Source organism: Carcharhinus amblyrhynchos, unplaced genomic scaffold (assembly GCF_965287045.1).
Source record: "Carcharhinus amblyrhynchos unplaced genomic scaffold, sCarAmb.v2.hapA scaffold_47, whole genome shotgun sequence".
NCBI lineage: Eukaryota > Metazoa > Chordata > Chondrichthyes > Carcharhiniformes > Carcharhinidae > Carcharhinus > Carcharhinus amblyrhynchos.
The window spans coordinates 1,427,056-1,499,144 of record NW_027649788.1 but is presented as its reverse complement, the minus strand read 5'-3'; the positions used below and the strand labels follow the sequence as shown (position 1 = coordinate 1,499,144).

The 72,089-nt window shown below is 45.0% G+C and overlaps 1 protein-coding gene across 1 annotated transcript; it reads left to right on the top strand.

Annotated features, from left to right (window-relative positions):
* The first annotated feature begins 34,910 nt into the window (after positions 1–34,910).
* LOC145337356 (cytolytic toxin-beta-like) lies at positions 34,911–49,743 on the top strand. Its single transcript, XM_080182148.1, has 2 exons — positions 34,911–35,013; positions 46,751–49,743. The coding sequence occupies exons 1-2, from the start codon at positions 34,914–34,916 to the stop codon at positions 49,741–49,743; spliced, it is 3,093 nt and encodes a 1,030-aa protein (XP_080038274.1). The 5' UTR covers positions 34,911–34,913.
* Positions 49,744–72,089: the final 22,346 nt, after the last annotated feature.

The following is a 72,089-nucleotide window of genomic DNA, read 5'->3' as shown; positions in this document are numbered from 1 at the left end:
TACCGACTGGCCATAGACTACACTGCCCTCAACAAAATAACCCCCAAAGAACACCCCATAGTCGCCAGTCCATCCACTATTTTTAACGGACTCGGATCTGAACATGGTATTTTCTCTGTGTTAGACACAGCAAACGGATTCTCGTCCATCCCGCTTCACACGGACTCCCAGGAAAGGTTGGCCTTTCCCTGTGGAGGGAAACAGTACACACGGACACGCCTCCCCCAAGGGCTCCACAACATTCCCAACATTTTCCACCCAGTTATGAGTGAGGCCCTTGAGGACTGCGATCTGTCCCCATATGGAAGCACCTTCCTCCAATATGTGGACCACATCTTCATTGCCTCCACCAACCGCACAGCACATATCGGAGCCCTGTCCACAATCCTACGCGCCTCGCAGGCTGCGGGGTTTAAAATCAACCCAACCAAGGCACAGATTGCACAACAGGAGCTCCAGGATTTAGGAAACAACATAAGTCAAGGAAAGACAGCCCTCCCCTCCGATTGGAAGACCGGGATTATAAATATGCCCTGTCCAAACACAGTTAAAGGGGTGTGTAGAGTTATGGGACTATTTCACGACTGCCGGGATTGCATTGACCAGTTCACATCTCTGTCTGAACCAATTCAGCGGCTGGTCAAAGGGGGAAACCCAGGAGCAGGAACGATCGAGTGGGGACCCAAACAGGAGGTAGCATTCACCCGCCTAAAATCAGAACTATTAGCAGCTCCAGCCCTACGCCCGCCCAATATAATCAAACCCTTCCACCTCTTCTATGACCCATAAGAGGGATTTTATCGCTCCGTGGTAACCCAAGAATACGGGGGGACCATGCGACCGGTGGCATATTATTCCACCCGACAATCCCCGGGAGCCCAGGGACTGCACAAGTGTGTGGCAGCTCTAGATTGCCCCTCCTGGGCAGTCAGGGTACGCGAACCGATCACTGTGTCAGGACAAATCATTTCACACACGAAACACACCATCGCTGAGCTCCTGAATACAGGCCGACTCCGGACTGTTTCGGACGCCCGAAGGGCCAATTGGGAAGCGGTACTCCTCCCCCGAGACCGGTCAGTCCAGATAGTGCGGGACACTAGGAAGAATCCCGCTGAGGGACTCCTATCAGAGGGAAGTCCGCACTACTGCCCGATTAACCCAGACACTGAAGCGGAGGGAGGCATTAATGACCAACCCCGAGATAACCCCCACCTCATACTGTATGTAGATGGGTCCCGAAGACAAGTAGAGGGACAATACCACACAGGCTGGGCAATAGTAGACCAGGAAGGGACACTGGGAGCAAAGGACCCTATGAGTGGGGAGACCTCAGCCCAAATGGCCAAACTCATAGCCCTCACAGAAGCCCTCAAGACAGGAAGGGAAAAGCAAGTAAATGTGTATACTGACAGCCGATATGCATTTGGGGTGGTCCACGATTACATGATGACCTGGAAAAGGCACGGGTTTATCAGCACAGTTGGGGGTGGGGGGGGGTGCATAAGGCATGAAAATATAACCCGAGACCTGGTAGCTGCAGCCAGGCTGCCCTCAGAAGCAGCCGTAATGAAGATAAAAGCCCACCAAAGGGTAAAGACAGCAGAACAGAAAGGGAACCAACTCGCAGACACTGCAGCCAAGGCTGTCACTGGGGAAGCCCTCCCGCACACAGCCCCCACCACAACAGCACCCTTGGAGGAAGTGGATCTTTATAAGCTGCAGGGTAACACCAGCCCACATGAGGTGGCACAGTGGGAACAGGCAGGGGCGTCCAGGGACAAAGATGGAGTGTGGCGCAGAGGGCACCAAGTCGTCGCCCCCTCATTTCTACCCACCGAACTACTCCAAGTCCACCACGAGCCCCACCACTCCGGCTGGGATGGGACCCTGGCCCCACTATCAGCTGATTGGTGGTGGCCAGGGATGGGACGGGGTGGAGCCAAACATTGCCAGCGCTGTATCATACGCGCCCAGCACAACCCGGGCCCACCCCGAGAGTCAAACTGGCCCACCAACCCCGACCAAAGGGATCCTGGGAAAACCTGCAGATCGACTTCAGAGGCCCCCTACCCACTCGCCGAGGGAAGAAATATTGTTTAGTCTGAATCGATCAATTCACCCGCTGGGTGGAAGCATTCCCAACTCGGGATTGCGAAGACACCACCGGAGCCCCATCCCAGCATACGGAATCATCCTGAGGTGGGGAGTCCCACTACAACTCGACTCCGACCAAGGACTTCAGTGAGGCGTTTGACAAAGTCCCTCATGGTAGGTTGGTGGAAAAGATTAAGGCTCATGGGATACAAGGCCAGGTATCTCGATGGGTAGAGAACTGGCTTGCAAAGAGGAGACAGAGAGGAGTTGTGGAGGGGTCCTTTTCTAGCTGGAGGTCTGTCACTAGTGGTGTGCCGCAGGGCTCGGTACTGGCACCCCTTCTCTTTGTAGTGTATATAAATGACTTGGAAGAGGGAGTCGGTGGTGTGATCAGCAAATTTGCTGATGACACCAAGATGGCTGGATTGGCGGGCAGTGAGGAGCAGTGTCTGGCAATACAACGGGATATTGATAGGCTGGGATATTGGGCAGATATATGGCAAATGGAGTTTAATCCGGATAAATGTGAGGTGATGCATTTTGGCCAGAATAATCTAGGGGGCAGTTATATGACAAAGGGTAAGCCTATAAAGTGTACAGAAACACAGTGAGACCTGGGGGTGCAAGTGCACAAGTCTTTGAAGGTAGCAATACAAGTGGAGAAGGTTGTGAAGAAAGCCAATGGTTTGTTAGCCTTTATAGGAAGGGGTATTGATAATAACAGCTGGAGTCTAATGTTGCAGTTGTTTGCCTGAACAGAGAGAGGCAGAGAGTGAGTTTTTAAAGTTTCTTAAGTGTCAGAAGTCAGGCTGACGTTAACACTGCAGTGAAGTTACTGAGAGAGAGGGACAGTGAGAGAGAGGGAGAGACAGACAGACAGAGAGTGGGGGATCGATATTTAAAGTTGTCAACTTGAATGGTTCGTACTGACAAGCAAGGCCTACATTCACACTGGATCAGCTTACTGGGACACAGAGATACAGAGGGAGAGGTGAAAGTTTTCCCTGACTGGTTAATGTTTTCTCCCCTGCTTCTCCAGGCTCCAAGTCCCACTGGTTAATGTTTTCCCCGGGTGGTTAATGTTTTCCCCATGGTTGGTTCATGTTTTGCCCATCCAGCCACAGACTAATTCCCCCGGTTAATGTTTTTCCCCGTTGGTTAATGTTTTCCCCGACTGGTTCATGTATTGCCCCTGCTTCTGCAGGGATTATGTGCAACTGGTTAATGTTTTGCCTTTGGTTCTCCAGGGACTATGTCCGACTGGTTAATGTTTTCCCCTCGCTTCTCCAGGCTTCAAGTCCAACTGTACAATGCTTTCCCCCTGCTTCTCCAGAGACCAAGTCCCACTGGTTAATGTTTTGCCCGTTTGGTTAATGTTTTCCCCGATTGGTTAATGTTTTCCCCTACTGGTTCATGTTTTCACCGGTTGGTTCATGTTTTCCCCAACTGGTTAATGTTTTGTTCACAGTTGGTTAAAGTTTCGCCCCTGCTTCTCCAGGCGCCAAGTGCGACTGGTTAATGTTTTCCCCCTGCTTCTCCAGGCGCCAAGCCCGACTGGTTAATGTTTTCCCTTCTGCTCCAGGCACCAAGTACAACTGGTTCATGTTTTCCCCCTGCTTCTCCAGAGACGAAGTCCCACTGGTTAATGTTTTCCCCGGTTAGTTAATGTTTTGCCCACGGTTGGTTAATACTTTGACCCTGCTTCTCCAGGCACCAACCACAGGGAAAACATTTACCAGTGGGACTTGGGCCCTGGAGAAGCAGGGGGAAAACATTAACCAGCTGGGCTGGGTGCCTGGAGCAGAAAGGAAAACATTAACCAGTGGGATATGGTCCCTGGAGAAGCAGGGGGAAAACATTAACCACTTGGACTTGGTGCCTGGAGAAGCAAGGGGAAAATCTGAACCAGTTGGACATAATCCCCGGAGAAGCAGGGGCACAACATTAACCAACCGTGGGGAAAACATTAACCAGTCAGGGAAAACATTAATCAACTGGGGAAAACATTAACCAGTGGGACTTAGGGTCTGGCTGGATGGGCAAAACATGAAACAACCGTGGGGAAAGCATGAACCAACCATGGGGAAATCACTAACCAGTGGGACTTGATCCCTGAAGAAGCAGGGGGAAAACATTAACCAGTTGGGCTGGGTGCCTGGAGCAGAAGGGAAAGCATTAGCCAGTTGGACATGGTGACTGGAGAAGCAGGGGCAAAACATTAACCAGTCGGACCTTGTCCCTGGAGAAGCAGGGAGAAAACATTAACCAACCGTCGGGAAAACATTAACCAACCGGGGAAAACATTAACCAGTCGGGGAAAACATTAACCAGTGGGACTTAAGCCCTGGCTGGATGGGCAAAACATTAACCAACCAAGGAGAAAGCATGAACCAACCATGGGGAAAACATTTACCAGTGGGACTTGGGCCCTGGAGAAGCAGGGGGAAAACATTAACCAGTTGGGCTGGGTGCCTGGACCAGAAGGGAAAGCATTAACCAGTTGGACATGGTGCCTGGAGAAGCTTGCAGAAAGCATTAACCAGTCGGACTTAGTCTCAGGAGAAGCAGGGGCACAGCATTAACAAACCGTGGGGAAAAGATTAACCAACCGGGGAAAACATTAACCAACCGGGGGAAAGCATGAACCAACCATGGGGAAAACATTAACCAGTGGGACTTGGTTCCTGGAGAAGCAGGGGGAAAACATTAACCAGTCGGGCTGGGTGCCTGGAGAAGCAGGGCGAAAACATGAACCGTGGGACCTGGTCCCTGGATAACCGAGGGGGAAACATTAACCAGTCGGGCATACTCCCCGGAGAAGCAGGGGCACAACATTAACCAACCGTGGGGAAAACATTAACCAGTCGGGCAAAACATTAACCAGTTGGGGAAAATATTAATCAACCGGGGAAAGCATTAACCAACCGGGGAAAACATCCACCAGTGGGACTTAGTCTCTGGCTGGAGTGGGCAAAACATGAACCAACCGCAGGGAAAACATTAACCAGTGGGACATGGTCCCTGGAGACGCAGGGGGAAAAAATTAACCAGTTGGGCTGGGTGCCTGGAGAAGCGAGGGGAAAACATGAACCAGTTGGGCATAGACCCTGGAGAAGCAGAGGCACAACAATAACCAACCGTGGGGTTGGGGAAAATATTAATCAACCGGGGAAAACATTAACCAGTGGGACTTCGGCTCTGGCTGGATGGGCAAAACATTAACCAACCGTGCGCAAAGCAAGAACCAACCACGGGGAAAACATTTACCAGTGGGACTTGGGGCCTGGAGAAGCAGGGGGAAAACATTAACCAGTTGGGCTGGGTGCCTGGAGCAGAAGGGAAAGCATTAACCAGTGGGACAAGGTGCCTGGAGAACCTTGGCGAAAGCATCAACCAGTCGGACTTAGTCTCTGGAGAAGCAGGGGCAAAGCATAAACAAACCATGGGGAAAACATTAACCAGCCGGGGAAAACATTAACCAGTGGGACTTAGGCACTGGCTGGAGTGGGCAAAACATTAACCAACCGTGGGGAAATCAGTAACTAGTCCGACCTTGTCCCTGGAGAAGCCGGGGAAAGCTGAAACATTTGGACTGGGTGCCTGGAGCAGAAGGGAAAACATTAACCAGGCGGACAGAGTCCCTGGAGAAGTAAGGGGAGAACATTAACCAGTTGGACATTGTCCCCGGAGAAGGAGGGGCACAACATTAACCAACCGTGGGGAAAACATTAACCAGTCGGGCAAAACATTAACCAGTGGGACTTAGGCTCCGCCTGGATGGGCAAAACATTAAGCAACGGTGGGGAAAGCATGAACCAACCATGGGGAAAACATTAACCAGTGGGACTTAGTCCCTGGAGAAGCAGAAGGGGAAACATTAACCAGTCGGACATAGTCCCAGGAGGAGCTTGGGGAGACCATGAACCAGTTGGATATAGTCCCTGGAGAAGCAGAGGCACAGCATTAACCTACCGTGGGGAAAACATGAACCAGTCGGGGAAAACATTAACCAACCAGGGAAAACGTTAACCAGTCGGGGAAATAATTAACCTGTTGGGGAAAACATGAACCAGTCGGACCTAACCCCTGGAGAACCGAGGGGAAAACATTAACCAGTTGGACTTGGTCCCTGAGGAAGCAGGGGCAAAACATTAACCAACCGGGCAAAACATCAACCAGTGGGATTGGGGCTCTGGATGGATGGGCAAAACATAAACCAACCGTGGGGAAAACATGAATCAACTGGGGAAAACATTAACCAGTGGGCCTTGGGCTCTGGCTGAATGGGAACACATTAACCAACCGTGGGGAAAACATTAACCAGTCGGGCAAAACATTAACCAACTGGGGAAAACATTAACCAGGGGGCCTTAGTCTCCGGCTGGATGGGCAAAACATTAAGCAACCGTGGGGAAAACATTAACCAACTGGGGAAAACATTATCCAGTGGGAGTTGGAACCTGGAGAAGCAGGGGGGAAAACATTAACCAGTCGGGGAAAACTTTCACCTCTCCCTCTGTATCTCTGTGTCCTAGTAAGCTGATTCAGTGTGAATGTAGGCCTTGCTTGTCAGTACGAACCATTCAAGGTGACACCTTTAAATATCGATCCCCCCTCTGTCTGTCTGTCTCTCTCTCACTGTCCCTCTCTCTCAGTAACTTCACTGCAGTGTTAATGTCAGCCTGACTTTGGACACTTAATAAACTTTAAAAACTCACTCCCTGCCTCTCTCAGTTCAGGCACAGGTTGAGTGTTCGAGTGAGAGCGGGGGAGAGGTGAGTATTGATGCCGGTGCAGGCAGCTGTCAACAAAGCTTTGAAGAAATGGCAGGCAGTGTTTGTAAACATGCTGAGGGAATGGGAAAGTCAGTGTGTCAGCCAGATGGGGGAAGGGAGGCTTCCACTTGCCAGGGGAAAACATTAACCAGCTGCTGCTGCTGCGGTGTGGGCAATGGCAGTCCCCCTTTTATTGTACCCTCTGGACAAGCAGGGGCAAAACATGAACCAGGTGTACTGAATCCCTGGAGAAGCGAGGGGAAAACATTAACCAGTTGGACTTCGTCCCTGTAGAAGCAGAGGCAAAACATTATCCAGTCGGGCAAAACATTAACCAGTCGGGGAAAACATTAATCAGAAAGCCAAAGCCACTGGAGCATTGTGGAAGTCATTAACCAGTTGGACAAAGTCCCTGGAGAAGCGAGGGGAAAACATTAACCAGTTGGATCTGCTCCCTGGAGTAGAAGGGAAAACATTAACCAGTTGCACTTAGTCTCCAGAGAAGCAGGGGCAAAGCATTAACCAGTCGGGGAAAACATTAACCAGCTGGACTTCGTGCCTGGAGAAGTGAGGGGAAAACATTAACCAGTCGGGCACAGTCCCTGGAGAAGCAGCGGCACAACATTAACCAACCGAGGGGAAAACATTGACCAGTCGGGGAAAACATTAACCAGTCAAAGAACAAAGAACAAAATCAGGCTGGGAAACAGGTCCTTCGGCCCAACGAGCCCACGCTGCCACCTCAACTCCACCTTTCTACCCATGACCCCTATCTAATGTTTTATGGCCATCCAGATTGAGGAAAAACTGATTTCGGGACAATTTATTCCTGCCAATCAGCCTAACACCACATCTTTGGGGTGTGGGAGGAAACCGGAGCACCCGGAGAAAACCCACGCAAGCACGGGGAGAATGCGCCAACTCCCACAGACACCGGCCCAAATCCATGTGTCTGCACAGCAATCAGCGATAGTCATTGAGCTGTCGTCTTGCCCAGTATCTTGTCCAGTTTAGGCACACACTAACGACATGAAGCACTAGGCCAATCTCGAACAACCAAGAGCAGCCCCAGTACGACCCATCGCATGTATGCCCCTCGTTGGACACGAGGTGGACCGACTTCAAACCTGTGAATGAAAACAGAGAAAAACATTATTATCATACTATACCCATTTACATTTCTAGGGACACCCCAATGCTAATGACCCTTAATTAAAGGTTCTCCTATATCCACCCATCTCCAGCTCAGTCATGTGCATGTCTAAGTTACTCTTAAAGGACTGTAGCGTGTTTGCCTCCACCACCTTACTTGGCAGAGCATTCCATACCCCCACTACCCTCTGAGTGAAAAACCTCCCTCTAATATCTGTGTTGTATCTCTCCCCCCTCACCTTAAGTCCATGGCCCCTTGTCCTACATGACTCTATTATAGGAAATAGCCTACCTCTGTTTACTCTATCTATACCCTTCATAATCTTATATACCTCTATTAGATCCCCCCCTCAGTCGGCGTCGTTCATGGGAAAAGCGCCCCAATTTCTTCAATCTTTCCTCATACCCCAGTCCTTCCATACCAGGCAACATCCTGGTAAATCTCCTCTGCACTCTCTCCAGAGTCTCCACGTCCTTCTGGTAGTAAGGCGACCAGAACTGTACGCAGTACTCCAAATGCAGCCTAACCAACGTTCTATACATCTGCAACATTAGACTCCAGCTCTTATATTCTATACCCCTTCCTATAAACGCTAACATACCATAGGCTTTCTTCACCACACTCTCCACTTGCACTGCCACCTTCAAAGGCTTGTGCACTTGCACCCCCAGGTCTCGCTTCGACTCTATACTCCTTACAGCCTTACCCTTTTTCATATAACTTCCCCCTACATTATTCCGGCCAAAATGCATCGCCTCACATTTATCCGGATTAAACTCCATTTGCCACGTATCTGCCCAATCAACCAGCCTATCAATATCCCGCTGTGTTGCCAGACACTGCTCCTCACTGCCCGCCAATCCAGCCATCTTGGTGTCATCAGGAAATTTGCTGATCACACCACCAACTCCCCCTTCCAAATCATTTATATACACTACAAAGAGAAGGGGTCCCAGTAGCGAGCCCTACGGCACACCATTAGTGACAGACCTCCACCTAGAAAAAGACCCCTCCACAATTCCTCTCTGACTCCTCTTTGCAAGCCAGTTCTCTACCCATCTAGATACCTGACCACATATCCCATGAGCTTTAATCTTCTGTACCAACCTACCATGAGGGACTTTGTCAAACGCCTTACTGAAATCCATATAGACGACATCAACAGCTCGTTCTTCGTCAACCGTTTTTGTCATCTCCTCAAAGAATTCTACCAGATTTGTAAGGCAAGACTTCCCCTTGACAAAGCCATGCTGCGTATCCTTAATCAGATCGCAATGCTCCAAGTGCGCATACATCCTATCCCTAAGAATCCTCTCCATCAACTTACCTACCACTGATGTTAAGCTCACTGGCCTATAGTTACCTGGGTATCCCTCCTACCCTTTTTAAACAACAGTACCACGTTCGCTATCCTCCAGTCCTCTGGGACCTCACCTGTGTCCAAAGAAGAGACAAAGATTTGCGCCAGAGGCCCAGCAATCTCATCCCTCGCCTCTCTAAGCAGCCTAGGATAAATGCAATCAGGCCCCGGAGATTTATTGGTTTTAATGCCCTCTAAAAGCCCTAACACTTCTCCCCTTGTTTGAAGGAACGAATGAGTGAAATGCTAGATTCCTTTCTGGGCGCCAACGAATGAAGACATTATTTTGGGAAATGCAGCAAAACGGCATAATTTTTTCAAACTATAGTGCGGGTAGTCAACTTCTGAAGTTGAGAAAACAATGTCAGATGCTCAGATGTTGCATCATCCAAACAAATACACAGGTTAAGGGAACATTATTCAAAGGCTCAGAGGAAGTACGGTCAATCTCACTCTGGAATTCTGGTTTATTGTAAGTGTTCATCCGTGTCTATTCGCTGATATTCAGATGGAGAATTCCAGAAAAGGAAGGGAAGTGTCACACATGAAAAGTGCAAATGTAGCTGGGGAAAATCAATTTGATGAAAAATAAATGACTAAAAATGGAGTTGGGGGTAAGGTGTTAGTGTGGATAGAAGATTGGTTGTCCAATAGGAGGCAGAGAGTTGGTATTGATGGGTGCTATTCTGATTGGCGGTTGGTGACTTGTGGAGTGCCACAGGGATCAGTGCTGGGGCCTCAGCTATTTACCATTTATACAGATGATCTGGAGGAGGGGGCTGAGTTTAGGCTGACGACATTTGCTGGTGACACGAAGATGAGTGGAAAAGCAAATTGTGTGGAGGGTGTGGAAAGTCTGCAGAGGGATCTGGATAGGCTGAGCGAGTGGGCGAGGACCTGGCAGATGGAGTACAATGTTAGCAAGTGTGAGGTTATCCACTTTGGCAGAAATAATAGTAGGAGGGATTACTATTTAAAGGGCGAAAAGCTGCAGCATGCTACGGTGCAGAGGGACCTGGAGGTCCTTGTGCATGAGTCGCTAAAACCCAGTCTGCAGGTGCAGCAGGTGATCAAGAAGGCGAATGGGATGCTGGCCTTTATAGCGAGGGGGATAGAATATAAAAGTAGGGAGGTCTTGCTGCAACTGTACAGGGCATTGGTGAGGCTGCAGCTGGAGTACTGTGTGAAGTTTTGGTTGCCGTACTTGCGCAAGGATATTTTGGCCTTGGAGGGAGTGCAGAGGAGGTTCACTGCTGATACTGGAGATGAGGGGGTTAGACTATGAAGGGAGACTAAATAGACTGGGTCTGTACTCGTTGGAGTTTAGAACGATGAGGGGGGATCTTATAGAGATGTACAAGATAATGAAAGGGATGGATAGGGTAAGAAGTAGAGAGATTCTTCCTGCTCAGAAAGGACAGCAGGACTAGAGGGCACAGCCTCAACATGGGGGGGGTGGTTTAGTATGGAGTTGAGGAGGAACTTCTTCACTCAAAGGGTGGTGAATCTCTGGAATTCTCTGCCCGTTGAAGTGGTTGAGTCTACCTCGCTAAATACTTTTAAAACACGGGTAGATAGATTTCTGATAGACAAGGGAATTAAGTGTTATGGGGAGAAAGCGGGAAAGTGGAACTGAGCCACTTCAGATCAGCCATGATCTTATTGAATGGCGGGGCAGGCTGGAAGGGCTAGATGGCCTACTCCTGCTCCTATTTCTTATGTTCTTATGGCCTACCCGTTAGCATCACCCTCCATCCTCCCCAGGCTACACACTGCGGCCATCCCTTCCGGGTTACACACCGTCTGATCTCACTGGCTCCATGCCCCCGAACTCAGTTTCCATCCTTCCCGGGTTACGCACTGTCTGAACTCGCTGCCTCCGTTTTCTCCAGTTTACACACTGTCTGATCGCCAAGTCTCCATCCTGCCTGGATTGGACACTGTCTGTTCATATTGGTACCATCCTCTTGAGTTTACAGACAGATCTCACTGCCTCCATTGCCACCCTCCCCCCATTACACATTATCTGATCTCACTATCTCTATCTCCCTGGGATTACACTGTCTGATTTCGCTAGCTCTATCTCCCTGGGATTACGCTGTCTGATTTCGCTAGCTCTATCTCCCTGGGATTACGCTGTCTGATTTCGCTATCTCTATCTCCCTGGGATTACACTGTCGGATCTCACTATCTCTATCTCCCTGGGATTACACTGTCGGATCTCACTATCTCTATCTCCCTGGGATTACACTGTCGGATCTCACTATCTCTATCTCCCTGGGATTACACTGTCTGATTTCACTGCTCCATCTCCCTGGGATTACACTGTCGGATCTCACTATCTCTATCTCCCTGGGATTACACTGTCTGATCTCACTATCTCTATCTCCCTGGGATTACTCTCTCTGATCTCACTATCTCTATCTCCCTGGGATTACACTCTCTGATTTCACTATCTCTATCTCCCTGGGATTACACTCTCTGATTTCACTATCTCTATCTCCCTGGGATTACACTGTCTGATCTCACTATCTCTATCTCCCTGGGATTACTCTCTCTGATCTCACTATCTCAATCTCCCTGGGATTACTCTCTCTGATTTCACTATCTCTATCTCCCTGGGATTACACTCTCTGATTTCACTATCTCTATCTCCCTGGGATTACACTCTCTGATTTCACTATCTCTATCTCCCTGGGATTACACTCTCTGATTTCACTATCTCTATCTCCCTGGGATTACACTCTCTGATCTCACTATCTCTATCTCCCTGGGATTGCTCTCTCTGATTTCACTATCTCTATCTCCCTGGGATTGCTCTCTCTGATTTCACTATCTCTATCTCCCTGGGATTACTCTCTCTGATCTCACTATCTCTATCTCCCTGGGATTACTCTCTCTGATTTCACTATCTCTATCTCCCTGGGATTACTCTCTCTGATTTCACTATCTCTATCTCCCTGGGATTACTCTCTCTGATTTCACTATCTCTATCTCCCTGGGATTACTCTCTCTGATCTCACTATCTCTATCTCCCTGGGATTACTCTCTCTGATCTCACTATCTCTATCTCCCTGGGATTACTCTCTCTGATTTCACTATCTCTATCTCCCTGGGATTACACTCTCTGATTTCACTATCTCTATCTCCCTGGGATTACTCTCTCTGATTTCACTATCTCTATCTCCCTGGGATTACTCTCTCTGATTTCACTATCTCTATCTCCCTGGGATTACTCTCTCTGATCTCACTATCTCTATCTCCCTGGGATTACTCTCTCTGATTTCACTATCTCTATCTCCCTGGGATTACTCTCTCTGATCTCACTATCTCTATCTCCCTGGGATTACTCTCTCTGATTTCACTATCTCTATCTCCCTGGGATTACACTCTCTGATCTCACTATCTCTATCTCCCTGGGATTACTCTCTCTGATTTCACTATCTCTATCTCCCTGGGATTACTCTCTCTGATTTCACTATCTCTATCTCCCTGGGATTACTCTCTCTGATCTCACTATCTCTATCTCCCTGGGATTACTCTCTCTGATTTCACTATCTCTATCTCCCTGGGATTACTCTCTCTGATTTCACTATCTCTATCTCCCTGGGATTACTCTCTCTGATTTCACTATCTCTATCTCCCTGGGATTACTCTCTCTGATCTCACTATCTCTATCTCCCTGGGATTACTCTCTCTGATCTCACTATCTCTATCTCCCTGGGATTACTCTCTCTGATTTCACTATCTCTATCTCCCTGGGATTACACTCTCTGATTTCACTATCTCTATCTCCCTGGGATTACTCTCTCTGATTTCACTATCTCTATCTCCCTGGGATTACTCTCTCTGATTTCACTATCTCTATCTCCCTGGGATTACTCTCTCTGATCTCACTATCTCTATCTCCCTGGGATTACTCTCTCTGATTTCACTATCTCTATCTCCCTGGGATTACTCTCTCTGATCTCACTATCTCTATCTCCCTGGGATTACTCTCTCTGATTTCACTATCTCTATCTCCCTGGGATTACACTCTCTGATCTCACTATCTCTATCTCCCTGGGATTACTCTCTCTGATTTCACTATCTCTATCTCCCTGGGATTACTCTCTCTGATTTCACTATCTCTATCTCCCTGGGATTACACTCTCTGATTTCACTATCTCTATCTCCCTGGGATTACTCTCTCTGATCTCACTATCTCTATCTCCCTGGGATTACTCTCTCTGATTTCACTATCTCTATCTCCCTGGGATTACTCTCTCTGATCTCACTATCTCTATCTCCCTGGGATTACTCTCTCTGATCTCACTATCTCTATCTCCCTGGGATTACTCTCTCTGATTTCACTATCTCTATCTCCCTGGGATTACTCTCTCTGATTTCACTATCTCTATCTCCCTGGGATTACTCTCTCTGATTTCACTATCTCTATCTCCCTGGGATTACTCTCTCTGATCTCACTATCTCTATCTCCCTGGGATTACTCTCTCTGATTTCACTATCTCCATCTTCACTCTCTTTGCTTTCTGGGAAAGTCGGAATTCGCCATTTTCTCCCCAGAATTGGTCCAGGAACCAGGCCGCTTCTTAAACACGATTAAAAAAGCTGAAAATCCTCCCTGCTCAGAACCGAGTATAAATATTTGCATCGCTTTCTCACCCGGACTTTCTACCGCCGAAACTTCTGGAAAGAAGCAACTCTGCGACTGCGCGTCGTTGTTTGTGAAGTCAAACTGCACGCGCTCAAAGTGCCCGGCGCATGCGCATACGGAGAACTGCGTCTTCCTTCCCCCTCTCCCCCCTTCCCCAGATCACAACTCACAAAGGGCCTGCGCAGTGCGCGAGTCTTGGAGTTCCTTCCGTGCTGTCCGTCTCGCGCATAGACGGTTACAACCCGAGCGCGCCGCTGCCTGGAGAATGAAGAGGGCGGGGCTGCAATCTACACCCTCTCCCCATTTGTTGTAGCGGCTATCAATCACCTGCTCCCAGCCAATAGGAAGGTCCTTCTCATCAGTGTGCTGTCTTGACCCCAGTGAAAGGTTCTCATCAGTGTGGATGGAGCAGACTTTAAACAAGGAAGAATTAGCAATTGGTGCTCAGCTCCTAATAACACTCACATTGGCTGAAAAATGGCTTTCAAAAGAACTGGGGATACAATTCCTTTCCTTTACTGAACGCTGCTGTCCATCCTGGCAGGTTAAATCTGTTTGTCACAGTCAAGAGTTTTTTTCTTTCCTCAACCATTGAATTGCTGTCCAGATGTTTCACGGTACTTCTGGGTGACAAAACCAGATCCTTCACAGAATATTTACCTCGGATTTACCCCACACATCTTCACTTGTACATCACATTACGACTTTCAACTTGGTCCTGGTAGATTGATCAACACAGATGTCATCATCTACATTAGCATGCAGGCTTAGATATTGAAGAGCTGCCTGCCAGTCACGAGACATGTCTTCACATATAGGAACCCAGGAAAGCAGTCAACAATATATTTCACCTTCACGCTACCAGCGCCAAGATGGAATTGGATATCACCCTGGTGGTCACAACAGCGTCAAGGCCCCAAACTTGTTCACCCAGATGTATTTCTTGATAGAACCCTCGGCTAAAAGCATCACCTCCTCAGGACTGCAGAGGAAACCTCCAAAACACTCCTCTGTAAACTCGTTCCTTCCTCATTGGGATCACATGCCAACATCCTCAGGTCCTCTGTTTTTGCAAGCACATGTAATTGTTGGAGGTCAGCCATCTCCGTTCCATGCCACTACTGCTGGAGTTTCTCATGTGTGTTTCTGAGGCCTACCTGCCTTTAGCTATTCTTCCAAAATACTGTCAGAAGTGGGGACATTCACTAATAATTGAACAATGCACAACACCATTCGCAAACCCACAGATACTGAAGTCGACCATGTTCAAATGTAGTAAGAAATAGACAATATCCACTTTTGGGTTGACAAATGACAAGTAGTGTTAGCGCCACACAAGTGTCAGGCAATGACCATCTCCAATAAGAGAAAATCTGATCATTCCTCCTTTGATATTCAATTGCATTACCATCGCCGAATTGTCCGTTACCGACACCCTGGGGTTTACTGTTGGCCTGAAACTGAACTGGATTACTCATATGCATACTATTGCTCCAACAGCAAGTCAGATGGGAGGGGAGGTAGTATACAGTCGTATCGTCATCAGTGCAATAATCCAAAGACATAGGGCCAGGCTGTTGAACTGAAGACCTGTGTTCAAACCCTATGAAACCGTTGTCAATTGTTGTGAAAACCCATCTGGTTCACTGATGTCCTTTACTCAAGTAAATCTATGATCCTTGCCTGGGCTGGCCTTTATGTAACCTCAGACTAAAAACAATATTGTTGTCTCTGAAAATGCCTTCTGAAATAACCTAACAAGCCATTCAGTTCAATGGAAATGGGAGAGGAACAATAAATGCTGGCCCAGCCAACGATGCTCAGATCCCATGATTAGAAATAATTGATGGCAAAATCTCATCTCCTGACTTTCGAAAGCCAAGGAATCGGGCATTTGATGGAGTACTCTGTTATTTATTTTGGGATGAGTACAGCTTCAACAATGCTCACGTTATGCCGTCCAGGACATAGTAACCCATTTGATTGGCATCTCATCAAAAAATATCCACTCCCTCCATCATCATTGCGCATTGGTAGCTGAGGACACTGGTACGAGACCGCAGGAGACCGGACCGCCCTACGGTCAACGAGTCTTTAAACCTCGCACCAATCAAGCCTTCTGAAGTAGCAAATTCCAAACCCACAACCACTGTCATCTAGAAAGAAAAAGGCAGTTGACACATGGGAAAATCACCACCTGGAAATTTTCCTTGAAGCCACTCAACATACTGATCGGGAAATACATTGCCATTCCTTCATTGCCATTAGAGAGGAATCCTGGAACTGTTTCCCAAACAACACAGTGTGTTTACATATATTACATGGACTGCAGCAGTTCAAAAAGGAAGATCACCACCGCCATCTCATGGAATTGGACAATAAATGCTGGCTAAGGCAGCAAGCACTACATCTTATGAATTAATAATAAAAAAAAGTGGATGGTGCCCAGCTGCCCAAATCAAATGGATCAACATGCAACTCAATTGAACAATGTCGATCTTCACAGGGTTCCTGGCCATTCAGCACCAACCAGAACCCCACCCAGGCCTATCCCCATATCCCTACATATTTACCCTCCGGGTTACACACCATCTGATCTCACTGGCTCCATGCCCCCGAATTACACACTCTCCGAACTCAGTCTCTCTAACCTATGCATCACAGGGCACACTAAGGGACAATTTAGAATGGCCAACCAACCTAGCCCATACATCTCTGGACTGTGGGAGGAAACTGGAGAACCCTGAGGAAACCCACGCAGACACAGGGAGAATGTGCAATCTCCACACAGACAGTGTCCCAAGCCAGGATTCGAACCCAGGTCCCTAGAGCTGTGCAGCAGCAGTGCTAACCACTGTGCTACCGTGCTGCCCAATTTGAATCCAGTGACAGGCTGTGAAGAAAAAGATTGCATAATAGTGGGAGAAACGTTAACAGACTGAAAATGAACAAACTGGGAACAAAAACATGCCCCTTATTCGCATAACCTATTTTCTAGTTCAGTTCCAGGAAGTGGAACCAAGAAACAACACAATTGCAAAATGCTGCAGACGTTGCAAATTGCTGACTTGAATATTTCCAGCATTTTCTAATTCCATTAGATTTCTATACTTTTTCAACTAGTTCATTGATGCGAACATTCTAGTTCAGCCCAGGCAGCTAAACACTAACTAAGGATTAATCAAGGAGACTATAATCAGTGATCTCCTGCCAATTGGAAAATAACCAATGATGGAAGTTATCCAAATTCAAGGCACAGGAATCTGGCTCCTGAGATGAATAAACAAATGTTCAAAACTATTATGTTAGCACAGAGTTAATATTAAGAAAGGTGAGAACAGGTAGTGATCCAAGTTCAAAGACATCTCTCTCTGAACTCAGAACTCACTACTGTTTCTGATTATGTCTGAACCCAACAAACAAACATTGATCTTTGCAATCAAAAAAAAGTGCTGAGTAGGTCAAGCAGCTTCTTTGGAGAGTGGAGTTAATGCTTCGGGTGGATGATTTTTCATCAAAATTCATTGTGTTCCCTCTTTACAGATGCTGCCTGACCTGTTGTCAGTATTTACAATATTCTCCGTTTCTATTTCAGGTTTCCATTATCTGCATTATTTTTGCTTTTGATTGGTAATCGTTACCTCCTGGTGTCTTTTTTTATTTTGATATAAATCAGATTACTTTAAAACTAAACTGAGGTTACACAACCACACTTGCCCACTAGACTTGATTTCTCTATTGGGTCCTCTGAACTGCAAATTGAAGGGAAAGATGTAATATCACTGGTACCACATACAGGACTAATGTGTTTTTTTTCTGAAAATATCATTAATGTATCCAAACAGTTCAGAATAAACAATACTTGCAATTCAGATCGAGCTTTACACCAGAGAACAAGGTGAAAACGATTGTACTCCACAATTGAAAGTTATCTGTATGATTATGACGTTTAGTTGATTTTTCCCAGGGTACTACAGAATCCATAACACTACCCATTTTCTCAGAATCAGAAGAAACAGCGTAACGTAGGGAGCTAGAAAATTGTGACCAGTATTACCATTTTTAGTATTTCAAACAGATCCGTTATGGTTTTGCTGTATTAGTTAGGGAATATTTTCCAATTTTCGAATACTGGAATGTTTCCAGAGAGAGAAAAAAAAACAGCCACTCGGCTTATCAAATCTGTGCTGGCTTTCTAAGACAACAATGCTCATACTTCCATTCCTACTCCCATTCGTCATAACACAGTTACTTCCTTTCCTTTGTTATCCAATTTGAAGATAACAAACCAGTTTCCAACAGAATCATGGCAGCATAGTCCAAAATCTAACCTCTCATTGCAGTTCAGATTAAATAGTTCAACCTGCAATGCATGGTTAATCATAAATGGATGTTCTTATTTTTGGAGCCAGACCAAGACCAAAAAACCAATGAACCTCCTTTCCCAAGAGCAGGTCCATGGAGGATTGAAGTAGTCAGGGTGGAAGCCAATGTGGATTGAGCCAGTAAGATTAGATAGTATGTAACCCAGGGAAATTGGAGCTAGATATTGCTTATCCTGGGGAGGATAGAGCCTTTGATTTCAAACAGTGTATGACCCAGGTAGAATTGAGCCAGTGATCTAGACTGTGTAACCCTGGGAGAATGGTGCCAGTGAGATCATACAGCGTGTAAACTGGTGTTGATGGATCTACTGAGATCAGACTGTGTGTAATCCGGGGCAGATTGAGCCAGTAAGATCATACAGTGTGTAACCCAGGAACGATGGAGCCAGTGTGATGCTGCCGGTTACGCTGATTGACCATGCTAAATTGCCCTTTAGTGTCAGGGGGATTAGCAGGGTAAATAGCAGGAGTTACAGGACAGGACCTGGGTGGGATTGTGGACTGTGCAGACTCAATGAGCAAAATCGCCCCCTTCTGCACCGTAGATTCTATGATTTTCCTCTTATCTGTAAGATAATAATATTTATGGCATTTATTAGTAAGTTTATTAGTAAGATCTGAATTTGTTAACTGGAAACAATGGCTAATTTTCTATTAGTTCATGGAAACTTTTCCACAGATGGAATTCTGAGCCCACGTTAGACATTAGCTTAAAAATGAGAAAGCTGCAAAATCTGAATCAGGGAACAGAATGCTCACCGGCGAGATCCCATTTCACAATTTTCCGTGCCCCTCAGCTGTGACATACCAAGTTTCCCACCCAAAAACATCAGGAATGTTAAAGTTTTTATATGTTATTAACTGCGTTAGCTTCTGATTTGTGAAGCATTCCATTGGCTTACTGTCCCCTCAGTAAATTATGGGCCAACACTGATTTACAAAATGAGACCCCAGTGACCTCAGCTCCAAGGGGTTAGGCTGAGTGCTCATTTCATCATCACCTTCCAGGTGTCCAATGATGAGTGGGCACCAAGAACGCAGGAAATGTCCCCTCTCTTAGGCGGAAGACAGTCTAAAGACATGGGAGACTGGGACAGCCAGGAGGCTGCCAGTAACCAACTGACCCCTTCCTAGAAGGAAACACTGACACTATAAACACTTGGGGTGGAGGGGCGGGAGACTTGAGCAGACTGCCTACAGGGCACAACAGGCTCTGTGTGTCTCCGGCTGCAAGATTTCCGGAGTCATCAGCTCTGCACCAGAAATCAGCACAAAGCTGAATAAATTATTTAAATTAGTGTTTCCATTGCATTAGCAGGCCCCGAACTGGAGTAAAGATGTGCCCCGTGGGCATTGCCAGCCTGACCCCTGGCACTGCAAAATGGGCATTCCGAACAGGATCAGAATCTATAGCGGTCAGGGCCTCTGGGCAAGAAGGGGAAATCGCTGGCGGTGGAGGGAGATCCAGCTGCCATTCTGCACCGGGATCAGTGATAATGGCAAACAAGATTAAGTATATTGTTCTGTAAGATTCCAAAGCAGCATTTGAGTTCAAATGGACATGAAAATCTAATGAGAACCCAATATAAACAATGGAATATAAAATGAGGGTTTAATAGCCAATAGAACTGTATAAATTTTCAGGAATTTGTAACATTTGCATATCATGGCTTCCACCTTATGAGGAGGGTAATGATAAGAAGGGCACAGAAAATCAATAAACCTCGCTGCACTGTGATGTTGTGAAATATTGGGAGAATGATAGACGATAGACATAGAAACATCAATTTTCATTACAGCAGTGGATATTAACGTGCTTCTGATTGGCATGTACTAGAATACGAGTGAATAGGGCCATACAGATAGACTTTGAGCGACCAAATCGCCAATGTTTCATGCTCAGAATTTCTTTCTTTCAATAACTTGAATCTACTGACAAACTGTGAAGGGAAAGGTTACACTGCAAGATGAAATGCTTTAGCAGGACAGAAAGTTAACAAATTAGAAACAAGCCAGTTCCTTCTTTCATAACCTATTTTCTAATTCAATTCCAGGAATTGAAACCTGGACACAACGAACAGAAGACTGTCGCAGAAGTTACATGTTGCTGAGTTAAGTATTTTCAACATTTTCTAATTTCATTAACTTTCTCAATTTTGCAACTTTTTAAGGGTGAGTACATTCTAGTGCAGACTAGATTGATACTCATTCACTAAACATCAATGTCGGAGATTATCAATGTTCTGTTACCAACGGGGAAATAACTAATGATGCAAATTATCCAAATTTAAGGCAAAGTAATCAAGAAACTGAAACTAATAGAGTTATGCCCAAAAGCTGTAAAGTCATCACAGAGTTAGAATTAAGACACCGAAAAAAACAGCTGATGATCAAGATCGAAGACTTTTGAACTCAGAGTTCATTGTACTCTTCCGCTTTCTATCTGAACACAATATTTCCTTTTGTATCTGAACCCAATAAACAAGTACTGTTCTTGGCAATGAAAACAAAATGCTGGAAATGCTGAGCAGGTCAAGCAGCTTCTGCAGAAAGTGAAGTTGGTGTTTCAGGCTATTGCTTGGCTATTATTTTAAACACCTCCAAGCATTCCAGTTTAAGTAGATAAACAAGAACACCCTAAATTTGCTCAGTAATCTCTGTTTTTTTCAACACTTTAGTCATCAATTCAAACAGCTTCAATACGTTTGACTGTCTTACTAAACTTTAACATTTAAGTGAATATTAACTCTAATAACTAAACTGAACATAGATTCTACCAGTTTTAGGTTTATAACATATATTGGTCAAGGCCATTTCTGATATAGAAAACTTATCTTCGTAGTCTTCTCTGAAGAAGTTCCTTTAGGGCACATTTCTTATGATGGTGATCGTCATGGAGATATTGCTGAAGACAGAGGCTGCACAAGTTATTTATCTACAGATTATTTCACATGCATTCAACCAACTGTGTAAGCGGAAACTGATTATATGACTTGGACAGACAATCAAATTACTTGAAATGACACTATTATGCTTGGTTCAGATTACATGTAAACCCATAAAACTCCCTGTCACCAGTCTACCCTAAAATACACAACTTTCCATACTAGGTCAACACAGGATCACAGTTCCCAGGCCAAATCATACTTCACAGCAAATTTACAAACTGCAATTGGTCTTAACTTTAATTTCACCAAAAATTTCAGTGAGCTCAGTCCTCGCCAGAATAGCCCTTTTAAAGCCAATATGGCCATTATTGTTGTTAAAATCATTCTGGCATTCGTTCTTTCTCTGTCAACAACCTCGATCATCTTTCATCAGAACTCATTATGCCCTTTCACCGCAGATACTGCCGAACACGTTGTGAGCATTTCCAGCCTCCTCTGTTTTCAGTTTCTAGCATCTGTGATAGTTTGTTATCGATTGTTGATATCATGATATCTGTTTTTTTTTGTATTTAGATAATAATCAGGTTACATAGTTACATTTAGTGTAACTAAGGTATTATAGCCATACCTGAACACAGGACATGATTTCTCTACAAGGTCCACTGAACCACAGGTTGAAGAAAAGGGGATGTACCACACATGGGATTAATTGGTGGTGTCAAAAAAATCAACAATCTATCAGAAACGTTCAACATAAATAATGCTGTATCTCAATCAGATTAACCTTTGTACCAAGGAATAGGGTTGAGAGCATTGTACTGTTCAATTAAAAGGTCACACGGGGTTTGTTCCATAAACTACAGAATCTACAACATGATCCGTTCTCTCAGAATTTGGTGCATAGGAATAAGGTAAGACCTACAAAATAGTGACCACTGTTACCATGTTTTAATATTGTAAACAGACCAGTCTTAGATTGTATGTAGTAGTTAAGTAATATTGAAAGAAATATATCATTGAACATTTGCAGGAATAAAGACAGCCATTCAGCTTGTCAAATCTTTGCTGAGTCTCCATGAGAGCAATCTTATTTCATCTCTCCCTCACTTCTACTATATGCAATTATTTCCCTTTCCTGTATCTTTCCAATTCTCTTTTGAAAACATTATTTAAATAAACTTCTAGCAGGCTCATATTCAATGAAATCCAAAGCTACACATTCATTGCAGTTTGGTTTAAAATCTTAATCCGTAATTTTATTTCACCATAAATATATGTCCTCGTTTTTGAGGACAGATCCAGATCCAAAGCCAAACAAGAATGCACTAATGTGTAAGCCAATGTGTATGGAGGCTATAAGATTACATATTGTGCAATGCAGGGAGGTTGGAGCTATTGAAATGATCATAGTGCGTATCCCAGGGAGATTGTGCCAATGAGACCAACCAGTGTTTAACCCAGGGAGCATGGAGCCTGTGAGACCAGACAGTCTATCCCCAAAATGAAGGAACCAGTGAGATCAAATAGCGTATCATCAGGGAGGATGGAGCCAGAAAAGTCAGGAAATGTTCCTTAAAATGGTGACGCTGTATAGGCAATTGCTAACAGTCAAGGTTCATGGTTGAACTGCAAGAATTATTTATTCCTGTCTTATGCAAGAATATCAAAACCATGGCTTCCAAGGGAAATTTTATAAAATATTAGATCCAAGGGACAGGCATAAACAATGCACACTGAAAAAAATCACGATTGGGAACAGTTTCGAATTCAGCAAAAGAGGGACAGGGAACTGCTTAGTAAGGGGAAAAGAGAGTACGTGAGTAAGTTTGGGAGGGGGGGGAAACATAAAAACTGATTATTTCTTTTCACATACACATAGAAACAGTCTGCTGAAAACAAATGAAGGACACTTACTGTCAGAAAAAGGGTAATTTTTAATTAACAACAAAGAAATGTGCTGACCAACTGATTACACGTGTTGGTTCCATCTTCACAGCGGGGGACACAAATAGCATATCAGAATTGTGGGCCAGCACAGGGCTTAGAGAAAGGGAAGAGCTGAAGGAGATCAGTATCAGTAGAGAAGTGTTTTTGGGGAACCTCTTGAGTTTGCAGATTGACTTTTTTTTTAGGGAAGGATAACTTACATCCCGAGTATTTAAGGAAGCAGCCCGAGCCACTGAGATCATCACTGGTCATTTCTGGTCATCTTGCAAGATTCTACGAGGTCTGGGACAGTTCCTACAGATTGGAGGTGAGGTTATCTAAACCCATTAATTAAAAAGGGTGGTAGAGAGAAAGAAGGGGAATATAATCTAGTAAACCTGATATTGAAAATTCAGTGGTGCAGAAAATTCTAGAGCACATTATCAAAAATTTTAGAGCAAAACATTTTGAAAACAGTGGTTGGTTTGAACTCAGTCTGCATAGGTTTATGGAAGGGAAATCATGCTTCACGTATGAACTGAAATTCTTCGAAGATGTAACTAGCAGAATTAATAAGGATGAGGCAATGAATGAGACATATTAGACTTTTTTTTTGTATTTCCTATTGTATCTGAACCCAATAAGCAAGTACTGTCCTTGGCAATGAAAATAAAATGCTGGAATTACTCAACAGGTCAGACAGCTTCTGTGGAGAGTGAACAGTTGGTGTTTCAGGTTATTGCTTGGCTATTAATTTAAACACCCTCCAAGCATTCCAGTTTAATGAGATAACCAAGAACATAGTTACATTCAATGAAACTAAGGTTTTAGGCCATACCTGCACACAGGGCATGATTTCTCTACAAGGCCTACTGAACCAGAATTTGAAGAGAAGGAGATTTACTGCACACGGGATTAATTGGTGTGTCAAAAATATCAGCAATCAGAAAATTTCAACATAAAGAATGCTATGTCTCATTCGCATCAACCTCTGTACCAGAGAATAGGGTTGAGCGAGTTGTACTGTTCAATTAAAGGTCACCATAATGATTCTGATGTGTAATTGAACTTTACATAGGGTGTGTTCCATAAACTACAGAATCAACACTATCCCTTCTCTCGGAATCTGGTGCACAAATATAAGGTAGGACCTAGAAGATAGTGACCACTGTTACCATGTTTTAATACTGCTAACAGACCAGTCTTAGATTGTATGTAGTAAAGTAATATTGAAAGAATTATATCGTAGAATTATATCTATTACTTACATGGCGAAAAACTGCAGCAGGCGACGGTGCAGAGGGACCTCGGGGTCCTTGTGCATGAGTCACAAAAACCCAGCCTGCAGGTGCAGCAGGTGGTCAGGAAGGCGAATGGGATGCTGGCCTTCAGAATGAGGGGGATTGAATATAAAAGTAGGGAGGTCTTGCTGCGGCTGTATAGGGCACTGGTGAGGCTGCAGCTGGAGTACTGTGTGCAGTTTTGGTCGCCGCATTTACGCAAGGATATTTTGGCCTTGGAGGGAGTGCAGAGGAGGTTTACTAGGCTGATACCAGAGTTGAGGGGGTTGAGCTATGAGGAGAGGCTGAATAAACTAGGCTTGTACTCGTTAGAGTATAGAAGAATGAGGGGAGATCTCATTGAGACATATAAGATGATGAATGGGATGGATAGGATAAAGGTGGAGAGGCTCTTCCCGCTCAGAAAGGACGGTAGGACAAGGGGGCACAGCCTCAAAATAAAGGTTTAGAACAGAGTTGAGGAGGAACTTCTTCACTCAAAGGGTGGTGAATCTCTGGAATTCTCTGCCCGTTGAAGTGGTGGAGGCTGCCTCGCTAAATATTTTTAAGACGCGGTTTGATGGGTTTTTGATAAGAGAGGGGATTAAGGGTTATGGGGAGAGGGCAGGAATGTGGAACTGAGATACGACAGATCAGCCATGATCTTATTGAATGGCGGGGCAGGCTCGAGGGGCTAGATGGCCTACTCCTGCTCCTATTTCTTATGTTCTATGTTCTTAGAACATTTGCAGGAATAAAGGCGGGCATTCAGCTTGTCAAATCTTTGCTGGGTCGCTATGAGAGCAATCTTAGTTCATCCTTTCCTCACTTCTACCATATGCAACTATTTCACTTTACTGTATTTGTCCAATTGTCCTTTGAAAATATTATTTAAATAATCTTCTCGCATGCATATATTCAATGCAATCCAAAGCTAAACATTCATTGCAGTTTGGTTTAAAATTGCAATCTGTAATTGTGTTTCACCATAAATGCATGTGCTCAGTTTTGGGGACAGATCCAGACACAAAGCACACCAACAGGGCACTAGTATGTCAGCCAGTGAGTAGGGAGGCTGTAAGATTACATAGTGTGCAATGCAGGGAGGTTGGAGCTATTGAAATCATCACAGTGCATATCCCAGGGAGGATGGAGCCAATGAGACCAACCAGTGTTTAACCCAGTGAGCATGGAGCCTGTGAGATCAGACAGTCTATCCCCAGAATGATGGAACCAGTGAGATTGGACAGCTATAACCAGGGAGGATGGAGCCAGAAAAGTCAGGAAACGTTGCTTAAAAGGATGGTGCTGTATAGGCAGTTGCTAACAGTCAAGGCTAGTGGTTGAACTGCAAGAATTATTTATTCCTGTCTTATGCATGGATATCAAAACCATGGTTTCCAAGGGAAATTTTATAAAATATTAAATCCAAGGAAGAGGCATACACAATGCATACTTAAAAAAAAAAAATCACGATTGGGAACAGCTTTGAATTCAGCAAAAGAGGGCCAAGGAACTGCTTAGTAAGGGGGATAGAGAGTACGTGAGTAAGTTTGGGGGGACCATAGAAACTGATTATTCTTCTCACATATGTATAGAAACAAAGTCTGCTGAAAACAAATGAAGGACCCTTATTGTCAGATAAGGGGGGGATTTTTAATTGACAACAAAGAGACGTGCTGATCAGCTGAATACACACGTTGGTTCTGTCTTCACAGCGGAGGACAAATAATATATCAGAATTGTGGCCAGCACAGAGCTTAGGGAGAGGGAACAGCTGAAGGAGATCAGTAATAGTGGAGAAAAGTTTTTGGGGAACTTTATGTTTTTGCAGATTTTTTTTTTTAGGGACAGATAACTTACATCCCTGAGTACTTGAAGTAGACTGAGCCACTGAGACCATCATTGGTCATTTCTGGTCATTATCCCATTATCAAATTTTGAGCAAAACATTTTGAAAACAAGGGTTCGTTTGAACACAGCATAGGTTTACGAAAGGGAAATCATGCTTCATGTATGAACTGAAATCCTTCGAAGATGTAACTAGAAGAGTTAATAAGGATGAGGCAATAATGTGGTTTATTATACTTTCAGAAGGCTTTCAACAAAATCCCACATAAGCGTGTAAAATTAAAGTGCATGGAATTGGAGGTAGTGTTTTGAGATGGATAAAACTGAGAGGGTGAGTTATGTCAAGGGTGCAATACAATTTGGACAAGTTAAATTATTGGGCAAATTAATGAGCGATGCAGTACAATTTGGATACATGTGAAGTGATCTCGTTTCAAAGCAAAAACGGAAAGGCAGAATGGGCATTAGGAAAGGGGATCATACAATGAAACTTGTATGTCCTTGTCCAGCAGTCACTAAAGGTAAGCATGTAAGTGCGGCAGGCTGTAAAAAAAGACAAATGTTACGTTGACTTTCATTACGAAAAGGATTCGAGCACAGAAGAAGGGTGTCTTGCTGCAATTATAGAGTGCCTTGGTGAGGGCACATCTGGAATAATGTGTCCATTAGTCTCCATATCTGAGGAAGAATGTCCTTACTATGGGGAGGGGTGGGGGGGGGGGGCGGGTGTGGTGGGGTAGAGAAGGTTAACCAGATTGATTGCTGGGATGGCAGGTCTGACATATGCCTGGAGATTGTGTCAGTGCGGTTATGTTGAGTCAAATCATAAGAATGAGGAGGAATCTCAAAAGAAAACTATGCAATTCTAACAGGACGAGGCAGGGAAAAGACAAGAATGATGTTCCCGCTGAGGGGGACGCATAAAACAGGGGCCACAGTCTGAGGATACAGGTTACACCATTCAGGATAGAGATGAAGAGAAAAGTCTTCACCCAGGGAGTGGTCAGCATGTGGAATTTGCTACCAAATGTAGTAGTTAAGGCCAAAACATTATGTTTTCAAGAAGCAGTTAGATATTGCTCTTGGGGCACAGGGGGTTAAAGGATAATGGGGGGAAGGTGGGATCCGGCTATTGAAGTGGTTGATCAGCCATGATCATAATGAATGGCGGAGCAGGCTCTGAAGAGCCTCCTTCTCTTTATATTTTCTTCTTTGCTGTCCTGGGAAGGATAGAGCCAGTGAGATCAGTATAGCCCGGCAGGATGGTGCCAGTGGGATCGGACTACGCATATCCCGGGAAGAATGGAGCCATTGAAAGTAGGTGTGTGTAAGCAACTAAGGTAGAACCAATGAAATGGACACTGTATCCCGGGGAAAATGGATTCTGTGAGAGCAGAAAGCATACCACTCATTTTGACCAGATCAGTCAGAATAAAATTAGGGAATTATCTGCCAAGGAACATTTAGGGAGATTGTGGGGGTAAAGGAGATAGCTTGGAGCTGGAGCTTCGAGGGAACAACATCCAATATCAACCAGGTCATGCAACCTCAGATTAAACACTATGTCCAGCTGCATTTAAAATTGTTTACTTTCAACATTTTGCCTCCTCGATCCTATGATGTCCATCGCTGGAATGTACTGCTGGTCCTCATTGCTCCCTATCACTCCCTTTCCCCAATAATCACCGTTCCTCAAATCCCCTTCATATATGACGTAAATGATTTAAATAGACCACTACAATTTCTATATTCCCCTGCCCAAACTAGACATAAACCGTCTGTCTAATTCACAGACTCCAGGCACAGCAGAAGGAGGCCAGTCAAAGAACAAAAAAACAAAGAAAATTACAGCAAAGGAATAGGCCCTTTGGCTCTCCAAACCTCCACCGACCATGTTGCCCGACTAACTAAAACCCTCTACCCTTCCAGGGACCATATCTCTCTATTCCCATCCTATTCATGTATTCATCCAGACAACCCTGATAACTCACTGGTGTATCTGCTTCCACTACCTCCCCATGCCTCCACCACCCTCGGTGTAAAAAGTTCCCTCGTACATCTGCTTTATAACTCATGCCTCCTAGAATTTGATTCTTCCACCCTGGGAAAAGAAAAATCTTCTGACTATCCACTCTGTCAATGCTCCTCATAATTTTGTAGACTTCTATCAGGTTACACCTCAACCTCCATCATTCGAGTGACAACATACCAAGTGTCCCCAACACTCTTCATAGCTAATGACTTCCACACCAGACAATATCCTGGTAAATCATTGTTGTACCCTGCCCAAAGCCTCCACATCTTCCTGGTATGTGGCGACCAGAATTGAACACTATATTCCAAGTGCTACCTAACTAAATGCCGTAAATCTGGAACATGACTTGCCGATTTTTGAACTCAGTGCTCCGGCCAAGGAAGACAAGCATGTCGTATGTCTTCTTGACTACCCTCTCCACCTGCATTACCACTTTCATTGACCTATGTACCTGCACCCATAGATTCCTCTGCCTATCAATACTCTTGTGTTCTGCCATTTACTGTATATTTCCTATCTGTATTAGACCTTCCAAAATGCATTACGTCACAATTGTCTGGATTAAACGCCATCTGCCATCTCTCCGCCCAAACGTCCAACTGATCTATATATCCTGCTGTATCCTTTGATGGTCCTCATCGCTATCAGCAAATCCACCAAAGGCTGTGTCATCTGCAAACTTACTAATCAGACCTGTTACATTTTCTTCTAGTATTTATATACAGCAAAGGTCCTAGCACTGATTCCTGAGGAACGCCACCTGTCACATCCTCCATTCAGAAACACACCCTTCCATTGCTACCCCATGTCTTTGAAGACTGAGCCAGTTCTGTATTCACCGTGCCAGCTCACCTCTAAACCCATGTAACGTCACCTGCTGCAAAAGTCTTCCATGAAGGACCTTATCAAAGGTCTTACTAAAGTCCATGTAGACAATATCCACTGTCCTACCCTCAATCATATTTGTCACTTCCTCAGTCAGCCCTTTAATTCTGCACTGTTGCTCTGACAAAAATCTTACCAAAGCCCTCTCCCCCACCCTATCTCCATAACGCCACACACTGAGCGTGGCTAATCCAGCTAACCTAGCCATCTTGAGACACTAATAGACAATTTACCATGGCTGGTGATCCCAACCTGCACATGGTTGGACTGTGGGAGGAAACCAGCACACCCAAAGGAAACCAACACAGACATGGGGAGAATGTGCAAACTCAGAGGCTAGAAGCGAACCCAGGTCCCTTGCGCTGTGATGCTAGCCACTGTGCCACCCAATTAGTTGTATGCCAGCTTATAACACCAAAATGTATCATTTTAGATCCATCTGACTGTACTGATCTTGAAAATCAGCTGCTCTTTCTGCAAATTTGTTAATGTCCTCCTGCCAATTGTTGCAGACCGCTTTACTCTAGATCTGCCCCTCCTCCAGCCGCACAATTTGGCATTAGCAATAAATTTAGAAAGTGTGGGCAGAACTTTCCCTCGTAAATGCAAGTGTCAAACGGCCATGAACACTTAGAAGGTTCAGTCAGCCTTTTTTTCCAGCGAGTTCAGCGAGCAATGCAGTGTAAAGCAATTGCCGTGAATGGGGATTTTCGATTGGGAGTGTCAGTGTCCCCTTTTGTTTTGGATGCACCATTCAGCTATGCGAACACCGAACTTCTCCCCCCTCACCCTCTACCCTCCTCATGGTAATCAGTGTTGTAGTTGCCACTGGCAAGTTCCCCCCTTGTGGGTAAGCAGATCGAGTGTTGTGGGGGAAGTGGGGGCGGCGGTGCAAACTGCGGCTGCACAATTGTATCATGGCCTTGAAGCTGGGGCAATACCTCAGTGCACGTCCTTCCTCTTTACAGGCACTGCAATCTGTACGCGCACCAAAGACGTTTGCACGGCCATGACCTTTACAGACTCAATGGTCATGATGGGGGTTAGTGTAGAACATCACCATAGAATCATAGAACCCTACAGTGCAGAATGATGCACTGAGTCTGCACCGAGCACAATCCCACCCAGGCCCTACCCCCAAATATTATACCCATTAATCCCTCTGACCTACACATCCCTGGACACTAAGGGGCAATTTTTTAAGCATGGCCAATCAACCTAACCCACACACCTTTGGACTGTGGGAGGAAACCAGAGTACCCGGAGGAAACTCACACAGACACGAGGGGAATGTGCAGACTCCACACAGACAGTAACCGGAGCCGGGAATCGAACCCAGGACCCTGGAGCTGTGAAGCAGCAGTGCTAACCACTGTGCTACAGTGCCGCCCACAGGAGGCGCTTGGTTAATAGCCATGAAAGGTAGCAATACTGTGGGAGTCGCGGACATTAAAGATGCCGCCAATCCCACATAGGCAGCCTTGGGGTGCCCTGCGACTGGCAAAAAAATGTTGTCTTCACCATTGGGTTGTGCTGCACCCACCCCAAGTTTTCCCTTGTACGTGTTTTAGGGAAATAGGGAGTAAATGGAGCGGAGGTGCTATAGCCTGGTGGAAGCTCGTTGTGGCGAAGAAAGAGAGAGAAGCACAAGAGAAAATGAGGAATGGGGCACCTCTGTGGGTGACTGCTCCAGATCAGGAGGCGAGGTGGGTTGGGGTGACCTGGACCGTGTTCTTTCATCAACGGATAGTGGGTAATTTGGAAATTTGCGGCCCAGGAGGTGCCTGGCTACAAGTCCAGTTATGTTTTCCACCTCCCTCCTCTGTAGTTGTTGTTACACAAGCAGGCTCCAGACCCCCGCTCCCCAGCCCCGTACACCGCAGCAACTGAGACCAACCTTTATTCGATGGGGAGGCAAACACAACACACAGTCCAAAGTCTCTGTTCTTTCCTCCCTCCTGTAGGTATTTCAATCCTTTTAGCCTCCACAACCTTGGCCTGTGCTATCCGCCCCCACCCCTCCCCTGTACCTCCCTCTCTTCCACTCTCCATCTCCAATATTTATTGAATGGAAAACTCCAGCAACAGCAAAATGCTCCAAACTCCCACAGCAGCAGTTGCAAAGGCAAACAAACAATCTCACAGCAACAGGACACAGCAGCAGAACAGCTGCAAACAAAAACAGCAAACTACTCAAGTTTCAGTCGCAAACTGCAGCGATCAACAGGGTTCAGGTATTTCCAATTTCCTCATGCAGCAAGACGGCATTTCTTTTTGCCGACCGAAGAAACTATATTAAATAAGCTCATCGAAAAATCAAGAAGGGCACCGCCAAAAAGGGAACCGCCCAAAGCAAAAGACAAAATAAAAAACAAACTTAAAACACTCACTCAACATATGATTAAGGGCGTCGACAGCACAGCCCAGTCCCTGAAGTGCCCACCCAGCACCACAGACCTGAAATTGTGCCTTCAGACCATACAGGCTCCCTCTTCAATGACACTCGGCCGTGAATATAGATAGCCGGGTCGGACGACTACCCATATTCCCCCTTCGGTCGCCCGCTGACGGATCTGTTCGTAGTTCGTTTGAACTACTGGATCCAGGAGCAGATTCACAAATTGGTCCTCTGCCTTTCCCATCCCATTCCTCACCAAGTACCCATTAATAAGGAGCATTGGACTGAAGTCCAAACAGAACATGGAAAAGGGTTTTGAGATAACAAAAAAAGGAGCGCAGCCTATTACATTGTACATAGACATGGCCCACAGACTCCGTGAAATCATAAAGCGGCCAATTTTCTGGTGAGCCCATGAACTGGTGCCATTTACGGCTATTGCTACATGCCCAGCAGCACAAGGTGGGTTTTGTAAGTTATCAGTTTGAAAATTGTCACTTCTTAAATTTTGTTGCACTCCACAGCTCTGTTGTTGATTCCGCCGCACAGTGATGCTGGAGACTGGCATAGGGCTGTATTTGAGAGCACCTAGAGAGTTCCAGGAACCCTATCTTCAGAAGCCTGACGCACTGCTCCATGATGGACTGGGTGGCAACGTGGGTATTATTGCAGTGGGTCTCTGCTTCGGACTCTGGCCTCCGCACAGGTGTCATCAGCCAAGCCCTCAGTGGGTATCCCTCATCCCCCCACCTAACAGCCTGGGCTGGTTCCCAAAGACCACAAGTAAATATGAACTCGGAGAATACGCACCCCGACCCCCCTCCCCTCGCACTCCCACCCCCGGCCCCCACCCCGGATGGTGTACACACACGTGCAAAGTGTGCAGTCGCACACAATCGGCACAGAGAGTGGAACACTTTCCTATTAATAATCTACATCCCCTGACTGGGCAGCAACACAGGGTGAGGTGTGTGCCATCTATAACAGCCTGCACATAGGGCAAGTCAACAATAGCGCCAAAGCCTGTAGCCAGGCCTTCCAGTTAGGACTGGGCCATGTCAGACTGTCTGTAATGGCCGACCTGGCCATAAAGGGCATCCGTAACCTGACAGATACATCTGTGCGTAGGTACTTGCGATATGCCACGGATTTCCTCACTACATGTTTTGTAAGAGCCGGTGGCCTTCACCTTCAACTCCACTGGGAGCGTTTGTCCAACAGTACTCGAGGTGCCAGGTCTGGGAGGGCTGGCACGGGTGTGTTATTGTCTCCTTACTTACCCAGAGCCTACACTGGCACATAGCTTCTGTCATGCATCCAATAATCTTGTATTCTGTAGACCATTAGTCTCTGCCTCTTACTTCCCCTGCCTCTCACCACTTGGAAGGATTCACTGCCACGATCTCACCTTGATCCTTGCTGTCAGTTCCCTACCCTTCTGATTTGGCATTGAGCACTGCCCTGCCTTGCAGTGGCCGGATGACTCCCTCCTCCTCAGTGACCTCCACAACGACGGCTGTCACATTGACTAACAATCCTAAATCCATATCACCAGTGGGGGGAAGGGGGTGGGGATGGCAGGGTTAGGGAAGTGGAGAGAAACATTTCCTATGGCTGAACATCCCAGGCTGTCCACACACTTCCAAAGTCGAGCGGATGCTGCCAACCCAACGCCATCGTGAATGCCATGCATCATCTGAATGGTTTCTCTATTGTTGACATACTGGCCACCACACGCAGAGGCAGTGTATGTGTAACTATGCAGGGATGCTCAATGCGGACACTTGAGGCATGGGTATGGTGCAAACATCGCATTGCCTTGCAGGTACGAGTTGTAGTTCAGACTCAGGAGAAGGGTAAGCTCTTGACTGTCAGGAGACAGGTACCCAACAAAGGCAGCACCGTAGGGTCAATGCAGTAAGAGGATCTGTTTTTACACCTGGTGAACTCATTTGATTATGCAACACTGCTGCTGCACATTGCAGTCAATGGGGGCTGGGATCTAATGCCTGGAGTCAGCCACTGTATCGTTCCAGAAGACGGTAACACAGAAGTTCATCATTTGTCATGAGGTTATTGATGGAACTCAGTCGCACTCTCAGCGTCCTATCTGCTGCCAGGACTGTGCACTCACCATGAATCTGGTGCGAGTGGCAACCACCACCCACAGAGTCTGAGAGCAACATGGCCCCTCCTCCTGCCCCCAGCCCAAAAAAAAATGCAGTGTCCATGCAAGTCCACCAACTCACCCGGCAACTTTCAGTGTTTAGATATCTCCAGTTTTCCCATTCTCCCCTTCCCGCACTCCATGGACTGAAGCTCGATGGAAATTCGTTCCTCAGTCCATTTCACTACTGGCACGTCAAGGGCAGACTTTTATGTAGCAGCTTTAAACGACATCTCCGTGGGAATTGGTGGGGGTGGTGGGGAGCGGTGGAAATTTAACGGAGGAGTAAACTGCTTGCTGAATTCACTACTGATATGGCGTGGTATGTAAAGACATTTAAATTGATGTTGTGCCCAGTCCCTGGCCATTGTCCTGCCCTTTAATATTCTTGCTTAGTCCATGATGGCCAACTCCTGCCTCAGAGCTGTACCTTTGCCCCATGCTAAAGTTCTAGCATGCGTCGCTATCTTCACTCTTTCTATCACAGATTGAAACTCTGGGATGTAATGATCACTCTTTCCAAGAGGAACATTGTCTACCAGAGTATTTATCAATCCTTCCACGCCGCGTAATGCTAAATCTAAAATAGCCAATTCTGTGGTTGGCTTCATGGCATGTTGCTCAAAGAAACAAGCCTTCATACACTCAAAAGAAGCAAATGTGGTGGGAGAAAAGAAAACCATTTTCACACAATGTGTGGACCTTTTCTGGAGTACACGGCCTGGACGACTGTGTGAAGCAGGTGCCATCGAGATATTCAAGAGCGCATGAGATGATTATTTGAAACAATGTGCACAGGTAGTGTGAAAGGCAGGGGATCACATGAAGTCATGCTGTTCGTTTAGAGGACCAGTGAAGACACAACAGGCCAAATGGTCTCCTTTGCAGCGTAACAGTTTTGTGTGTCTGTGATGGTTCAACAGCATGATAATATTTGTTTTAGTTAATTCAGAGCAATCATACACCTCACAACTGATGTTTTTTTTTATACAGTCATTGAATTGTAAGGATGAGAGTCAATATTTTTTCTTCATTTCAGTGAACAGCTCTGCTACAATGGCTGAAGGAAGCAATGACATATTCGAAATGCCAACTCTTGGAAGGCCTCTTCGCATAGGGATGTTATATGATCGACGGAGTGACACTTTCATCCCAGGTAATGCTAAGGTCAAACAGGAAATAACCTCAACATAATTCAGCAAATAATCCCAATACCACTGAAGATATAACACAAAACGTCTTTGTGTTATATCTTAAATATTGCCCAAAATATAAAGCCAATGTCATCCACTAGTAAATGTTACTTCCGTACATGTCATAACGACAATAATTGCCCAAGATGCAAAACAAATATAATTCCAGATGACGCCATCCATCCAAGAAATGATACCAACATCAGACATGATTTAACTCCAATGAAGTCCAGAACATACTGGGATATCCCATCGTTACTTCTGGCTTCAGGGCAGCTTCGGAGGATTTGTGAATAATTGGTAATGTTGTTATTATGTAAAAGAACAGGAGCTGAGGTTTTCTGGAGAATGGATGGAAATGAGAGACAGAGCAGGGAACTCAAAAGAATGGAAATTGACATTAAGGGTGGAAATGCGAAGATGAGAAGAGATGAGGGCGTAAGTGCAACCAACAGCCAATGAGAATTAGATCAGTGGCTTGTGAGAATCAGAAGAGAAAATTGGAATTCAGCGCTGGTTGGCAAGGAAATCACTAGATAGCGGAGCACTCACCCACTCGCAAATGCAGTGAGTGCTGTGCCAGTGCGAGTGCCGACCCCACTGCTCCTGACAATAACACGATGTGGGTATGCCGGCGTTAGACTGGGGTAAACACAGTAAAAAGTCTGACAACACCAGGTTTCAGTCCAACCGATTTATTTGATAGTAAACTCACCAGCTTTTGGGTTAGCCCCTTCGTCAGGTGAATGGAGAGTTCCATGTAGAAAGTTTTAAAGTTTATTATTAGTGTAGGTTTACATTAACACAACAATGAAGTTTCTGTAAGAATCTGCGAGTCGCCACACTTGGTGCCTGTTCGGGTACACGACGGAGAATTTAGTATGGACAAAACACCTAGCAACACGTCTGTCAGAGTCTGGGAGCAAACCGGAGCATCTGGAGGAAACCCACACAGGCACGTGTAAACTGTGCAGACTCCGCACAGACAGTGGTCTAAGCCAGGAACTCAACTTGGTCCATGGAGAGTTCCATTCACCTGACGAAGGGGCTAACCCGAAAGCTAGTGAGTTTACTATCAAATAAATCGGCTGGACTTAAACCTGGTGTTGTCAGACTTTTTACTGTGTTTACCCCAGTCCAACGCCGTCACATCCACATCGTGTTATTGTCAGGACCAGGTTTCAGTCCAACCGATTTATTTGATAGTAAACTCACTAGCTTTCGGGTTAGCCCCTTCGTCAGGTGAATGGAACTCTCCATGGACCAAGTTGAGTTCCTGGCTTAGACCACTGTCTGTGCGGAGTCTGCACAGTTTACACGTGCCTGTGTGGGTTTCCTCCAGATGCTCCGGTTTGCTCCCAGACTCTGACAGACGTGTTGCCAGGTGTTTTGTCCACACTAAATTCTCCGTCATGTACCCGAACAGGCACCAAGTGTGGCGACTCGCAGATTCTTACAGAAACTTCACTGTTGTGTTAATGTAAACCTACACTAATAATAAACTTTAAAACTTTCTACATTGCTACTTCCCTCCCCACCGCCCCCCCTCACCTTCACCCCACATGTTCCCATAACCGTAGCTCCCAGTTCATCCGCCCCTTTTAGCCTAACACTCCCTCATTTCATCTATCGTCTTCCCCAAACTGTCCTCTTTGCACACCCACCATGAACTTTTCTCCGTAATTTCCCTTATCCATCCCTGCTACGAGCTCAAAGAATGTTGTGCTTCCAGTAAAAAATGTACTGGGTCGAACTGCTTATAACAGAGCCAACCCCGGGCTCTCGCCACATGATAGAGGTCACATGACTACGGCAAGCCGGACATGAATGTTACTACTTCTCTGTATTTCAATCCCAAACTATTTCATCACAATGTACATAAGGCATATTTAAATGCGCTATCATATGTAACCAGATTATGCTACTTACCCCCTATAGCTCCACTGGCCCCATGCTTTCCAAACTGTTTCTTATTCTCGTCAGTTCTTGCACATGCTTTGCATACAATGTCGTTAAATCCATCAATCTCTGAATGATACTTCTGTGGATTTTTATTTACTGTGTTTTTTTTAAGTTTAAAGTTGATACATTGGTGTCACAAGTAGGCTGACATTAACATTGCAATGAATTTACTGTGAAAATGCCCCAGTCGCTACACTCAGGTGTCTGTTCGGATACACTGAGGGAGAATTTAATATGGCTAATCCATCTAAGCAGCACGTCTTCGGGCTGTGGAAAGAAACTGGAACACCGGAGGAATCTCGTGCAGACATGGGGAGAATGTGCGGACTCTGCACAGAAAGTGACCCAGGCTGGGAATCAAAACTGTGTTCCTGTTGTTGTGAGGCAGCAGTACTAACCACTGTGCCCTGTGTCACCCCATTGAGTGGGTAATATTTTCTATCCGGAGAGTTCTATCCAGAGAGTATCATTCGCATGCCTCTAGTTTTTGGCTTGCATTCTTCTGTTGTTTCATTTCGATTGTTGGGAACAATTGGACCTTTTGGAGTGAAAGTCGTTCTGTATTATGTGCAACTGATGAGATCCATTGTCCTGTTCAGCCGCCCATTGAGAGAGAACAGTTTTTTTTTCATTATCTGTAGATACCGAATGTTATGCCAGTGTATTTGCTTGTAGAACTGTAGAAATGGGATGACAGTTCTTCCATGAAAGTCCCAGATTGCCACATGGGCAGATTTAGGTGAGAGCATAAAGGTTGTATCGTTTCTCGCTTTGCAATGCTTACCACTGGAAATAGTTTGCCAGTCTCATCAGAGTGAAATGTTAGCTTTCTGGTCTTTTACCTTGAGATATGCAATCGCATTTATAGTTACCTCATGCTTCACGTTCGTTTTTTGCTATTGGGAGAGAAGTTTGGGCGCAGGGTGATCCTAAATTGTGGCCTGGCCTACTTCCCGTTCCTTCAGTCGGTGTATTTCTCTCCTCGGGGATCAGTCTGTGTATGTCCATACGGTCTTTGTTCGATTTGTTATTGCCAGACCTGCTTTCCATTAGATTTTGAATAGAGCTGAAATGAAGTGCTGGTGGATTTCCCACTCTGTTAATTGGTTGAATATGTAAATAGTGGGCGATGATCACTCATGGCAATGTCTTGGTGAGTTCCTGCTGTGTATATTTAAATAGTACACCCTGCTGTCAGAGATGGAAGGACTGAATGTTGAAACTAGTAGGCGGGCTGCTGATCAAACGGGCTGCATTGTCTTGAATAGTGCCAAACTTTCTTGAATTTAGATGGAGCTGAAGTCATCTAGAGAACGGAAGAGCATCACATTATACTCTTAACTTGTGCCTTGTTGATTGTGGACACTCTTTGGGAATGGGTGTGGGGTGTTTTGGAAAGGGTCAGGAGATAAGTTACCAAGCCTCCTTTGACAGTTGGATGTAAAATTCAATCATATTATTATCACTTCTATGTCGACGACGTATTTTTCTATGAGGTCGTTAATTAACTCTGTCTCATTGCACAGATCTAAAATAGATTGTTCTCCAATTGAGTTGATAATGTGTTGTTCTAAGGTGAAACGATCATAGACGCATTTAATAAATTCATCCTTCAAGCTAACTTTCTCAATGAGACTTATCTATGGTACATGAATGTTTGAATTCATTGTGATTATACAGCACATTTCTTTCAAGATCACATCATTCCATTATATTCTGTACTGCAGTGCAGTTACTGCCAAGGGGACCAGAAACTGTTACCATCAGTGAGCATTCTCCCTCATTATTTCTTATCTCCACCCAAACTATTTCTACATTCGTAGCAGTTCTACACCCTTTGAGCTATGACCACTTCTCATGATGATACTGATTTAATTTGTGATATAGTAGCTATACCGCTTCATTTTACTTTCTGCCTACTGAGCAGAAATGTTAAATATCCTTGAATATTCAAGTTCTAGGCATGGTTACTTTTCAACCAAAGTCCCTCATGGTAGGTTGGTAGAAAAGATTAAGGCTCATGGGATACGTGGCCAGGTATCTAGATGGGTAGAGAACTGGCTTGCTAAGAGGAGACAGAGAGTAGTAGTGGAGGTGTCCTTTTCTAGCTGGAGGTCTGTCACTAGTGGTGTGCCGCAGGGCTCAGTACTGGGACCTCTTCTCTTTGTAGTGTATATAAATGACTTGAAAGAGGGAGTAAGTGGTGTGATCAGCAAATTTGCTGATGACACCAAGATGGCTGGATTGGCAGTCAGTGAGGAGCAGTGTCTGGCAATACAACGGAATATAGATAGGCTGGTATATTGGACAGATATATGGCAAATGGAGTTTAATCCGGATAAATGTGAGGTGATGCATTTTGGCCGGAATAATGTAGGGGGAAGTTATATGTTAAAGGGTAAGCCCATAAGGAGTATAAAATCGCAGCAAGACCTGGGGATGCAAGTGCACAAGTCTTTGAAGGTGGCAGTACAAGTGGTGAAGGTTGTGAAGAAAGCCTATGGTATGTTAGCCTTTATAGGACGGGGTATAGAATATAAGAGCTGGAGTCTAATGTTGCAGTTGTATAGAATGTTAGTTAGGCTGCATTTAGAGTACTGCGTACAGTTCTGGTCGCCTTACTACCAGAATGTCGTGGAGACTCTGGAGAGAGTGCAGAGGAGGTTTACCAGGATGTTGCCTGGTATGGAAGGACTGGGTTATGAGGAAAGATTGAACAAATTGGGGCTGTTTTCCCTTGAAAGACAGCGACTGAGGGGGGATCTAATAGAGGTATATAAGATTATGAAGGGTATAGATAGAGTAAACAGAGGTAAGCTATTTCCTATGTTAGAGACACACAGTACGAGGGGCCATGGGCTTAAGGTGAGGGGGGAGAGGAATAACACAGATATTAGAGGGAGGTTTTTCACACAGAGGGTAGTGGGGATATGGAATGCTCTGCCAAGTAAGGTGGTGGAGGCAAGCACGCTAGAGTTGTTTAGGAGTGACTTAGACAGGCACATGAGTGGGTTGGAGATGGGTGGATATAGGAGATTGTTTTAAATAAGGTTCATTAGCATTGGGGCATCCCTGGTAAGGTAAATGGATATGGTATGATAATAATGTTTTTCCTCTTTTCATTCACAGGTTTGAAGTCGGTCCACCTCGTGTCCAACGAGGGGCATACACGCGATGGGTCGTACTGGGGCTGCTCTTGATTGTTCGAGATTAGCCTAGTGCTCCATGTCGTTAGTGTGTGCCTAAACTGGACAAGATACTGGACAAGACGACAGCTCAGTGACTATCACTGTTTGCTGTGCAGACACATGGATTTGGGCCGGTGTCTGTGGGAGTTTGCGCATTCTCCCCGTGCTTGCGTGGGTTTTCTCTGGGTGCTCTGGTTCCCTCCCACACCCCAAAGATGTGCTGTTAGGCTGATTGGAAGTAATAAATTGTCCCTAAATTAGTTTGCCCCAGTGTGGTTTCCCATAAAACAATAGATAAGGGTCATGGGTGGAGGGGGGGACTGGTAGTGTTAAAATGGTGGCGCGGGCTCATTGGGCCGAAGGGCCTGTTTCCTGGGCTGTTTTAGTTCTTTGTTCTTTGTTCATGGTTATTCATTCTTATTAATTTGTTTCTATTTGTCTATCAACTCATCAACGTTGTTAAAAATGGTGTATGCATTACAAAAAAAACTTTATTCTGTTTCATTTTATCACCTAATAACGTTCTGAAATTATGTGCTTGTATATTGTCAATGTCTTAAAATCTTCACACCTTCCCTTGCTTTTAAGAACATAAGAACATAAGAACATAAGAAATAGGAGCAGGAGTAGGCCATCTGGCCCTTCGAGCCTGCCCCGCCATTCAATAAGATCATGGCTGATCTGTCGTGCAGAAGGATCTAGATAGGCTGGGCGAATGGGCCAGGAAATGGCAAATGGAATTTAATGTTGGCAAGTGTGAGGTGGTCCACTTTGGTAGGAAGAATGGTAGGAAGGACTATTACTTACGTGGCGAAAAACTGCAGCAGGCGACGGTGCAGAGGGACCTCGGGGTCCTTGTGCATGAGTCGCAAAAACCCAGCCTGCAGGTGCAGCAGGTGGTCAGGAAGGCGAATGGGATGCTGGCCTTCATAGCGAGGGGGATTGAATATAAAAGTAGGGAGGTCTTGCTGCAGCTGTATAGGGCATTGGTGAGGCCGCAGCTGGAGTACTGTGTGCAGTTTTGGGCGCCGCACCTGCGCAAGGATATTTTGGCCTTGGAGGGAGTGCAGAGGAGGTTTACTAGGCTGATACCGGAGTTGAGGGGGTTGAGCTATGAGGAGAGGCTGAATAAACTAGGCTTGTACTCGTTAGAGTTTAGAAGAATGAGGGGAGATCTCATTGAGACGTATAAGATGATGAATGGGATGGATAGGATAGAGGTGGAAAGACTCTTCCCGCTCAAAAAAGACAGTAGGACTAGGGGGCACAGCCTCAAGATAAAGGGGGGGCAGTTCAGAACGGAGTTGAGGAGGAACTTCTTCACTCAAAGGGTGGTGAATCTCTGGAATTCTCTGCCCGTTGAAGTGGTGGAGGCTGCCTCGCTAAATATTTTTAAGAAGCGGGTTGATGGGTTTTTGATAAGAGAGGGGATTAAGGGTTATGGGTAGAAGGCGGGAAAGTGGAACATCCTATCTCAGTCCTGCCCTATGGTTTCTCCTTGTTCTCTAAACTTTCAAACTTTCCTTTGTAAAAACCTACTCCTATTTTACCATTTAGTTTATAATTCTCTATGGTGTCCATGGCATTATTTGCAAGGTCGTTGTTCTGAGCATGGTTTGGATGAAGGTTGATATAACTGGACAGATTCTTCAGTCAGCAATATTTGTGCCAGTGCACTCGGAATCAAAATCCATTTCTCCCACAACAAGGATTGGGCCTTGGGTTGCATTCTTTAATCCTATGGCAATTTGCTTTTGGATAAGGTTGTAATCCAGAGATTTTACCTTCATGAGTGTGACTTCTAATTTATTCCCAAGCTGCCCATATTCGAGCAGTAGTATCCCTTGATTAGTTATACTTATGTTATTGGTGGTCACGTGGACCCCAAAAACTGGATGAGTCTTTTCCCATCCCAGCTTCGTTTCCAGCCTTTAACGCTGACACCGGACAAACACAGCCAACTCATTGGTTCTTGCAGAGAACAATAGCAATCCCCCCAATTACACTCCTGTGCCCGAACACAGCTACATTTAATGTAACTTCCATACTTGAATAGAGCCCTGCCAATGGTACTGAGGTCAGTTTGCCTCTCCCTATGGGTCCTTCTCTCATCCCGTAAACTGCAAGACATCTAATCGTCTCCAACAATTGCAAGGCCTGGAGATTATCGATTTCTAATTTTTGAATGAGGTGGCATGGTAGCACAGTGGTTAGCACTGCTGCTTCACAGCTCCAGGGACTTGGGTTCGATTCCCGGCTTGGGTCACTGTCTGTGTGGAGTTTGCACATTCTCCTTGTGTCCGCGTGGGTTTCCTCCGGGTGCTCCGGTTTCCTCCCACAGTCCAAAGATGTGCGGGTTAGGTTGATTGGCCATGCTAAAACGTTGCCCTTAGTGTCTAGGGGAGTGTAGGTTAGAGGATTAATGGGTGTTGTATGTAGGGGTATGGGGGTAGGGCCTGGGTGGGATTGTGTTTGGTGCAGACTTGATGGGCCGAAGGGCCTCTTTCTGCACTGTAGGGTTCTATGATCTATGAATCTAGATATATGATTCTAGGAAGCCACACTCTCCAGTACCACAGAATAATCTGATTTACATTACATAAGGGTTGTAACTGCTCCAGGAACGAAGTATTCAGGTAGCTTTGCCACTCCATGATGCATCGCACTGTCTACTATTCGTTCTACATTCCATCAGTTCTGAGTTGAGTTGCAAAATCATACAGCACTGAATAACACTCTCTCAATCTGCAAGCTGTGGCTGCAACGCATCAGCTGCCAGTCATCTTTAATATGTTCACTTAATTAAATATGTTCTTATTTTAGAAATTTCACTCAAGGATTTCCCATGTTCATATTGTGGCGTTTTAAGTAACCATGTCATAAATTTAATACAACGCTTCAACCACTCCAGCACCGGTTTGAAATAATGCCTAAGGTTTCAGAGAAGATAAATATTAATCTCACTAAGCAGATAGTGCACTAGAAAGCTTTAGATTGGCTAGGAGGGAGTTGAAGAGTGAGTTGAGAAGGGCTAAAAGAGGACATGAGAAGACTTTGGCTGATAGGATTAAGGAGAATCCTAAGGCGTTCTATAAGTATGTCAAGAACAGAAGGTTGGTCAGGGCAAGATTAGGGCCAGTTACAGACAGCAGGGGGAAGTTGTGTGTGGAACCGGAGGAGATTGGAGAAGTATTGAACCAATATTTCTCTTCGGTGTTCACGCAGGGGGACATGAATATAGCTGAGGAGGACATTGGGTTGCAGGGGTGTAAAATAGACAGTATTACGGTTGATAAAGAGGATGTGCTGGAAATTCTTGAGGGGCTGAAAATAGATAAGTCCCCTGGTCCGGATGGGATCTACCCTAGGATTCTCTGGGAGGCTAGAGAGGTGATTGCAGAGCCTCTGGCTCAGATCTTCAGGTCGTCATTGGTCTCTGGTGTAGTCCCGGAGGATTGGAGGATAGCGAATGTTGTCCCATTGTTTAAGAAGGGGAACAGAGACTTTGCCGGGAATTATAGACCGGTGAGTCTTACTTCTGTTGTGGGCAAGGTTTTAGAAAAAATTATTAGGGATAGGATTTATAGTTATTTGGAGTGTAATGAATTGATTAGAAATAGTCAGCATGGTTTTGTAGCAGGTAGGTCGTGCCTTACTAACCTTATTGAGTTTTTTGAGAAGGTGACCAAAGAGGTGGATGGGGGTAAGGCAGTTGACGTGGTATACATGGATTTTAGTAAGGCGTTCGATAAGGTTCACCATGGTAGGCTTCTGCAGAAAATGCAGATGTATGGGATTGTGGGTAATCTAGGAAGTTGGATCAGGAATTGGCTATCAGATAGGAGACAGAGGGTGGTGGTGGATGGTAAATATTCATCATGGAGTGCAGTTACGAGTGGTGTGCCTCAGGGATCTGTTTTGGGGCCACTGTTGTTTGTAATTTTTATTAATGATCTGGATGAGGGTATAGTTGGGTGGATTAGTAAATTTGCTGATGACACCAAAGTTGGAGGTGTGGTAGATTGTGAGGAAGGGTGTCATAGTCTGCAGGGAGACTTAGATAGGTTGCAGAGCTGGGCCGTGAGGTGGCGGATGGAATTTAATGCGGAGAAGTGTGAGGTAATTCACTTTGGTAGGAGCAACAGATGTGTCGAGTATAGGGCTAATGGGAGGACTTTGAATAGTGTGGATGAACAGAGGGATCTAGGTGTGTGTGTACATAGATCCCTGAAAGTTGGGAATCAAGTAGATAAGGTTGTCAAGAAGGCGTACGGTGTCTTGGCGTTTATTGGTAGGGGGATTGAATTTAGGAGTCGCAGTGTAATGTTGCAACTGTACACTACTCTAGTGCGGCCGCACTTGGAGTACTGTGTGCAGTTCTGGTCCCCGCATTACAAGAAGGATGTGGAGGCGTTGGAGAGGGTGCAGAGGAGGTTTACTAGGATGTTGCCTGGTATGGTGGGGAGGTCCTATGAGGAGAGACTGAGGGATCTAGGGTTGTTTTCGTTGGAAAGAAGGCGGCTAAGAGGGGATCTTATTGAAACATATAAGATGATTAGAGGTTTAGATAGGGTGGATAGTGATAGCCTTTTTCCTCGGATGGAGAAAGCTAGCACGAGGGGGCATGGCTTTAAATTAAGGGGGGGTAGCTACAGGACGGATGTCAGGGGTAGGTTCTTTACCCAGCGGGTGGTGAGGGATTGGAATGCCCTGCCTGCTGCAGTTGTAAATGCGTCTAGTTTGGGGGCGTTTAAGAGATCTCTGGATAGGTTTATGGACGATAAGGGATTGGTATAGGCTAGTGGGTCATTGTTTTTGTAACTGGTCGGCGCAACATCGTGGGCCGAAGGGCCTGTTCTGCGCTGTAATGTTCTATGTTCTATGTTCTATGTTCTAAGCCATTAATTTTCACCGAGTTATTGTCGCTGGGTTTCAGCTGTTGCTTCTAATTTGCTTTCACTCCATTTCTTGGGTCGCTTTTAATTTGCGAAATGTCATGAAGACTCCATCCCCACTGCACCTCCTGCACCACTTAGGAAATTTCTAGAGTTAGGCACTTGTTGCATGCATTATTAAACTGTCAGGTTTGTGCAATTTGTTTGTGCATCTGCTGAACCTCCTGTATTTCTAATTCCTTAAATTCCATTAAACTGAGTCAATCACTGCTCTCCGATCATTGATTGTTCACCAAGATTTGGGAAAAAAAGAACTACAATTAACTGTTGAAGTTAATTTTAATGCCAAATGCAAACTTGACTCGATTTTAAAAATAAATCAATCTTAAATCTACTTCACTTACCAATCCCCAGTCCTAAGCACTTCATTCCTCTGCAATATTTTATAAGTCTTCCTTTATGTGTCCACTTACCCGTCTGCTCTTACCCATCTAATAGCAGAAATTTCAATACTGTTATCTGGGGAGAGGAACTTCTTCACTCAAAGGGTGGTGAATCTCTGGAATTCTCTGCCCGTTGAAGTGGTGGAGGCTGCCTCGCTAAATATTTTTAAGACGCGGGTTGATGGGTTTTTGATAAGAGAGGGGATTAAGGGTTATGGGGAGAGGGCGGGAAAGTGGAACTGAGCCACGACAGATCAGCCATGATCTTATTGAATGGCGGGGCAGGCTCGAAGGGCTAGATGGCCTACTCCTGCTCCTATTTCTTATGTTCTTATGTTCTTACGTTTAGCTGTAGCTGTTTCTCGCTTTGAACATGTTTATCATTTATGAAGACATAAATAAACTAAAAAACATCAGTTATTATCATCCAGGAAATGTTATCCACAAGAATGAAAAATTGCACTCCCTCAATAATTTCACTCCAAGTGCTGCACTTCTGACTATTGACAGTAGCCAGTTCAGATCATAAGAACATAAGAACATAAAAAAAACAAGAGCAGGAGTAGGCCATCTAGCTCTTCGAGCCTGCCCCGCCATTCAATAAGATCATGGCTGATCTGTAGTGGATCAGTTCCACTTCTCCGCTTTCTCCCCATAACCCTTAATTCCCCTATCGGAAACCTATCCACCCGTGACTTAAATATATTCAGCGAGGTAGCCTCCACCACTTCAACAGGCAGAGAATTCCAGAGATTCTCCACCCTATGAGTGAAGAAGTTCCTCCTCAGCTCTGATCTAAACTGCCCACCCTTATTTTGAGGTTGTGCCCTTTAGACCTGCTATCCTTTCTAAGAGGGAAGAATCTCTCTACCTCTACCCTATCTATCTACCTATACCCTACCATCCAAGTATTACTCCCTGACATTTTAATAATCCAGTGTACAACCTCGCAACATTGCAACACAATACTATTGTGGTCTGACAGTGTATATCTTTGCTAGTAGTGACCAGTCGGACGTGCATGACACCCTCAACGCTGTTCCTTCATCAATCCCTCAGAAGGGGCCTACTTTCAAGACACAATTCTCTCAATGTCATCTGTCGGCTAGTTTAGTACTCACTCAGTACAATCCATTCAATAGTACCGTCCATTAGTAATGCTTCTTAGCCAATGTAAGATTTCTATTGTTATTTTCTCTTCTATTGTTTCAGGCGTCACCTTGTGGGATTTGGATGAGCTCCAGAAGAACCTCGACATTCAGCCGAAACCTAACACAAACTTTAACATAATCTGTTCAGATGCCATGGACGAGAAAGCGTCCTGTTTAGATGTAGAAGCCTCACTGAAGGCCAGTTTTCTAGGGGGTCTGGTGGAAGTGAGCGGCTCTGCCAAATATCTGAATGATAGCAAGAAATCGAACCAGCAAGCACGAGTCACCCTCAACTATCGAGCAACAACTCGTTTCGAGCAGTTAACCATGAGTCAACTGGGACCCAGTAATATTACTTACCCCTATGTCTTTGATCAGGGCTCAGCAACTCACGTTGTCACGGCCGTGATGTACGGCGCACAGGCTTTCTTCATTTTCGACCGAGAATTTTCTTCCAGCGACAATAAGCAGGAAATTGAAGGCAATCTGGAGGTGATGATTAAAAAAATCCCACTCATCAGCATTGAGGGAAAGGGTTCTTTGAAACTATCGGATAATGAAAAGAAAATTGTCGAGAAGTTCAATTGTACATTTCATGGGGATTTTCTACTCGACAGTAATCCGGTGAGCTATGAAGATGCTTTCCGTGTTTACACATCACTCCCCAAATTATTGGGCGAAAACGGGGAGAATGCTGTGCCCCTCAGGGTATGGTTGTATCCTCTTAAGAAGCTAGATTCAAAAGCTGCCCAACTAGTGCGGGAGATCAGCATCGGCCTGGTCAATCGTTCCCAGCTGCTTCTGGACCAGCTCCATGACATAGAAATAAGATGCAATGATCTAATTAAGAGCACAGCCGCCAAAGAATTCCCCGAGTTAGAAACAAAAATTCAAGCTTTCAAGGCGATGTGTACGGAATATAGAATTGTATTTCAGAAAGATCTGGGAAAGATTCTGCCAGCCATCCGTGGAACAGGACAGGAGGAAAGCAGTCTGGCCGATCTATTGGCAAAGAAAGAGCGATCTCCATTCAACAACCATTCACTGACGACTTGGATTGGGAAGAGAGAGAAGGAGATTAACACAGTGAACGCATATCTGGCTATGTTGGGAGGAGTGGATATTCTAACAAGGAGCCAGCTGGACAGTTTCCTGGTGAATCCAATGGTTGAAAACGTTGTCTGTTTTACCTTCACTTCACTGCATGATAAAGATACATATCTACAGGTTTTAAGCAATTATTTGAAAGATGCACTAACTTCAAAAGAGCCAGGTCACACAACGCAAGATGACACATGTCAGCCCAATGAGGATTGGTTCGATGTCATTTCAGTCTCCCAACAAATGAGGAAACTGGCGAGATTGTTCCTGAAATTCGCCAAACCTAACATGTCTGGTGGAAGAAATATGCGCACTGAGAGCTGCAAGATCGCAATAACTTCAATAGATGATAAAAATTGCACTGGGGCATCAATTTTCCTGTATGAACAGGGAATGTTGGTAAATAAGGCGTTTAAACCACAAAAATCTGAGATTCCACAGATTATCGGGACAAGCGATTCAACTGTCACGCTACATCTCAAGGCCCCTGTAGGTAATGCTGAGCCAGTGCTAATGTTTAGGGTAGAATACAGGTGTGAACAAGATGAGGATTGGTCTGTGGAGAACACGGCGGATTGTAGTGAGACCTTTACCGTGTCTGGTTTGCAACCAAACCATCGGTACCAGTTCAGGTCGGCCTATATTTATAAGGCATGGGTAGGTTTGCTCAGTGATCCCACTGCCTGTACCCTCACTCTTCCTGCTGCTCCGCCGACTGACATTTCCGTATCCAAAGTTCAACCAACATCACTAACCATTACCTGGGCCCCTCCAGTGTGGGTCGATGATGGTGTGAATATTGAATGTTACTTAATCAAATTTCAGAAACAGAATTGTCAGCAGGACTCATGGACGGAGCAAAGAAACGAAGGCCCGGTTTGTAGATGTACATTGAGCAACCTTGACGCTGATACTTCCTACAGGGTCCAGGTGTCCGCTCTTTGTGGAAAAGCTGGCATAGGTGCTTCAAGTCAGGAGAAGGTGATTGTAACTTCTAGAGAAAGGGTCCCAACTCAATTGATAGAACGTGTTCGCAAAATGAGCAAAGTGATAAATGATGGGTGTCCAGAAGTCTACCAGCTCCCCTTGACAGAGAAAATGGAGAATGAGTATTATCTCCCATTCTATTCACCCGACTCTTCGTGTAGCCATGGGATTGTTAATCTGGTCTTGTCGCCGAGATTGAAATGCTGGAGAAAGTGTATATTTGGTGAAGCCAGGAACTCGGCCAATTCTCGGACCATCATTGTCACTGGGAAAAGGGATTCAGGGAAATATGACCTCATCAATGGACTGATCAATTACATCCTGGGTGTGGAGTGGATGGACCAGATCAGGTTCAAAGTCGCTGGCAGTTCTGAGGATCAGAGTGCAGGCAGCAATAATGAGTATTCAATGATTCAATATGAAATCAATCACCAAGAGGGTTTCCGAGTTCCATATTCTCTCACCATTGTGGAATTCAATGAAGAATTACTGTACTACTCCGATGTACTTTTCGAAAGTCACACCAGTATTAAACAATGTAATTGTCTGTGTGTAACGGCAAAATCATCAGCAGTTTCTTTGCTGGAGAATGTGAACCTCAATCGTATTAAACCCTATTTTAAGGATAGCAGATTCATTCCCCAGCTCATGGTCACGTCGTGTGATGGTCAAACACCAGCTGTACTTCAGGCACTTCAGAACTCGGAAATTAACTTCCGCAGAGATGCTGCGGGTGTTCCCATTCACTTCAAATTTAACTTTTCAAGCTTGTTCTCTTCCAGCTCCTTTTCTAGTAATCAAGGGGAAGGGAGTGGATCGGAGCAGAACCAGCCGGGTCCCGGGAAGTCTGCGACAGATGACAGTGAGGTTGGGAAAAGAGAATGGCATGAAAATCTGAAGCGCCTCCTGTGGAACATGACAAACGACAGCCTCCAACAATTCCTTGTGGAATTAAATGCCCCATAGGCATTGGCTGAATATAGTTGGAACATGGTTAGAGCTGGTGCTAAAGGAGTTCAATTATGGGGACATGTCAGTTGACTATATTGATATTTTGTTCAACGTAAGAGATGTGGGTGTAATGGATGAATGTGTTATTGCCAATCAGAATAAGTAATGAGACTAGCCCCGTAAAGAGAGAGGCAGTAGCGTTGTGATGTTGTCACCGCACTTGTAATCTAGAGACCCAGGAGAAGATCCAGGGACCTGGGTTTGAATCTCACCATGATAGATGGTGGAATTTGCCTCCAGTAACTACTACTCCAGTTTTAAAAGTCTAATGTTGACCATAAAACTGTTGCCGATTATTTTAAAAAACCATTTGGTTAATTTTATGGATTAATTATCTTCCTTATGTGGCCTGGCCTATATGTGACTCCAGATGCATAGCTGTGTGATTGGTTCTCAAATGTGCTCTGGAATGGAGGGTAGTTAGGAATCAGCAACTCTCATATCCACAGAATGAATTAAACAAAAATAAAATATATTGTTTGCTATTAAGTTGTAAATTAGTCATGATTTAAATGAACTTTGCAATCCGTACAATGAAACTGGGTGCACGCAAGGCGCTGATTTCACTGTCTATCTTGAAAAGTAAAGAAAAGGACTGAATAGCCTTCTTCCGTTTTTTGTTTAGCACGTTTTAGAAAATAATTACTTCCTGCTGTCGCGTGTAACTGGATGGATGGTGATATGGCTGCCCGCCTGTTCTTTTCTCCCAGTCAAGCGGTTGAATGACTTACTTGTTCTTCCAAAACAGAAGTCCTCTGAAGTTCAATGAACCTCTACATCATGATCAACGGCTCAATGGTTTTCCAGAAAGGATTTTATGTAGTCCCTTCAAGTTCTTAATCAGGATTTTTGTTTTAAATAAGTAAATTGTGTGTGTTAACTCACCCTCACTGCATTATCCTCTAGAATACAAAATGACCATAAAAGTTATTATCACACACACACGTGCCCCGAATGTTTCCAAGGCAAAGCCTCATTCACTCAACTCACTTGCCAATCACACACACACACACACACACACACACACACACAAACAAAGATTAGACACCAATGAAGTTGAAATTGTAATTACAAAACTAAAACATGTGACTCGGGTTCTATATAAATGTAGGCCCGATGATGTCTTGGCTGAGGTCATTCTTCAATCCTAGTGTAGAAACGAAAGTTCTCATGACTCTTTAAAGCCCCTTCAAGACGAGTAGCCTGGAAGTTGGATCTCTGGTAAACTTGAAAGCTGGAACAATGTGAACATTTCGTCCGCATTTGTAGACTTTCAGCAACAATGGTTCAACTGCTCCAGGTGTTTTCTTTTGGTCAAATGTGTTTCGCACACATGATTTGCTTTATTCAGTTTGCATCATGCTGCTGTTCCGGATTATTATGTTTGAATCTATGAATACAGGGTTAACATGCTGGTTGTAGATCAGCACAGTAAAATAGCAGTTGACAAAATTATTTCAGTTTTATCTTAGCCCCCAGTTTTAAACCAGTCAGAAGTCTCAAACCACCATTTCAATCCAACAGGTTTACTTGGAATCAAGAGCTTTCAAAGCCCTGCTCCTTTACCACCTGATCACATGTCCTTCAAGCACTGAATCATTATTCCAAGATGGTAAAATATCATAGGTGACTATGAACTTCTTTATTCGGACCCATGTTGAACAAACTTTCGCCACACTATCAAAAGCTCTGCACGCTTAATTATCTGCACGCTTAATTATCAACCAGCACTTACTGTAGACATGGTCATTGGGAAGGACCTTGGGGTCCACCAGCTCCCACATCATACAGAAACAGCACATCACATGCCCCTCCATCCCAGTCTCTGAGTGATTTCTAAACACAGTTAAGAATTTAAACTTCCCCTGCCCTTTTCTGCCAAGCCCTGTGATCCAAAGCCCTTCCCACTCACAAGATGGATTAATCCATCTTGAGGCCATTTTCAGAAAGTATAATCTTACATCCACAATATGCAATGACCTCATATTAGTACTGAGCAGGACATGTTTTCCATTTGGGAAATATATATTTGATGGCATATTATCCTGTAAAACAGGGGGGGAAAAAACATACAATCATGCTGTGCGTACCATCTGACTTTCATACAGCAATTTACTATTTTTAGAGTGTCCCCTGCTGGTTGCAAGTATACATTCTGGCCAACAATTCAGTCAACACATTTTTTTTTTAAATTTCCTGGAATGTGTACAAAATTTATTTTAAAGAGGCTGTAAGATTAAGATTATTGAAACAATCTATCATGTTTAACTTGAAATTTTTCAAGAAATTTCAACTTGTTATCGTGCTTGAATGTTAGGACATTACAAGCATCAACTCTGAAATTCCGGAGAAACAATGAAAGTCCTAATGACCTGATGCTTAGGTGGAGAATGACGAGATAAGCCATGGAAGTGCAGCTGGGTAATATAATGTTTGATTTGATTTGAATTGATTTATTATTGCTACATCAATTAGTATACAGGAAAAAAAAGGTGATTTTCCTGCGCACTAAACAGACAAAGCATACCATGCATACAGAAGGAAAGGACAGAATGAAGAATGTATTGTTGCAGGCATAGCTAGGTTGTAGATAAAGATCAACTAAATCTGAGGTATGTCTCTGCCACGGCATGCAGACATAATGGTTATGAAAGGTAACCAGGGATATTCAAGATATAATGAGAAAGAAAAGTTTTGTTTTAATAAGTATGAGGAGTAAGTCTGCGGAAGCAATAGTAGAATATAGAAAGTGCAGGATGGAGCTTAAGAAATCAATGTGATTAGCACTGCGATCTCACAGCGCCAGGGTCACAGTTTCAATCCGAGCGTTGGGTCACTGTCTGTGTGGAGTTTGTACAATCTCCCCCTGTCTGCGTGAGTTTCCTCCGGGTGCTCCAGTTTCCTCCCATAGGCCAAAGATCTGTGGGTTACATTGATTGGGCACAAAAAATTAACCCTAATGTCAGGGGGATTAGCAGAGTAAATGTGTGGGGTTATGAGAATAAGCCTGGGTGGGACCGTGGTCAGTACAGAATCGATGGGCCGAATGACCTCCTTCTGTGCTGTAGAGATGCAATGATTCTTTGAATCAGGAGAGCAAAGAGGGAATTCGAGAAAATACTAGTTGGTAAAAGTAGGCAAAATACTAAGATATTCTATAACTACATTTTTGGGAAGGAGAAACCAGGGAAAGACTAGAGCCCATTAATCACAAAAGGGAAAATCTGAGGTGGGCACAAAGGAGATTGGTACGGTGTTAAACAAATATTTCACATATATCTTCACCCATGACAATGAGGACGTAGTTTTGGAATTCAAGGAGAGAGACTGAAAGGCTCTAGAAAAAAAATCATAGGGAGGGGCGGGCATTAAAAGTGGACAAATATCCAGGGTTCGGATGAGATGTGGACCAGGCTGTTGTGGAAAGCAAGGGAGGAAATTGCAGGGGCTCTGACCCAAATTTTTAATTCCTCCTTGGCACTGGGGAGGTGTCAGAGAACTGGAGCACACCTAATGTGGTCCTACCGTTTATGAAAGATTGTAGAAACAAGCGAGGGAGCTACAGACCAGTGAGTCTCATGTCTGTGATTGGAAAACTATTGGAGAAAATTCTGAAGGCGAGAATCTATCTTTATTTGTAAAAGCAAGGTTTTATCAGGGATAGCTAGCATGGTTTTGCCAGAGACAGGACATACATAACAAATTTAATTGACGTTTTGAGCATGGAACCAAGTGAACGAATGAGGGTAGAGCAGTTGATGTAATTTTTGTGAATTTTAGCAAAGCCTTTTGCAAATTCTCATGTGCAAGACTCATTAAGAAGGCATTTGCATCATATTACCTTTGTAAAGATTTTCGCGGGCTTTTTAACGGTATTTCTGTTTTAAAAGTTAGACAGGAAGTGGGCCGCTGGGCTTTGTGGGAAGGGATTTTATTTTACCGCGCAAAGTATAAAAGGAGGATTGCTGTAGCCAGCGGACAGCGTCGGGAGTGGGCAGCAGAGTGAGCGGGAAGGGCTTTGGATCACAGGGCTTGGCAGAAAAGGGCAGGGGAAGTTTAAATTCTTAACTGTGTTTAGAAATCACTCGGAGACTGGGATGGAGGGGCATGTGATGTGCTGTTTCTGTCTGATGTGGGAGCTGGTGGACCCCAAGGTCCTTCCCAATGACCATGTCTACAGTAAGTGCTGGTTGCTTGAAGAGCTCCAGCTCAAAGTAGACAAACTGAATTCTGAGCTTCAGCCACTGAGGCTCATCAGGGAGAGGGAGTGTAAACTGGATAATGGGGTACAAGAGAGATTCACACCCCCTAGACTGGCTAACTCTGAGGGTCAGGAACAAGGTGGTGCTGCTGAGGGGAATAATGGTGAGAGGAAGGAGACGGAGGGGGGAGTGGGGAGGACGGAGAGCGGTCGGGGGGGAAGACCCAAAGGCCTCAGCCCCTGAATCTGCACAACAGGTTTAAGGTTCTTGCTCCCAGTGTGGACAAGAATGAGGGCTGTAAGGTTGATGAGCAAACTGCCCACCGTACAGTGGTACAGACACATGACAAAGAGGAAGAAGAGGAATGTAGTGGTAATTGGGGATAGTGTAGTTAGGGGTATAGGCACTGTCCTTTGTGACAATGATAAAGAATACAGAAGGGTGTGTTGTCTGCCTGGTGCTCGGGTCCAGGATGTCTCATCTGGGCTGCAGAGGAACCTGGAGTGGGAGGGTGAGAATCCGGTCATTGTGGTACATGTGGGTGCCAACGACATAGGCCAAATGGGAACTAAGGATCTGCAGAGGGAGTTTGCAAAGCTGGCAATCAAATTAAAAAGCAGAACCGACAAGGTGGTTATCTCTGGATTACTACCTGAACCACATGCAGATGGGCGCAGGGTAAATAGGATTAAAGAGATGAATGGGTGGGTCAGGGATTGGTGTGGGAGGAATGGGTTTGAATTTATGGGGCATTGGCACCAGTATTGGGGCAGATGGGGCCTGTTCAGATGGGATGGTCTTAGTCTGAACTGTGCTGGGACCAGAGTCCTGGCAAATCATATAACTAGGACTGTAGATAAGGCGTTAAACTAATTGTGTGTGTGTGTGTGTGTGGGGCGGGAGATTGTGGGGGATGGGTGGGTGAAGGTGTGGGAGAAATTACAATATCTAAAGTAAAAGAGAGAGGGTACGGGCATGGGAAAATGTTGAGGATGTCCCAATAATAAAAGGAGTAGGGGGCATGAGAAAGGTTAGTAGTGTTCCTTCAAATAAGGTCCGGATAAAGGCTGGTATGAAGACACTTTGACTGAATGCACGAAGCATTCGGAACAAAGAGAATGAGCTGATGGCGCAGATCAGCACAAATGTATATGATCTGATGGCCATTACGGAAATGTGGTTGCAGGGTGACAGGGACAGGGACCTGAATGTCCAGGGATATCAGGTGTTTAGGAAGGATAGATGGAAGGAAAAAGGGGGTGGGGTAGCTCTGATAATATCGGGGCGGTAGTTAGGGAAGATATAGGCTCCAAAGAGCAAAATGTTGAATCGTTGTGGGTGGAGATAAGGAATAGTAAGGGGAGGAAGACGCTGGTGGGTGTGGTCTATAGACCCCCAAACAATAACTTAGAGGTGGGGCGGGCTATAAACAAGCAAATAAATGATGCATGCAGAAATGGAATGGCGATAATTATGGGGGATTTTAATCTGCATATTGATTGGTTGACCCAAGTCGGACACGGTGGGCTCGAGGAAGAGTTCTTGGAATGCTGTCGGGATAGTTTCCTTGAACAGTGTGTGATGGAACCTACGAGGGAGCAAGCTATCTTAGATCTGGTGTTGTGTAATGAGGCAGGTAGAATTAGGGATCTTCTTGTGAGGGATCCTCTTGGGACGAGCGATCATTGTATGGTTGAGTTTTTGATGCAGATGGAGGATGAGAAAGGAGGGTCCCGAACCTGTGTCCTCTGTTTGAACAGAGGGGAGTATGGTAGGATGAGAGAGGAATTGGCAAATATAGACTGGGGGCACAGATTGGTTGGTCGGATGGCTGAGGAACAGTGGAGGGTTTTTAAGGAGAACTCTTTCGGTACTCAGCAGAAATATATTCCGATGGTAAAGAAGGAATGTAGGAGAAGGGATGACCAGCCGTGGTTATCGAAGGGAATAAAGGAGAGTATTAAATTAAAAGCTGATGCGTTCATAGTGGCTAAAAGTAGTGGGAGATTAGAAGATTGGGAAAAGGTTTAAAAATCAACAAAGAATGACTAAGAAGTTAATAAAGAAAGGAAGGATAGACTATGAAGCTAACCTAGCACTAAATATGAAAAAGGACAGGAAGAGTTTTTACAAATACAGAAAGAGGAGGAGGCTGGCTGGAGCGAATGTTGGACCCTTAGAGGATGAGAGGGGGGATTTAGTGGTGGGAGATGAGGAAATGACTGAGGCCTTAAATAAGTTTTTTGCCTCGGTCTTCACGGAGGAGGACATGAATAGTTTGCCGGATATTAAAGATAGAAGGATGGTAGGAGTTGAGGGCCTGAATGCGATTACTGTCACTAGAGAGGTAGTGCTTGATAGACGAATGGGACTGAAGGTGGACAAGTCCCCAGGACCGGATGGAATGCATCCCAGGGCTCTGAAGGAAATGGCACAGGTGATAGCAGATGCCTTAGTAATTATTTACCAAAATTCACTGGATTCCGGGGAAATGCCGGAAGATTGGAAAACGGCTAATGTTACGCCACTGTTTGAAAAAGGTAGCAGACAAAAGGCAGGGAATTATAGGCCAGTTAGTTTAATATCTGTAGTTGGAAAAATGCTTGAATCCGTCATCAAAGAAGAAATAGCGAGGCACCTAGAAAGGAATGATTTGATAGAGCAGATGCAGCATGGATTTGTGAAGGGGAAGTCGTGTTTGACGAATTTATTGGATTTCTATGAGGATGTGACTAGTGCGGTAGACAGAGGGGAACCGGTGGCTGTGGTGTTTTTAGATTTTCAAAAGGTATTTGATAAGGTGCCTCATAAAAGGTTGCTACAGAAGATTAGGGTGCACAGAGTTGGGGGTCAGGTGTTAGCGTGGATAGAGGATTGGTTGTCTAATAGGAAGTAGAGAGCAGGTATTAATGGGTGCTATTCTGATTGGCAGTTGGTGACTAGTGGAGTGCTGCAGGGATTGGTGCTGGGGCGTCAGCTATTTACCATGTATGTAGAAGATCTGGAGGAGGGGGCTGAATGTAGGGTGACGAAATTTGCTGATGACACGAAGATGAGTGGAAAAGCAAATTGCGTGGAGGGTGTGGAAAGTCTGCAGAGGGATCTGGATAGGCTGAGCGAGTGGGTGAGGACCTGGCAGATGGAGTACAATGTTAGCAAGTGTGAGGTTATCCACTTTGGCAGAAATAATAGTAGGAGGGATTACTATTTAAAGGGCGAAAAGCTGCAGCATGCTACGGTGCAAAGGGACCTGGGGGTCCTCGTGCATGAGTCGCTAAAACCCAGTCTGCAGGTGCACCAGGTGACATAAGAACATAAGAAATAGGAGCAGGAGTAGGCCATCTAGCCCTTCGAAAGTGCCCCGCCATTCAATAAGATCATGGCTGATCTGTTGTGGCTCAGTTCCACATTCCCGCCCTCTCCCCATAACCCTTAATCCCCTCGCTTATCAAAAACCCATCAACCCGCGTCTTAAAAATATTTAGCGAGGCAGCCTCCACCACTTCAACGGGCAGAGAATTCCAGAGATTCACCACCCTTTGAGTGAAGAAGTTCCTCCTCAACTCCATTCTAAACCACCCCCCCTTTATCTTGAGGCTGTGCCCCCTAGTCCTACTGTCCTTTCTGAGCGGGAAGAGTCTAACCGATCCATCCCGTTCATCATCTTATACGTCTCAGTGAGATCTCCCCTCATTCTTCTAAACTCTAACGAGTACAAGCCTAGTTTATTCAGCCTCTCCTCATAGCTCAACCCCCTCAACTCCGGTATCAGCCTAGTAAACCTCCTCTGCACTCCCTCCAAGGCCAAAATATCCTTGCGTAAGTGCGGCGACCAAAACTGCACATAGTACTCCAGCTGCGGCCTCACCAATGCCCTATACAGCCGCAGCAAGACCTCCCTACTTTTATGTTCAATCCCCCTCGCTATGAAGGCCAGCATCCCATTCGCCTTCCTGACCACCTGCTGCACCTGCAGGCTGTGTTTTTGCGACTCATGCACAAGGACCAAGAAGGCGAATGGAATGCTAGCCTTTATAGTGAGGGGGATAGAATATAAAAGCAGGGAGGTCTTGTTGCAACTGTACAGGGTACTAGTGAGGCCGCAGCTGGAGTACTCTGTGCAGTTTTGGTTGTTGCACTTGCGCAAGGTTATTTTGGCCTTGGAGGGAGTGCAGAGGAGGTTCACTAGGCAGATACCGGAGTTGAGGGGTTGGACTATGAAGAGAGACTAAGTGGACTGCGTCTGTACTCGTTGGAGTTTAGAAGGATGAGGGGGGATCTTATAGAGATGTATAAGATAATGAAAGGGATGGATAGGCTAGAGGTAGAGAGATTTTTCCCGCTTAGAAAGGATAGCAGTTCTATAGGGCACAGCCTCAAGATAGTTGGGGGGGGCATTTAGATTGGAGTTGAGGAGGAACTTCTTCACTCAAAGGGTGGTGAATCTCGGGAATTCTCTGCCCGTTGAAGTAGTGGAGGCTACCTTGCTCAATATATTTAAGACTCGGGTAGATAGGTTTCTGATAGACAAGGGAATTAAGGGTTATGGGGAGAAAGCGGGAAAGTGGAACTGATCCACTTCAGATCAGCCATGATCTTATTGAATGGCGGGGCAGGCTCGAAGGGCTAGATGGCCTACTCCTGCTCCTATTTTTTATGCTCTTGTGTTCTTAGCCAATTAAACAATATTTAGTTGATCACTTTGCTAGAGCAAAATAATATATTCTATTGCAAGAAATTTGGAAACGTTGACAATTTGGAAATTGTTCGGTGAAATGTCATGTTGCAGCTGCTGACACCATCTGTTAAGTTAAGCGTGAACATGGTATCAAAGTTTTGTGTTTATAACATATTGGCTAATAAATGTGTTGCATTAAACGTTACAAAATTCTGAAATGTTTCATTGAAATATCAGAATATATATTTAAAATATGAAATTCTGCAGAAGTCTCACTGAGACATCAAAACCATGCTTAATTGGAGAGAATAATTGAACAACATTCAATGGGCTGAATGGCCTTCTATGATTTTACCTACCACAGACGTTAAACTAACCGGCCTATAATTCCCCGCCTTTTGCCTGGCACCCTTCTTAAACAACGGCGTAACATTAGCCGTTTTCCAATCTTCCGGCACTTCCCCGGAATCCAGCGACGTCTGGAAAATAACCACCAAGGCATCCACTATAACCTCCGCCATTTCTTTCAGAACCCTCGGTGCAGAGGGACCTCGGGGTCCTTGTGCATGAGTCGCAAAAACCCAGCCTGCAGGTGCAGCAGGTGGTCAGGAAGGCGAATGGGATGCTGGCCTTCATAGCGAGGGGGATTGAATATAAAAGTAGGGAGGTCTTGCTGCAGCTGTATAGGGCATTGGTGAGGCCGCAGCTGGAGTACTGTGTGCAGTTTTGGGCGCCGCACCTGCGCAAGGATATTTTGGCCCTGGAGGGAGTGCAGAGGAGGTTTACTAGGCTGATACCGGAGTTGAGGGGATTGAGCTATGAGGAGAGGCTGAATAAACTAGGCTTGTACTCGTTAGAGTTTAGAAGAATGAGGGGAGATCTCATTGAGACGTATAAGATGATGAATGGGATGGATAGGATAGAGGTGGAGAGACTCTTCCCGCTCAAAAAAGACAGTAGGACTAGGGGGCACAGCCTCAAGATAAAGGGGAGGCGGTTTAGAACGGAGTTGAGGAGGAACTTCTTCACTCAAAGGGTGGTGAATCTCTGGAATTCTCTGCCCGTTGAAGTGGTGGAGGCTGCCTCGCTAAATATTTTTAAGAAGCAGGTTGATGGGTTCTTGATAAGAGAGGGGATTAAGGGTTATGGGGAGAGGGCGGGAAAGTGGAACTGAGCCACGACAGATCAGCCATGATCTTATTGAATGGCGGGGCAGGCTCGAAGGGCTAGATGGCCTACTCCTGCTCCTATTTCTTATGTTCTTATGTTCTTATGATTGTGCACTGTAATAATTCAATGATTAAAGTGAATTCCACAGATTCGTAACATTTGAGAGAAGCATTTTCTTCTCTCTGTTTTAAATCAGCTAAATTCCACCCTAAAGTTATGACCTCTCATTCTAAATTGCCCCGAAAGAGGAAATGTCCGCTTTTCACTTATTTTGTCAAAACTTTTTCTTATCTTACTTGCAAAAGGTAAATTCGTCATAGTCCCAGACCGGATGGAATGCATCCGAGGGTTCTGAAAGAAATGGCGGAGGTGATAGTGGATGCCTTGGTGGTTATTTTCCAGACGTCGCTGGATTCCGGGGAAGTGCCGGAAGATTGGAAAACGGCTAATGTTACGCCGTTGTTTAAGAAGGGTGCCAGGCAAAAGGCGGGGAATTATAGGCCGGTTAGTTTAACGTCTGTGGTAGGTAAAATGTTAGAATTCGTCATTAAGGAGGAAATTGCGAGGCATCTTGAAGGGAATTGCTTGATAGGGCAGACGCAACACGGTTTCATTAAAGGGAAGTCGTGTCTGACAAATTTACTGGAGTTCTATGAGGATGTGTCTAGGGCAGTGGATAGAGGAGAGCCGGTGGATGTGGTCTTTCTGGATTTTCAGAAGGCGTTTGACAAGGTACCTCACAAGAGGTTATTGCAGAAGGTCAGGGGACATGGAGTTGGGGGTAGGGTGTTAGCGTGGATAGAGGATTGGTTGTCAAATAGGAGGCAGAGAGTGGGGGTCAATGGGTGCTATTCGGATTGGCGGTTGGTGACTAGTGGGGTGCCCCAGGGGTCGGTGCTGGGGCCTCAGCTATTTACCATTTATATAGATGATCTGGAGGAGGGAACCGAGTGTATGGTGTCGAAATTTGCTGATGACACCAAGATTTTGGGGAAGGCAAATTGTGCGGAGGGTGTGGAGAGTCTGCAGAAGGATCTAGGTAGGCTGGGCGAATGGGCCAGGAAATGACAAATGGAATTTAATGTTGGCAAGTGTGAGGTGGTCCACTTTGGTCGGAAGAATGGTAGGAAGGACTATTACATACGTGGCGAAAAACTGCAGCAGGCGACGGTGCAGAGGGACCTCGGGGTCCTTGTGCATGAGTCGCAAAAACCCAGCTTGCAGGTGCAGCAGGTGGTCAGGAAGGCGAATGGGATGCTGGCCTTCATAGCGAGGGGGATTGAATATAAAAGTAGGGAGGTCTTGCTGCAGCTGTATAGGGCATTGGTGAGGCCGCAGCTGGAGTACTGTGTGCAGTTTTGGGCGCCGCACCTGCGCAAGGATATTTTGGCCCTGGAGGGAGTGCAGAGGAGGTTTACTAGGCTGATTCCGGAGTTGAGGGGATTGAGCTATGAGGAGAGGCTGAATAAACTAGGCTTGTACTCGTTAGAGTTTAGAAGAATGAGGGGAGATCTCATTGAGACGTGTAAGATGATGAATGGGATGGATAGGATAGAGGTGGAGAGACTCTTCCCACTCAAAAAAGACAGTAGAACTAGGGGGCACAGCCTCAAGATAAAGGGGAGGCGGTTTAGAACGGAGTTGAGGAGGAACTTCTTCACTCAAAGGGTGGTGAATCTCTGGAATTCTCTGCCCGTTGAAGTGGTGGAGGCTGCCTCGCTAAATATTTTTAAGAAGCGGGTTGATGGGTTCGTGATAAGAGAGGGGATTAAGGGTTATGGGGAGAGGGCGGGAAAGTGGAACTGAGCCACGACAGATCAGCCATGATCTTATTGAATGGCGGGCCAGGCTCGAAGGGCTAGATGGCCTACTCCTGCTCCTATTTCTTATGTTCTTATGTTAAAACATTAACCAGTCGGACCTAATCCCTGGAGAACCGAGGGGCAAACATTAACCAGTTGGACTTGGTGCATGTAGAAGCAGGGGCAAAACATTAACCAACGAGGCAAAACATTAACCAGTGGGAATTTGGCTCTGGCTGGATGGGCAAAACATTAACCAACCGTGGGGAAAACATTAACCAACCGGGGAAAACATTAACCAGTGGGACCTGGAGCCTGGAAAAGCACGGGGGAAAACATTAACCAGTCGGGGAAAACTTTCACCTCTCCCTCTGTATCTCTGTGTCCCAGTAAGCTGATTCAGTGTGAATGTAGGCCTTGCTTGTCAGTACGAACCATTCAAGTTGACACCTTTAAATATCGATCCCCCACTCTCTGTCTGTCTGTCTGTCTGTCTCTCTCTCTCACTGTCCCTCTCTCTCAGTAACTTCACTGCAGTGTTAATGTCAGCCTGACTTCGGACACTTAATAAACTTTAAAAACTCACTCCCTGCCTCTCTCAGTTCAGGAACAGGTTGAGTGTTCGAGTGAGAGCGGGGGAGAGGTGAGTATTGAAGCCGGTGCAGGCAGCTGTCAACAAAGCTTTGAAGAAATGGCAGGCAGTGTTTGTAAACATGCTGAGGGAATGGGAAAGTCAGTGTGTCAGCCAGATGGGGGAAGGGAGGCTTCCACTTGCCAGGGGAAAACATTAACCAGCTGCTGCTGCTGCGGTGTGGGCAATGGCAGTCCCCCTTTTATTGTACCCTCTGGACAAGCAGGGGCAAAACATGAACCTGGTGTACTGAGTCCCTGGAGAAGCGAGGGGAAAACATTAACCAGTCGGACGTGGTCTCCAGAGAAGCAGGGGCAAAGCATTAAGCAGTCAGGGAAAACATTCACCAGTCAGACAGAGTCCCTGGAGAAGCGAAGGGAAAACATTAACCAGGCAGGAATAGTCCCTGGAGAACCGGGGGGAAAACATTAACCAGTTGGGCTTGGTCCCTGTAGAGGCAAAACATTAACCAGTCGGGGAAAACATTAACCAGAAAGCCAAAGCCGCTGGAGCATCGTGGAAGTCATTAACCAGTCGGACAGAGTCCCTGGAGAAGCGAGGGGAAAACATTAACCAGTTGGATCTGCTCCCTGGAGTAGAAGGCAAAACATTAACCAGTTGCACTTAGTCTCCAGAGAAGCAGGGGCAAAGCATTAACCAGACGGGGAAAACATTAACCAGCTGGACTTGGTGCCTGGAGAAGTGAGGGGAAAACATTAACCAGTCGGGCACAGTCCCTGGAGAAGCAGGGGCACAACATTAACCAACCGAGGGCAAAACATTGACCAGTCGGGGAAAACATTAACCAGTCAAAGAACAAAGAACAAAATCAGCCTGGGAAACAGGTCCTTCGGCCCAACGAGCCCACGCTGCCATCTCAACTCCACCTCTCTACCCATGACCCCTATCTAAGGTTTTACGGCCATCCAGATTGAGGGAAAACTGATTTCGGGACAATTTATTCCTGCCAATCAGCCTAACAGCACATCTTTGGGGTGTGGGAGGAAACCGGAGCACCCGGAGAAACCCACGCAAGCACGGGGAGAATGCGCAAACTCCCACAGACACCGGCCTAAATCCATGTGTCTGCACAGCAATCAGCGATTGTCACTGAGCTGTCGTCTTGCCCAGAATCTTGTCCAGTTTAGGCACACACTAACGACATGAAGCACTAGGCCAATCTCGAACAACCAAGAGCAGCCCCAGTACGACCCATCGCGTGTATGCCCCTCGTTGGACACGAGGTGGACCGACTTCAAACCTGTGAATGAAAACAGAGAAAAACATTATTATCATACTATACCCATTTACATTTCTAGGGACACCCCAATGCTAATGACCCTTAATTAAAGGTTCTCCTATATCCACCCATCTCCAACTCAGTGATGTGCCTGTCTAAGTTACTCTTAAAGGACTCTAGTGTGTTTGCCTCCACCACCTTACTTGGCAGAGCATTCCATACCCCCACTACCCTCTGCGTGAAAAACCTCCCTCTAATATCTGTGTTGTACCTCTCCCCCCTCACCTAAAGTCCATGGCCCCTTGTCCTACGTGACTCTATTATAGGAAATAGCTTACCTCTGTTTACTCTATCTATACCCTTCATAATCTTATATACCTCTATTAGATCCCCCCCTCAGTCGGCGTCGTTCAAGGGAAAAGAGCCCCAATTTCTTCAATCTTTCCTCATACCCCAGTCCTTCCATACCAGGCAACATCCTGGTAAACCTCCTCTTCAATCTCTCCAGAGTCTCCACGTCCTTCTGGTAGTAAGGCGACCAGAACTGTACGCAGTACTCCAAATGCGGCCTAACCAACGTTCTATACATCTGCAACATGAGACTCCAGCTCTTATATTCTATACCCCTTCCTATAAAGGCTAACATACCATAGGCTTTCTTCACCACACTCTCCACTTGCACTGCCACCTTCAAAGACTTGTGCACTTGCACCCCCAGGTCTCGCTGCGACTCTATACTCCTTACGGGCTTACCCTTTTTCATATAACTTCCCCCTACATTATTCCGGCCAAAATGCATCGCCTCACATTTTTCCGGATTAAACTCCATTTGCCACGTATCTGCCCAATCAACCAGCCTATCAATATCCCGCTGTGTTGCCAGACACTGCTCCTCACTGCCCGCCAATCCAGCCATCTTGGTGTCATCAGCAAATTTGCTGATCACACCACCTACTCCCACTTCCAAATCATTTATATACACTACAAAGAGAAGGGGTCCCAGTACCGAGCCCTGCGGCACACCACTAGTGACAGACCTCCAGCTAGAAAAAGACCCCTCCACAACTCCTCTCTGACTCCTCTTTGCAAGCCAGTTCTCTACCCATCTAGATACCTGACCACATATCCCATGAGCTTTAATCTTCTGTACCAACCTACCATGAGGGACTTTGTCAAACGCCTTACTGAAATCCATATAGACGACATCAACGGCTCGTCCTTCGTCAACCATTTTTGTCACCTCCTCAAAGAATTCTACCAGATTCGTAAGGCAAGACTTCCCCTTGACAAAGGCATGCTGCGTATCCTTAATCAGATCGCAATGCTCCAAGTGCGCATACATCCTATCCCTAAGAATCCTCTCCATCAACTTACCTACCACTGACGTTAAGCTCACCGGCCTATAGTTACCCGGGCTATCCCTCCTACCCTTTTTAAACAACGGTACCACGTTCGCTATCCTCCAGTCCTCTGGGACCTCACCTGTGTCCAAAGAAGAGACAAAGATTTGCGCCAGAGGCCCAGCAATCTCATCCCTTGCCTCTCTAAGCAGCCTAGGATAAATGCAATCAGGTCCCGGAGATTTATCGGTCTGAATGCTCTCTAAAAGCCCTAACACTTCTTCCCTCATAATCAATAGATCTTTCAATCGGTCTACCGCTCCCTCAATGACCGTACTAGACATAAAGCCCCTCTCCTTCGTGAATACCGACGCAAAGTATTCATTAGCAGTCTCTGGTATGCTTATGTTGCCGTTTCATCTCTTTGTTTGAATCATTAAAGATTCAGTTTCTATCATTCCATCTTTCCGGCAAGGCTGTACACTACAGTCATTTTTTTTCCATCAATTTGATGTTCCCCACTCACATTTCCACTTTTCATGTGTGACACTTCCCTTCCCTTTCCCGAATTCTCCATCTCAATATCAGCGAATAGACACGGATGAATACTTACTATAAACCAGAATTCCAAATGGACATTGACCGAACTTCCTCTTAGTCTGCTTCTATACAGCCTTTGAATAATGTTCCCTTAACCTGTGTGTTTGTTTGGATGATGCAACGTCTGAGCTTCTGACATTGATTTCTCAACCTCAGAAGTTGACTCCCCGCACTATAGTTTGAAAAGATGATGCCGTTATGCTGCATTTCCCAGAATACTGTCTTCATCCCTTGCCCTCCAGAAAGGAATCTAGCATTTCACTCATTCCTTCCTTCAAACCTCAACTCCACCACATGCAACACATCTGATGCTCCAATCTCAAAATGTTCAACTTTACTCACCAACCACGAGAGTATTCTTGCTAAAAGCTGAGGATCGACCTGATAGATGTTTACACAATTATGAGACCAGTCGGCAGAATATCTTGTCAGAGTCTTTTTATCTCAGGGTATAAATGCCAATTGCTACAGAACATATTTTTATGGCATAACGGGGAAACTTTAAAAGAGATGAGAGAGGCAAGATTTTTCTTAACAGAGAGGGTGGTAAGTACCTGTATTTCGCTGACGGAGGGGATGACAGAAGCAGATACAATAGCAATGGTTAAAAAAAATCTCGACAGATAGGTACATGAATAAACAGGGAATAGGGGGATACAGGCTGCGTGGATGCAAAACAAAATCATTAGTTTAGAAAAGCATCATTTCTCAGCACAGACTTGACCGGACAAACGACATTTTTTTCGGATGTCTCCCTGATCCTCTTCAATTTCAAAACAATAGAGAGACTTCAATCACACCCAGTATAGGATTATTTGCAAACGTCCACCGAATGCCAGCCAACACAACCCTCCTCCCCTTCCTTCCCATGAACATGCAGGACATAGAACACGTGTCCTTTTAAATAAGGTTATGAGGTCATCGGGCCCAGAAACAAGGGACCATTGGGCCTGGGTATCATATTTTACGATGAGATAATATAGTTGCTGATACGACAGAGGGCCGTGTGGTGGCACAGGGATTAGCACAGCAGTCTCCCCGCGTGAGGACCGGGATTTAGTTGCTGTCGTGGGTGACTGACTGTGTGGAGCGAGACATTCTCTCTGTGTTTGCATGTTTTTCCCCTGGGTGTGTTAGGTTTCCTCTCAAAAGCCAACGATGTGCAGGTTCAGTCGATTGTCCATGCTAAATTGTCCCTTATTTTCTCAAGGAGACCAGGTTAGATTGATTAGCCATGGGAAAGCATGGTTGGTGTGCCGAGGTAAAATTCTCTGTTAGAAAACCTTTGCAGACTCAATGGGCCGAATTCCCATGATCTGCACCGTGTGCCTCTATGTTTCTATGACTTTGTCATTCGTGTACCAGGACATCCTTGCCCCTCTATATCACAACATTCTGCAGTGGCTTTCAATATGAAATATGCTCTGCTTTTGTATTCTTCCGAACCATGTGGGAACCTCAATTTTCCCACATTGTATGTAACATGTCCAAGTTTTACCTCTTCATTTAATCTACACGGGAACTTTGTGTCTCCTCATAACGATGTACTTTTCTACCTGTCTTGGAATTTTCAGAAGAGTTGACTGTATTGAATTAATTCATATTGATTGCAAGTCAGTGATCCACAAGGATTAATCCCTGTGAATTCAATACTAACTTTATACTAACCTTAAAATGAACTGTTTATCCCAATTCTATGATTCCTGTCTGTGAACTAATCCAATATCCATGCTAATCTATTACCACAAAGACCTGCAACCTTCTATGTATCACAGTAACGAATTCTCGTTTGTTTCGTAATAGTAATACATTACTTCACTTGATGTCCATGACCGAATCTTTCTGCTAAATCCTCAGAACATAGAACATAGAACATAGAACACTACAGCACAAACAGGCCCTTCGGCCCACGAGTTGCGCCGATCACATCAACAGCTATCTATAACCCCCAATCCCATAAAACCCCATATACTCATCCAGAAGTCTTTTAAAAGACCCCAGCGAGTTCGCCTCCACCACCACTGACGGCAGCCGATTCCATTCACTCACCACCCTCTGGGTGAAAAACTTACCCCTAACATCACTTCTGTACTTTCCTCCCCGCACCTTAAACCTGTGTCCTCTCGTAGCGACCATTTCAACCCGGGGAAATAGCCTCTGAGAATCCACCCTATCTATTCCTCTCAACATTTTATAAACTTCTATCAGATCGCCTCTCAACCTTCGTCTCTCCAGGGAGAAGAGTCCCAGCTCCCTCAACCTAACTTCATAAGGCATGCCTCCCAGTCCAGGGAACATCCTTGTAAATCTCCTCTGTGAAACCATATTTCCTAATCTGGATGGTGTTCTGATTTTCTAAATTTCCTGCTGCTCTTTCCTTTAATGAATTGGGGGAAACAAATTGGAGGAATGGCAAATTGTGCAGAGGGTGTGGAGAGTCTGCAGAAGGATCTAGATAGGCTGGGCGAATGGGCCAGGAAATGGCAAATGGAATTTAATGTTGGCAAGTGTGAGGTGGTCCACTTTGGTAGGAAGAATGGTAGGAAGGACTATTACTTACGGGGCGAAAAACTGCAGCAGGCGACGGTGCAGAGGGACCTTGGGGTCCTTGTGCATGAGTCGCAAAAACCCAGCTTGCAGGTGCAGCAGGTGGTCAGGAAGGCGAATGGGATGCTGGCCTTCATAGCGAGGGGGATTGAATATAAAAGTAGGGAGGTCTTGCTGCAGCTGTATAGGGCATTGGTGAGGCCGCAGCTGGAGTACTGTGTGCAGTTTTGGGCACCGCACCTGCGCAAAGATATTTTGGCCTTGGAGGGAGTGCAGAGGAGGTTTACTAGGCTGATACCGGAGCTGAGGGGGTTGAGCTATGAGGAGAGGCTGAATAAACTGGGCTTGTACTCGTTAGAGTTTAGAAGAATGAGGGGAGATCTCATTGAGACGTATAAGATGATGAATGGGATGGATAGGATAGAGGTGGAGAGACTCTTCCCGCTCAAAAAAGACAGTAGGACTAGGGGGCACAGCCTCAAGATAAAAGGGGGGCGGTTTAGAACGGAGTTGAGGAGGAACTTCTTCACTCAAAGGGTGGTGAATCTCTGGAATTCTCTGCCCGTTGAAGTGGTGGAGGCTGCCTCGCTAAATATTTTTAAGACGCGGGTTGATGGGTTTTTGATAAGAGAGGGGATTAAGGGTTATGGGGAGAAAGCGGGAAAGTGGAACTGAGCAGCGACAGATCAGCCATAATCTTATTGAATGGCGGGGCAGGCTCGAAGGGCTAGATGGCCTACTCCTGCTCCTATTTCTTATGTTCTTATGTTCTTATGAATTCAGGTATTTGCCCAATGACAGATATGAGGCCAATTGTAGTGGAATTTTCTGTGTTTTGTCTTCCTCATTTCATGGACAGACATGTGACGGTGCCATTTTCCAAAACATTGAATTTTTCAGAATCGCGATTCTGAAATAAATAATATGGACTGTATCTCTGCACCCTCTCGACTGCAGGCCTCAGATGCATGAAACTTGGATTATTTGGCCCAAGTATATTTCAGGCCCTTTTCTCTCCTTTTCAATTTCCACCTTCCATTTCCCCCAGTGCGCTGTCCATGTCACCCGATGGTATGAAATACAAAGATGAACACATTTATGAGGAATTTACACGTTCGTAAGAGGCTTGACTGATCGTTATATTTTGAGATTTCATTTATTTGATTACACGTGAGTGTTAATACTACTGTAAAGGGCAGAAGTGGGCAAGAGTTTCCAGAGTTCGTTCAGGATAAGTTTACGGCAAGAACCGTATCATCTGAAGAGAAAGGAAACATTCCTGGATGAGGTGAGCCGAGCTGAGTATACGGAAAATGTGAAAGACAGCAATGTTGTATCATTAGGTTGATGTTGATAATTTGGGAGGACAAGGGATGATTCCAATCATGATTAGTGAACTCTAATGATAGAATGAGAAGACATTTGGCGCAGAACACCTGCAATGCAAGTTAGGTGGGAGATATTGTCTGAATAACTGCTGGCATTAAGAGGGAGATTTTCTTTGCAAATTTCACTAATCCTGTCAAGATGCATATTTAAATCACCCGTGATTACTGCTGCACTTTTCTCAGGAGCATTTTTTTTATTGTTATATACTGTACCCTACTTTGGAATTAAAGCTCGGGGCCCTCAACTTACTCCTACCAGAATGTTCTTTCTTTTTTTATTTCCACCGTGATAGAAGCAACATTTTTGTCTTTAATGCCAATATAATTTCTTCATGGAGCTTTGACGTTATATTTAACCAGTAAAGCAACCCCAGCTCGTGTTCTACCATGTATATTCTTTTAGAATACTGAGTAGCTTTGGACATTCAACTCCCAGTCCTTGCACTCCTGACATGAGGTCAAGGCATGGGATCATGGTGGTTGGAGGGTAATGATATCACTTTCGTTTGCTGTTAAATATAGTCTCCAATTATGAATAAGCATTGCATATAATGGCGGTTGCTTAGTAAATGAAAAAAAAACTGATTCAATTTAGTCTCAGCATCTCGTGTATTCAATCCACAGGGAATTTATCCCGTTGTCCTAATGTGTTTGTTCTAATATAAAGACAACAATTTTTAGGACACTTTTGCAACAGCTGTATCTCCATGGAGATCAAGGGAACGCATAAAGGTGAATGCACAGGGACGTGTCACTACAGATTTTAATTCAGAGGAATAACTTGCTCAGCAAAGGAAGAGGGCCATTCCACGCAGAAAATGCATCGACCTATTGAATTGGTCTGGAAAATATTCTGTCTGTTGCTTGCCTTAGTTGGTGTTCCTGGTACGTAGCTAAAACACATTATATAGTGTAACTATGCATAAGCTTGTTTCTGCTATAAATCTGTTTCTTGTCATGTTGCATTGCATTGAAGTGACATAATTAGTTGGATTCTAATGAAATAAATAATCTGGAGAAAATAAATTTCCTGAATTATTCTTGTAGTCGTGTTGTGTTGGACGAACTATTTCCATCTCACCCATGACTTTCAGTTGTTGGATTCAGTGGAATATTGTTTCTGTTGATCCAAACATCGAAGTAGGGGGAAAAAAATCATCAGGAACATGAATTTCCAAGGTGACGAGTTGACAAAAGTTATACTGAATATGGCAAGCAATTAGAATGTGGCATCTGGCTTCAGTAATGAGAAAAAAAAATGTTTGTCAAGTTAAAATAATCTTGTTTTTGGGGTGGTAACTGGATAGCAGATAAAGACTTGTCAATGGACAATACAATTCAATCTGGGAAGAAACTTCACTCATACTAAGGAAAGTCAATGACTGAATTGCCTTGTAACGATTGATCTTCTTCTCCAAGTGTGGTCCTGATCATCATTAGGTCCTGGGCGCAGTGTTTTTAAGAGGTTATCTCTACAAATGTCATGAAATAAACATTAATATCTCTGACCATGTAATACTCAAGTTTCGGATGTTAAAACATGGAAACTCACCCCAACTGATTTACTTCAATCTTTATTTTGTCCTCAGTCTATCTTTATTACAGCTGGTCTAATCTCCATTCCTTCCTCACCGTGGTTCAAACTCTCTCCGTGAACATTTTTTCACATTTCATAAGCATTTGAAATACACTCCGTCCATGTATGTGTACAATACTTGAGAAGGATGTGAAGGCTTTGGAAAGTGTATAGAGGAAATTCAGAAGCCTGATTCCAAGCCAAACGAACTGTAGCTGTTTTGATGGATTGGAGAGAGTGGTCTATCATCTGCGGAGGAAATAAGGCTGAGACGCCACTTGATCTGGTTGTTCAAGATGCCAAGGGACACAGATAGAACAAAATAATGAGAAATTGTTCCCAACTGAGAGAGCAGCAAAAACTAGAGAAGAGATGCAACATAATGAGCACAGAGTTCGAAAGAGAATGTGAGTTTATTTTCACTCAGACTGTTGCTGGAATCTGGATTGAATTTCCATGAAACAAATGATAGAGGAATATCCTTTCAAGGCATGGAATAGGAAATCGGCATGCAAACTAAAAGCAGTAAAGTGTAAAGTTACGGGGCTAGGTCATGGCTCTGATACGAGGTTGAATATTCTTTCAGAGAGCCAGTTGCAATATAATGGGCCGAAAGGCTTCCTTCCATACTTTCAGTACTCTATGATTCTATGTCGGAGCAAATGTACTTTTACTCCACTCATGGAATAAAAGATTGCCTGTGAAATATATATCTTTGTGGATTCATAAATAGTTTTGCCTAGTTTTGATGAAATTTAGGTTTGCACAGCCTCATGAGAGTTACAGGTATTTTATCCACATTCAAAATCTCAAACCCCTCGAAAATTTGAATTTCTTCTGTTGAGTCACCCCTTATCCTCCTCGTCTCCATATTATAGAGACGCGTTATTTTTAGCTAATCCACACCTCCACAGTTTTGGTGTGACTTCCGTAATAATACAACTGCGCCGCAAAAAAAATCACCTGAAGATAGGAACACAAACAATAGGCAAAGGGTTTCGAACCAAAAAGAACACAACTTCTCTTAATTTAGTAATCTTCCATGTGGAAAATAATGCTGCACTTTGATCATGCCTGAATACTAACATTATTATTCTTCTGAATATAAAACACTGAAACTTCAACAG

Coding starts and splice junctions, on each gene's coding strand:
- LOC145337356 (XM_080182148.1), top strand. CDS start 34,914: ATGGCTGAAGGAAGCAATGACATATTCGAAATGCCAACTCTTGGAAGG. Junction 35,014..46,750: donor GAGTGACACTTTCATCCCAG/GTAATGCTAAGG, acceptor CTATTGTTTCAG/GCGTCACCTTGTGGGATTTG.